At 35.4% G+C, this 72089-nt stretch overlaps 4 protein-coding genes and 3 pseudogenes across 4 annotated transcripts; 4 read left to right on the top strand and 3 right to left on the bottom strand.

Annotated features, from left to right (window-relative positions):
• Positions 1–3398: 3398 nt before the first annotated feature.
• LOC132184774 (laccase-14-like) lies at positions 3399–15293 on the bottom strand. The gene is made up of 7 exons (XM_059598519.2): positions 15182–15293; positions 14859–15010; positions 5803–6047; positions 5602–5727; positions 4917–5505; positions 3826–4178; positions 3399–3586 (listed from the first exon to the last, which is right to left on the bottom strand). The coding sequence occupies exons 1-7, from the start codon at positions 15272–15274 to the stop codon at positions 3447–3449; spliced, it is 1698 nt and encodes a 565-aa protein (XP_059454502.2). The 5' UTR covers positions 15275–15293; the 3' UTR covers positions 3399–3446.
• A 9375-nt stretch (positions 15294–24668) lies between these two features.
• LOC148584698 (uncharacterized) lies at positions 24669–25944 on the top strand. The gene is made up of 3 exons (XM_088518578.1): positions 24669–24812; positions 25143–25310; positions 25456–25944. The coding sequence occupies exons 1-3, from the start codon at positions 24669–24671 to the stop codon at positions 25942–25944; spliced, it is 801 nt and encodes a 266-aa protein (XP_088374704.1).
• Positions 25945–35960: 10016 nt separating this feature from the next.
• Positions 35961–39728, top strand: LOC132184030 (laccase-14-like; annotated as a pseudogene).
• A 3568-nt stretch (positions 39729–43296) lies between these two features.
• LOC132184031 (laccase-14-like) lies at positions 43297–46152 on the bottom strand (annotated as a pseudogene).
• A 9419-nt stretch (positions 46153–55571) lies between these two features.
• On the bottom strand, positions 55572–70316 carry LOC148584696 (laccase-21-like). Its single transcript, XM_088518577.1, has 8 exons — positions 70212–70316; positions 69966–70119; positions 58065–58083; positions 57469–57716; positions 57213–57338; positions 56511–57084; positions 55817–56160; positions 55572–55711 (listed from the first exon to the last, which is right to left on the bottom strand). Exons 1-8 carry the CDS (start codon positions 70314–70316, stop codon positions 55572–55574), a joined length of 1710 nt encoding a protein of 569 aa, XP_088374703.1.
• On the top strand, positions 61504–65134 carry LOC148584697 (uncharacterized; annotated as a pseudogene).
• Positions 65041–69077, top strand: LOC132180095 (uncharacterized). The gene is made up of 10 exons (XM_059592949.2): positions 65041–65118; positions 65380–65836; positions 65938–66188; positions 66303–66533; positions 66619–66711; positions 66793–66894; positions 66992–67577; positions 67901–67971; positions 68253–68308; positions 68919–69077. The coding sequence occupies exons 2-7, from the start codon at positions 65386–65388 to the stop codon at positions 67289–67291; spliced, it is 1428 nt and encodes a 475-aa protein (XP_059448932.2). The 5' UTR covers positions 65041–65118; positions 65380–65385; the 3' UTR covers positions 67292–67577; positions 67901–67971; positions 68253–68308; positions 68919–69077.
• Positions 70317–72089: the final 1773 nt, after the last annotated feature.

Below are 72089 nucleotides of genomic sequence, written 5' to 3'. Positions count from 1 at the left end.
TAATTATATTAAAATGACGTGACAGAATTTTAAATTAAGATGATGTGGCTGAATTTTATATAAAAATAAATAAATAAATCACCGTGGAGTTTATCACCCCCAACAAATAAATATCAAGATATCTGAGTTGAGGCTTAACAAAAGCTGATGTGGGTTGGTCGTTTTAATGTTAATTATAATGGAAATTAGTTAATAAGTGACGCTTTGAATCGGTGTTCCACACGAAACCTACTAGTCGTTTTAGTGATTGAATGATTTATTTAAAGACGATTCTGGAATTGCCCTTTTTTTTTTTTTTTTTTTTTTTTTTGTAATATTGACCTACTTGGAGGACCTCTTAATTATTTTTTGTACTGCAAAAAATAATTTGTAATTTAAGGCAGCCACCTAAAGTGATTTTGCATTTTTTTTTTTTTTGAATTATTCTCCAAAAAAAAAAAAAATTAAAAGACGAAAACATATCCTTAAAGTTTGTACCGAGCTCACAGGTGTTGGTCACTGCCCCCAGCCCACTTAAACCCCAGAACACATGGGGTGGGACCACCCATGCAGTAGTGGGGCTCGCCAAGTCTCGATCTCTCAACCTCGAAGTCGCAAGGTGAAGAGAAGATCGACTTCCTACCACTAAGTCACCTCCGTGGGTGGTTCATGTTTGTGGGTTTCATTATCAACACTAAAGGGACTCTTTAATGCGCCCCCCCACCCCACAAAAGGTGCAGTAGAGCCATTTACCAAGTACTTGGATAATGTTATCACTATCATATATAGTAAATGTTTTGGCTCGAGCCATCATACTTTTCACCACTTAAGAAAATTAATCATTTTCACTATGCAAAATGAGACTAGTATTCTAATTATAATCACAGAGTAAACGAATGGAGAGCCCATGCCACTTCTTAAAACAAGTTACACGTGATATTAATCTGAATTAATCATATTTACACAAATTAATCAAATTAATCAATACCAAGATCCCAAAATAAAATTAATCAAATTGTTTTTTAGCCTGAATAGGGTCCTTTTTTTAACCTTATTATATATGATGGCTCCTTTCAAAAGAAAATTCTAAGATAGTCCGGTTTTTTTAGGGAAAAGGATCCTCTCAATTTCAAATTCCCTTCATTTTTTTTTCTTCAATTTAGTGCATTTTGAAGGGTAGTGCATTTCCTTCAAAATGCACTAAATTGAGGAAATGGACGGGATTTGAAATAGAGAGGATATTTTTCCCTCTTTTAGAGTTAAGTTCATTAATAGTTTTGTCCCTTGACACAACGACCTCTCATTAACGTTTGTGGTTTGATTGTTTTGGGTTAGCGAGTTCGGCTCCTTTTTGTTTGACTCGGTTCGGTCAGCCAATAAGGCTTATTGAAAATGGGCATGTTTGGGCCAATTAAATGGGCTGAAGTTGTCGAAAATAATTTTGTTGATGCTAAACCATTTTAATCTGAATATTAATAATAAAATAAATATAATGCAATATAATAAAATTAGAGTGATGAAAGATCTTTGAATGATATATAACCACGCAAAAGTTTTATTCTTAAAGGTTGATTCATGCCTTCCAGAGTATATAACTCAATGCATGTGTTCGAATATCTTAACATGCAATATCTCATAATTAGACCGAAATATCTACCTTCATTAAATACTTACTTTCAAAAATAAAAGCTAATTTCTTTTGTTAAAATAATCTTATAATCTTTTCAAAGCAATATATATAATGAAAATAATAGAAGTATATATATAAAAACTTGTTTTATGTTTCTTTTCTTTCTTTCTTTCTTTCTTTTGGGCATAAATTGTATATGTTTCAAGTGCTCGTTGTGTGCAGGGACAGAGCCAGGAAATTTGATGGTAGGGGGCCAGCCAAAATTTTTTTTTTCGGTTCTTTAGAATTTTTTTTAATAAAAAAATTATTTTGGTTGTTTTTTATGAACTAAAGACTACCATAAGAGCAAAAAAAAAGTGAGTATTTAAAAGTAAGGGCCAAAAAATGGACATTTGAAAGTAAGAACCAAAAATTAAAAAAAAAACTTAATGGGTATGACCCAAAAAAATTAAGAAAATGGCCAAATGTTTTTATTGGATATGACCAAAAAATTTAAAAATAGAGCCAAAATTTTTTTTGGAGGGGGACCAAATGACTAAACTTAAAAAATTACTTTACTTTTTTTTCTTCCTCTTTTTTTTTTTTTTTTTACTTATAATTTTTTTTTCTCCTTATTTTGGGGGGACCATGGCCTACCCCAATCCCCCCCTCCCTCCGTCTCTGGTCGTGTGTCTTATATATACATGAAAGTTGGCTTAGCAGGAAGATTAATAGAATCTACTATAATATCCAGAGGCATTGAAAGTAGTTAATGTAGTTTTTGACCAAATTAACGGTAATGACCGATGGTAGAATCGTAAAACTTGTTAATATATATTTTTTTATTCTTCATAAAAACTCTTAAACATATTATCAACGAGTAATATGTTTTAAAGACCTCTAAAAAGAAATAATGTTTGTAACAATACAACAACAAAAGTGGCCCTCTTCTTGGAGTCTTATTCATTGGGACACTAATATATATATAATTGATGGAATAATTCTTCAAGAAGGACAAAATAGAAAAGATAAAATCCTGAATCTGACTTGGCCAAAACGTGTCTTCTAGCTCAAACCATTGGCTAGGAGGATGTAGGTTTCAAACAGATAAGCATTTTTAGAGTTTGGCGGAAATTAATTCACAGATAACTCCATGATTGAAGTGAAACCAATGATTCAACAAAAAAAAAATAATAATAAAATCAAAGACAGCGTACAAACATCTACATATATATAATATATCTTGTATATCACTGATTATAATTAAATACAAAATGAACCGGCTAGCTAGGCGGCTACATTTGTATTATTCAACGTCCATTAAAATCATGTGCTAAAGTCCCACCCTACACAGTCGTACTCTTGACTTTTCAACTTTTTTGATTTGAAATTTCACATTTTGCCAAGATCATAGGGATCTTGAGAATCCTAGTAAATTGATCTGATCAGCCTTTTTATGATGGCGTGTGGATGATGATGTTGAAGAGGTTGGTGAAACTAATTAAACTTGATCATCAAACTGATTAATTAACTTGTAACATTAGTTCTCTGCACAAGTCTTTTAATTCATCTTTTATTTTCACTTGAGACATGATAGAATCTATAATATAAAAGCATATTAATGTAAAAGTAATATTAGAAATTATATTTTTATTCTGCAACTATTCCACAATAAAAAATAAATAAAAAAGTTAGTTGAAAGATTATTGTTTGATAAAAATGTAATATCTAGCATTACTATTAATCTTAACGTAAATATTAATCAACTAAATGAGTACTTTAAACGAGCATTATTATTATTATTATTTTGGTTCGAATACACTCACACAAATTAATGAAGTAGAAAGCATTCCTAAAACTAGGACTTGGAACAAGGAGGCATATATTTAGGAGGTGGGCGGATGCTTGTTGCATTGGTGCGCCCATTCTTCACTATCAGCACAGTATCCATACCCCAGCTAGCGTGCCTTTCCAAATGACAATGCATAAACCAGACACCTGAAAACACACATATTTAACGTTAATCACCCTCTTCATTGTAAATCTAAAGTAATTTTCAGCTTAATTAACTTCAACGTACAAAGAGTTTTCCGTCTTCGTATTAGGGTCGGCATATTAGGAACGACAAATTGTTGTTGCTGATTAGAGGTCATCATCAACATTAATTTTTGAGTCATTATCATTGATAACGTGATCGTTAAAGACCATTTTTCTTGTAGTATGAATAGAGAATGTACCGGGATTATCAGCGATGAATCTGATTGTAACCCATCCATTCTTAGGAACTCCAACTGTATTAACTTCCGGTGGATCAATGAGATTATAAGACATGGAATCAGTCTTTCTGTTGAAATTCCCAGAGCCTGTCCCGACCACATAGAAGCTATAACCATGGAGATGCATAGGATGATTCTCTGCTGCCCCAACATTAGTCCCTTGATACACTATCTCAACAGCATCCTTGTAATTTACTATCAAGGCCTTCGTCCCTAAGCTTGGATAAATTGTATTGTTCCCCACATCTCCCGTGAAGTTGAAATAATAAGGCGGCCGCATCGGGAAATTGCTGCTGTAAACCTTGGGCAGGTTTCTGTAAAATGGTTATTAGAGATACTACAAATTAACGTATAAATTAAATTACTAAATTCACATTTTTTATTTGCTTAAGTTTTTAAGATAAATAATAATGGTATCACAGTCAAAATCTGTAACGATCTAGAAAAAATGAATGCTTATCACATTTGTACTATCATTCCAAAATAACTAATCAATTTGAAGCTTTCCTATAATCACTTTATAAAACTCAATTTTATCTAATAAGTATTGGACGCCTTCTCTTTCTAGTGTGGGACCAAGCTAGGCAGGGGCGAGAAGCACATACATAATTGGGGGACAAGTTTAAAAATCTTTAAAAAAACACTATTTTGTCTTAAACAAGTTTTTCTTCTAGGCGAACTAGCACAAGGTTTGGGGGCTTGAGTCCCCAAGAATTTAAAACACCCATCAAAAAATATATTTTTTATGAGGTAAGATCTCAAAAATTAATTTACACCCCTTTAATTTTATTTTTTATTTTTAGTTTTCTCCTCCTCGATCTAACTCAAAGTTCTGATTCAGCCCCCTCCCTTAAAGGGTCACGTCATGTTGTGTTGATAGTATCGTAAAACGTTATTAAGTGATTTTAATACCATTTGTAATGATCTATGAAAAAAACATCAATCACATGTGCACTACTATTATCCTTAAAGAAATTACGCAGATGCAACCAGTATTTTTCCTTTGACAATACATTGTCACCATGATTTAAATGGAAGAGGGGAGAATAAACCTGTAATAAGCTTGGAGTATATCAATTGTTGGGGTCTGAAAACTTATATTATTCAAGCTTGCTGATAGCCTGTTACCATCCGCGCCTGAACATGATGCATTGGGGCAGTAAATCAGATTTACAGAAACAGTAATAAAGATACTTCTGGTGATACTTCGAGGCACATTGACAGGGTGAGCTTTGCTTGCTAAGCTTCTCAAGCGCTTTGTAAAGTTTTCTGCAGCAGTTTTGTTATTGTAAGTAGGAAGCGTTGGGAAGGGAATAGATGATGGGGGTTTATAATTGCCATTGTACTGCAGAATGGCCGTTGTGGTGGTGTTGTCAAAGGGAACAGTGGAGTCGGCAAAAGGAGTTGAAACAATGTAATAGCGGCTGGGAGACTGGTTTGCTGTCACCAAAACATCCATTGTTTGCCCCGGGCTTATCATGAGGTAATCTGCGGTTATTTGTTTGGTGTATGAAGCATCGGTTGCTACCAATGTGAGCTTGTGCTTTGCAATTCCAAAGAATTGTTCTTCGTTCATTATGGAATTTATTATCCGGAGAAGATAAGTCTTGCCGGCGTCAACCTTCAGACGGTATGTAGTTGCTGCAGCATATATAAGATATATATATATATTAATTAATTAATTATCTTCTGATGCAGGATTTATGATCTTTAATTAAGGTTGTCTATTGTTTATACCACTGGAACAATTGTACAGATCTCCTGGTTGGCCGTTAATTGTGAAAGCATCTGAAACGTTTGGGTCGCCACCAGTTGCTAGGGCTTCATCAATTATGGCCATCACATCTCCCTTATACCATTCCCCTGTTGATGATCGGTTTAAATGTTTAAATGCTAAGCAAATTGGAGAAACATTCGGTGAAATGTTTAAATGCATACCAAGAATAATTGTCTCTTCAGCATAAGGCTTAGGAAATGGATAAGTGGTCTTAGGAGCTGGAGAAATAATAATGGCACCATGGACTGTGGCACGTGTCCAATCACTATGGGCATGCCACCAAAGAGTTCCTTCTTCTGTGGAAAAAATGATCTCTTGAGTGAAGCTTGACTTGGGTGGAATGGGGCACTGTGTGATGTTTTCAGGTCCATCTGACCATGGATTCCTTGGTTGCCTCACCCCATGCCTGTGATTACCCAAGTTTACCTCTAGATTTTAGAAGCCTTTGTTTCATATCATCATGTTCTTGTTAATAAGCAATGCTACAAATAGCCATCAACGGTGATGGTCCAACGGCCAAAGAAAATTTTGAAATGGTCATGGCATGTATTAAGGTATGTGTTCGAATTTTTGCAATGGAGAATCTCCACATATGTTTTTTTAAGTGTTAAACGTATTTTTAGACCCCTTAAACGTAATCTCAAACAGGCCCTAAGAGTATGTTTAGGATTGTGTTGGTGAAAAAAAGCTTTTAAATCAAAAAACACTTTTTGGCAAAAGCTTAAAAATGAAGCTTTTGCCAAAAGTGTGTTTTTGCCATTTTTAGGCTTTTGGATAAAAGCGCTTTTAATTTTTTTTATCGAACGAGCATTTTTTTCTTCAAACTGACTTTTTGAGTGTTAAAAGCATTTTTAGGCCTCTCAAACACGCCCTAAGTCTTATTTGTAAAAAAGAGAATTACAATATTAATTAAATAATTAAATTTATTATTTTCTGTTGAAGTTCACTATTTTTTGTCGTCATACTTTAGACTAGTTGGTAATGCATGTAATAGTGTGTGTCCCATGTTTCAGCACTTTTATTTTCCCTCCTCTCCAACAACCATCAAAGCAAGTAGTTTTCATCATAATTAACCTGCAAGTATATTCTAGTCTAAGGTTACGGTGGAGTACTATTCTATTAGAAAAAATAATTTAAAAAAAAAAAAAAAAAAAAAAAAGAAAGTGGAACAGAATAATTTTGGTGTTAGAGTATATGATAAGGATTTAGCATTTGGAATAACCATTTTCATTGTCTACAAGAATGATTATTCTAAAACTATTTCATTTTATATTTTTTTTCATCTTTAATAAAAATTTATTCATTTTTCTAATGTAATAATTATTCAGTGTACCAAACACATGCAAGAAGAAAGAGACACTATAAGAAAACTATCAATTTCTTACGTGGCTACAGTACATGAATTTTTGCCACGTCACTAATTACTGACGTGGTATAAAATGCCACGTCAGTAAATATTTTTCTGACGCGGCAAAGTTGGCAGGTTAGTAATTAATGACCTGTCAATATCCACACATCAATAAATTCTGACATGGAACTTTAACACGTTAGTAATTACTGACGTGTTTAACTGCCACGTCAATAATTTCTGACGTGGTAATTTAACACGTCAGTAATTATTGACGTGTAAAATTGGCACGTCAGAAATTTGCTGACGTTGCAATTTCACACGTCAATAAAAATTTTTACAAGCCAAAATTTCCTGACTCGGCAATTTCACAGGTCAGGATTTCTTGACGTGTGAAATTACCACGTCAGCAAATTATTAACTTGCCCGTTTCACACGTCAATATTTTATGACGTGTAAAATTTCACAGGTCCATAAATAATGAGAGGTGAATAATTTTATTTAATAATTAATTAAATTTTATACAAACAATATAGTAATTCATAATTTATGAATTTAAGTTAAATTTTGTGCAAACTAATTAATTAATTAATTAGGTATATACATACCAATTGGATTTGGCATGCAGTATATATATATATATATAATAAAATTATTATATAATGTGCACCGGATTATCGATCCTTGGGTTTTTTTTTTTTTTTCTCTAATTAATTATTGTTCTCATTAGAATTAAATATATTGCATGTGCATGCTTTAAGCTATATAATTAATAAAGTTAAGTTAATTATATAATGATCATGATGCATGCATGCAATATGCTTCCCTCCATTAATTAATTCTATTTAAAATAACTAATTATATAATTATTAAGTATATATATATATATATAGACCTAGCTAGCTAGAGATCCTTTTGAAAATAACTATGGACTTGAAGAAATAATCATAAACATATATGACATATTTAATCAATCACTTCGTTCTGCAAATTAATTTAGTATATTCATCACTGATCATCACTATATGAGAATAGTTAAAAGATGGTTGGAAAATTGATATTTAATTTATCAATTCTTTCTTTTTAAATTATTTTAATTTTACTTTGAATGTCATTCTCCTACATTAAAGTAGTCTAATTGCTAGCTAAGCACAGCCTACACGATAAGAGAGGCATGCACTTATCTTATCAGTCAACGTCCTAAACATCTATTGGCGATGCCATGCCATCTTATGAATTTGATAATATAAATACATTAGAAAGAAAATCATACAATTTTATGAACCTTGAATACTGCATGCCAGGCAATTTCCTAACTATATTATGATAGTTTTATTTAAGGGAAAATGTATTCTAAGTCCTTAGGTCAATGCGCCAAAATTAAAAACTCCCTAGGTGTTTTTTTTTTCTTTCAGAAATTAACTCCATGTGTCAATCGAAACTACAATAAACTCTTTACCGTCAAAATTTTTTAATAGCCGTTAGGATCACTCAAAACTCCATATATTACCTGATTAAAATATTAATTTTTTTATTAATTTAATTTTTTTTTTAAAAAAAAAAAAATTTGAAGGATGGCCAGGACTGGCAGCCAACCCCTATGGGATGGCTTCCGGCCACCGTAGGTGGTTTGGGGTGGCTCACGGCCACCCCTTTCCACACATGGGGTGGCCGCGAGCCACCCAATGGGTGGAGGAGGCCACCCCAAACCCCCAATGGGGTGGCCCATAGGGGCCACCCTTCAATTTTATTTTTTATTTTTTAATTTTTAGATTTAAGTTTTGAAATTGAATTAATAAAAAATATTAATATTTTAATCAGGTAAAACTGAGAGTTTTGAGTGACCCTAACGACTGTTAAAAAATTTTGACGATAGGAAGTTTATTGTAGTTTCGATTGACCCAGGGAGTTAATTTCCGAAAAAAAACATCTAGAAAGTTTTTAATTTTGGCGCGTTGACCTATGGATTTTAAATATATTTACCCTTTATTTAAAAGACAATTCAAATATTAATAAAATTTGGTTTATCATACTAAATTATTCAAAGTTATATCAACCTTTTGCGTGTTAGAACCCCACAAACTAGTTAAGTATCCACAATTAATTAAATCAAAAGAATTAGATTTCTTAATTTTCTCTAAGCCTCTACTTTTCTTAATATATTTCTTTTCTTAGTATATATATATATATATACACACACGTACATATTACATTATAAAATATCAAAAAATTAAATTTAGTTATAACAAAATTTAATTTATTTATTTTAATGTAATGTATTATATTTAATTATTTATATATTTAAAGTAAATATTTAAATATATTAATTTTTAAAAAAAATTTATTGGCGTGCCCTAAAATTTTACTGACGTGCCACATTTGGCACGTCAGGATCCCCCTCGAGCCAACTGCGTGCGCACATCCCATTTTCCCCCTGCAGCGCCATGCCTCATTAATATTTGAGGCGCATGACTTGTTGTTGTTGTTGTTGTTTTTTTTTTTTTTTTTTTATCTTTTCCTTCCCCCCACTTCACGGAGACTACCCCGCCAGCTCCTCCTTCTTTTCTTTTTTCTCCTTTTTTTCTTCAGCTTTCTTTCTCCTTTCTTCCGCCATAGCTGAAGCTCAATCAAGCTTATTTATTTATTTTTTTTCTCTTCTCCACCCGCCGGCCCGTATACTCTTTCTCAAGCTTAGTAGCTTTCTCTCTCACGAAGTCTACTCCACAAACTCGCCAGCCGTACGTCCTTGTGTGTGTGTGTGATATATTATATATTAATTGATTTTTTGTGTTAATTATTTAAATTTTTGCTTTGTTTGAGATAGTTAATTATTGTTAATTTGTTAATTAATTAGGTGATTCGTGCTATATGTTATGATTGTTATTTGGTATGTGGTATATATGAACAACCATGTGGTTTTGATTGTTATATTTTGATTGGTATATATGAATTCACTTAGATTTATTTATTTTATTTGTTTAGTGATATATAATAATAAATGTATTTAAATTTGGACTTGTATATTGTTTAGGTTTCGCCTTATTAAATTTTATAAATGCTATACGACCAAAAATTTTGACAAAAGGAAACAAAAAAAAAAAAAAAAAAAAAAAGACTACGTTCCCTAGCTAGATTTATTTTATTTAACTAAGGTCCCCATTATCTAACAAATGCATATGAATATTTGGGAAAAAAAAAAAAGAAAATGTGAATGTGAAAAAAGAATGTAAACGGTTAAACAAAATCAAATAATGTAAATGTGAAAAAAAAAAAAAAAAAAACAAAAACAAAAACAAATTTTTTTTTAAAAAAAGCGTGAAGTAAACCCTAAACTGATGCAGCGATGGATAGTAATGAGCAAGAAAACAGTAAGTAGAAGGGATAAATATTTCTAAAATTGTGAGGCTATCACAAGAATCAAAGAAACTTTTTCAAATCAATAGATGCTATCTATGAATTTAAGGAAAAGTAATGAAGAAACTCAACTATGAGTATTCTTATTGAGAAAACCAAATAATAATCATAAACTGAGTTTGCTAGAGGCTATAAGCATGTATTTATAGCCCCCAATACTTCTAATACTACTAAAACACAGAATAGCAACTTTCAAAACCCTAATCCCAGCAAAACAAGGAAAGAAAGTTGGTTAAAGTGAAATAACAGTAGAAAAATAACATAGGAGACCCCGAGTGCGCTCAATCGCAGGTATAGTGCGATCGATTGCACTACCACGGACTTGTGCGCTCGATCTTGCACTTGTTTGCAGGTTCGGTCGCAGTTCCAGCGACTTGTGCGCTCGATTGCAGAAGCACGGGGGTATAGGTCGCAGTTCCAAGGACTTCCTTCTCCAAAACAGGGGAACTGCGCTCGATCGCAGTCAAGGTGCAATCGATCGCAGTTCCAGGGACTACCTCTTTTGCTGCGCGAGTCTGGGATCGTGTCACCATTTTTCGGAGCACCTTCACACATTTATCAATTCTCGTTTTCTTCATGAAATCCCAAACATTTCGATCTACATCATCCTCCCCAGGTTGGAGAGAATTCGCCATTAAATTTGCATCCTCATCCGAAGAATCTTCTGTGAATGGGACAAGGTGTTTGACATTGAAGACATCAGACGTCTTAATATGGCTAGGCAACTTCAATCGATAAGCATTCGAATTGATCTTCTCTATAATGGCATGCATCCATGGCCACCACATCACACCATGTTTCATCTTTATACTTATTCCCAATCGAAAAATTCACAAGGCAACGTTTGGATACTATTACTTCATTTCATTTCTTAAGCCACTCCAAGCAATACAGTGTAGGGTGTTTCTCCGTCCCAATGCCCAAGTTTCGGACCGCTTCCTCCGCTACTACGTTCTCACAACTGCCTTCATCAGTGACAAGCTTGCACCCTTTGCCCCCAATTGTGCATGTTGTCTGAAACAAATTATGGCGCTGGCCATCGTCAAACTCTGCCTTCCGGGGTGTAAAACACACCCTCCTAAGCTTAATAGAGGGCTATCATCTCTGGTAACAAATTCTTCATCCACCCCACCATAGTCGTCGAAGACCGCTTATTGCTCATCCTCCTCTCCTTGTTCTCTGAAGGCATCTCCCGAGTCGATGAGTAGTCCCTTATCATACCTTTCCTCTTTGCGGCAATCCACTATCCGGTGGCCCGGTTCTCCACACTTAAAACATTTAGGCCCATTGGATGTTGTAGCTCGGGTTGGTGGTCCAGTGGAGGTTGGGGTACGACCTTGACTTGGAGTTGGAGTGGTGCTGCGTGCAGTGAATAGCCCATTTGACCGGTTTGTGCTGCCCCCAGTTCGTCGACCGAATCCTCCAAAAGGCCCTCTAGAAGCCATCCTTTCTAGCAATAGTGCCCGTTGATGGGCCTCAGACACGTTAAGGGGATCAAAGAGGTTTAGGGAATGCTGAATTTGTTGGCACAAACCTCTAATAAATCGTAACACGAGTTGGTCGTTAGTTTCGGCTAGATCCATGCGAGTGAGGTACTTGTAGAATTCTTCCGTATATTCATCCACAGACTTCGAACCTTGGCTCAAATGTTGCAGCTTTTGATACATGGTTCGAGTATAATTGTAGGGTAAAAAGGCCGGTCGCATATACTTCAACAGTTTCTCCCACTTGTTGATTTTCTTCTTGCCCTACCTCTCTCTTGATTGCTTCAATTGCTGCAACCATGCCGCTGCTCTCCCTCGGAACTTGGTTGCGACCAAAGAAACTCGTCGATCCTCGGGTACCCGCTTGAAATCAAGAATCTCTCCAATTGCCGCTACCTAATCCAAAAATTCTTCGGGTTGAAGACCCTCGTGGAATTCTAGAATATCGAGTTTGAAACCGCTCTCCCATCGATTGTCATGGGCTTGTACATGGGGTTGATGGCCATGTACTCGGTGCCCTGCAAAAGGGTTCCCAGCTTCATTCTCCGTACCTTGTTCGTCTTCCCCATCCGAGCCGGGCGGTGAGGGTTGATGATGACGCTCACGGTAGAACTCTAGGTTGGCCAATCGAGTATTGGCTGCTGCAAGTTGCGCCCTCAATTCTACGATTGTGTCCTCCATAAGTTGCTATTGTGCCACCGCTTGTTCTTCACGAACTGAGTCCTCACGTTCATACACGTTCTCCAAATTTGCATAGCGGTTACCCCTTCCTCTTGTATTCGGCTCCATGGAAAGAAACTTGTGCTCTGATACCAACTGATGCAACGATGGATAGTAATGAACTAGAAGACAGTAAGTAGAAGGGATAAATATTTCTAAGATTGTGAGGCTATCACAAGAATCAAAGAAGCCTTCTCAAATAAATCGGTGCTATCTATGAATTTAAAGAAAAGTAATGAAGAAACTCAACTATGAGTATTCTTATTGAGAAAACCAAATAATAATAATAAACTGAGTTTGCTAGAGGCTATATAGCCCCCAATACTTCTAATACTACTAAAACACGGAATAGGGACTTTCAAAACCCTAATCCCAGCAAAATGAGGAAAGAAAGTCGTTTAAAGCGAAATAACAGGGAAAAAATAACATAGGAGACCCCGAGTGCGCTCGATCGCAGGTATAATGCGATCGAGCGCACTAACAGCAAAATAACAACGAAATAACAGCAAAATAAGGTATAGAGCGATCGATTGCACTACCAGGGACTTGTGCGCTCGATCTTGCGCTTGTTCGCAGGTTCGGTCGTAGTTCCAGGGACTTGTGCGCTCGATCATGCACTTGATCGCAGAAGCAGGGGGTATCGGTCGCAATTCCTGGGACTTCCTTCTCCAAAACAGGGGAACTGCGCTCGATGGCAGTCAAGGTGCGATCGATCGCAGTTCCAGGGACTACCTCTTTTGCTGCCCGAGTCTAGGATCGTGTCACCATCTTCCGGGGCGTCTTCACACATTTATCCATTTCCGTTTTCTTCATGAAATCCCAAACACTTCGATCTACATCATCACTCAAAAGATACGAAAACAACTAGCCTAGATAGATGATAATTATTGATGGTTCTCATTTGGAATAGTTGTTATTTTGTTTAAGAATAGGAAATTTTCATGAGTAAAAAATAAATAACCAACAACCTTAGCTAGTAATTAAGTCTGCATTTAAATTTCATTAAATATGTATGTGTTTATTTATTACTTTTAAGTTGCGTATATTTGTCTCTAATGTCCGTAGACAACAATTCGGTTCGTAATGTATTTTGTAGGGAGATATGAGTTACAGGGAGAAGAGAAAAGCACAGAGGCAACCCACCGTGCGGTTGACATCAGGCGCCCAAGCGTCAGGCTCATCCCCACTGGCTGATAGGGAGCCAGAAGGGTATCGACCAATACTTCCACATAGTAATGTCATTTTGGTTAGTATATATGTTAAAGTTGTTAGGATCCTGATAAGAAGAGTACGTATTGGTTGCTGATTGTTTATTTTATCATTTCCAGGTAATGCGGAGAGGTCGTACAATGAGGAAGTTATTGACCTGGAATGAGCATTGTCTGTCAGTTTCTAGTTGGTAAACTTATAAATATTTTCTTCTTGTTTTGTTGATGTTTAACGTTACATGTAATTATGTCTAGATTCGGGGTAACAAATATAGTTTGGTTGTTTGTGATTTTTGTACAAATTGCATGTTTGTGATACTTGATGGAACTTGCATGTTTGTGATTAATGTGGAGGTTCATTTCATGAATAGTAAGTATTTTTTATGGATGATTAATGAAAAATTCGTTTAGGGTTTAATGTGGTAGTTCGCTCCATCAAGTATATTTTTTATTGATGATTAACATCGTTTCATGAATATATAGTTCGTTAAATGTATATTAGGTCAACTCCGAAATTCTGCAATAAAAAATAAATTCAAATTGGCCTTTTAAAAAATGAAACAAAAAAATGAAACAGTAAATTGAACCCTAAACGAATGAAACAAAAAAATGAAGAAAAAAAAAAAGAAAAAAACCCTGATGACTAAATTTTCTGACATGGTAAAAGTGTCACGTTAGTAAATTAAAGTACCACAACATAAAATTTTCTGACGTGGCACTTTTACCACGTCAGAAAATTTACTGACGTGGTGCTTTTACCAGGTCAGTAAATTTATTGACGTGGTAAAGAATACCACGTCAATAAATTTATTGACATGGCACTGTTTGCCACGTCAATAAATTTTATTGACGTGGCAAACAGTAGCACGTCGGTAAATTTTGACGTGCTAAACTGTGAAACGTCAGTAAAAAAAATTTACTGACCCCTACGTTTCTAACCTTCAACACACATCAGAAAAATTTTCTGAATTGTCAAACATCATGACACGTCAAAAAACGCTAGTCAAGAAAAAATCATTTTTTTGTAGTGAGATAGAGATTACCAGTGGATAGTGACGCCATATTTCCCTTGATTATGTACAGTAACAAAAGCAGTATCCCCTTTGTTAACTCGAATGGTTGGCCCCGGAAAAGTGCCATTCACAGTTAAAATGCTCTTCGTGCTGCACAGCTTGGTGAACTCTGCCTCCTTCAGCTGCCATCACAAACCCGCATGCAAGAAGAAAAGCAAGAACAAAAGTTGATGCATATATATATAAACTTAATTGTTCGGTGATGCTTAATTACTAGACATGACCGAGGATTTCAATATGACTAAAAATAAGAGATAGTTTTCATGTATAATGGAGAGAATTAAGGAACTTACAACGAAGTCATAGTGAAGGACTTTTGCTTGGGCAATGCAACGAAGCGAAGCATTGAGAAGTAATATTAGTGCTAGAAACCTTAAGATCTCCATTTTCTGTGTCCAACTAAGAGAGATGCATGTGCCTTTATTTTATCATCTTCTTCTTGGGTTTGACAAGTATTTATAGTGTTCATTACTAGTGTACGAACAAGTTGATTTTTCCAGGAACCCCATTAACTCAATCATGTCCAAATTTTAAACATGTATTACATAAAAATAATGCTCCAAAATATGCGTCCATGAGAACGTGCAATATGGGTATATAGCTTTTTTAAAAATGTTAAAGGTCAATAAGTTCTTTATATTTTATGCATATTCTCTTATAATTAACCATTGAATTTGTAAGGCCTACTATTGACTTTTGTAGAATCTACATAAGTTTACAAATCTAATTTATCGGGTCTACACTAGCATTTCTCTTCTTTTTTTTTTTTCTTTTTTTTTTTTTTTCATTTTAAATATAGGTATATTGCTTGTGTGCTTTGTCATCTCCCAATCAATATGAAGACATGATTGCTAGCTAGTGGTGGAGGAAGGAATCGAGGGGTTATGGGGGACCCATGGACCATATCTTCCCCAAAAATTTAAAAAACTTCCTTTAAGTCCTCTTCTGAAAATATACCATTTGGTCCTTGCAAATTTCTTTTTTAAAAAGAAGGATTCCCTCTAAAAATATAAATAGCTCTTTTAATCATCTTAGAAAAACTGAAAAATTTTATATAACCCAAAATTTCTCATCTTTTGGGTTATGTATAACCCTAAGAGAAATGCTAAATTTTTCAAAAAAACAAATAAATAAAAATCAAAATTTGGTTCTCAAGTAATCTCTCCCCGTCTCATATAATTTCTAGTTTTAGTAAATAAAGATATACGGAAATGCTGAAATGATGGTGACACATTATTGGGAATCAATTTTTTTTTTTTTTTTGAAAACCCTAGCATTTCTCATAATCCAAAAGATTTCTCATCCCACTATGTGACTTTCCTGTTCTCATCTCTTCTCTATCTCTCCAATGTTTTCTCTTTTCTCATTTAGGTTACAATTTTATATTTTCCTTTATTCTATTTCTTTATAAGATGTATTTCCTTCTATAATTAATTTAGGTTTACTTATTCATCACTAATAATTTCTTTAGAGCATTGTAATATAGTTTACACATACTTTAATATCTCCTATTATTATGTTATATGAGATCATGTGTGTTCAATTTTCAACTGCTTTTTAAACGTTAGATTTTAAAATATATGTAACCGTTATTTCAATTTTTTTTTTAAAAAAAACTGCTTCTAAGATAATATGGAATTTTATATATATATATATATATATATATATATATATATATATATATATATATATATATATATATATTCCCAGCAATTTTATTATTTTACAGATAATTTATTTTCTCTATCTTCCTCTCAGCATTATTAACGGCTGTTACAAAATATTTCTGATTCTGGATAGTGTTAAGAGTTTGCAATCTGCACACTACATCGGGCAGTATTGTATCATGAGGATAAGATTGGTCTAATTCCCTTTTACAAAACTTCTAATACAAGTGTGAAGCAATATTTATCTAAGAGATAGAGTCACAATCGCCTTACTATCCAAATTTCATTTACTTCCCATTCTGTTTGTATTCTATATTTATTTTTTTCTGCAATTCCCACATCTTTATTTCTAACATCATATATAGTCATAAATATCGTCATGGTATCCTAATTGGTGATTCGTCATCCTCTCAGCCTTTCTCTTTCTAAATTGATTTTTGGTCTCGTTGAAACAAAGCTGAGGATAGGAGTATTGGGGGAGTGAACATAGCACCACGCCACCACCTTAATATCAGTGGAGTTATTGGGCCAATGCTTAGTGATTGTATAATTAGCAATCGTGCTAGTGCGCGCTATTATTACTTCATGAAGATAGTAGGGCTTTTTAATTAATAGTTTAACCCCACTAATGTACCCTAGAAGCTACAGCCATTGGGCAAATACTTCGATCGATGTATAATGTTATCACTACAATAGTTGTACGTTTCAATTCCTAATTTCCATTTCCTAAGAACAAATGATGTCCACTATGTAAAAAATAAAGAGACTAGCTAGTGTTCTAAATACAATGAATAGAATAAAAGAAATGAGAGAGCCCACTTCTGATAACTAGTTGCATATGATTCTCAAGAAGTAATTATTCGATTTTAAACCTGGGAATTGAAGGAAATTAAACAGAAATCAGGAGATAATTTAAGAATCCAGGGAAGAGAAGTGTCTCATTTGCGACTTTGTATAAGTGAAGTTTGGATGTGGGACACAAGAGAAAGTGGATGTTACATGGATTCCAATCCCACGGAAAATTTGGGCACTTCTTAATGACTTGGGAGTAGTCAATTCAGTTTTTCTTTTTCATTTACTATAATTTGAGGCTTAATAGATATTTTCGGTTATGGGGTAATAATTTTATTTAGTAGACTGTTATACGACTGCTATATATACAATTAAGATGACACAAAATTCACCTTTTTTAAAAAACAAGTATTGATAATTGAAAGGCTAATTTTTCATATCATCAAAGTTATTTAGTAGCCAACTAAATAGAATTATTTGTGTACATATCATGCTTTGATCGATGAGCTAGTTTGCCTTTCATATATCATGCTAATCATTATCTAAGCTCAACTTCCACGTTAGCTTAAATTATTGAATGACTGTGATAAATCATTATTTATCTTTAAAATTTAAGTTAATAGAAAATGATTGATTTAATTATTTAAACAATATTCTAATACTCTCCCTCACTTATAAACTCTAGCTCAATCATTTCTTTCCATTACGTAAATATGAACTCAAATTCTCCCTTAATAAGTGTATGAGAAGTGATAATTCAGACAATATTTGAACTTAAAACCTTTGCTCTCATACCATGTTAAATCACAACTTATTCAAAAAATTTAAACTAACAGTAAATAGTTTATTTAATCATTTAATTAATATTCTTACAAATTAAATACCACATGTGGTTTTCAACTTTATTAAAATAGAAATAATACGGTTTCTCCTGGTGTTTCCCTATTTTACGTGGATATTGTTTTCTAAAAAACCAAAGAATAACTTACCCCACCGGTCCCTAAAAAAAAGGTAATAGTATCTTAACACCAAGATAACACCAAAAAGAACCGCAGCATTTCTCTTATCAAAACCTACCTTATTGTTTTAGAAGGAAAATTTTATTACTTCAATATTGCACCTTTATCAACTTATTATTTTTAATTGTCCATCTTTCATCGAAAAAGATAATGGATATTTGTCGTGTGTAAACCACACCACTTCATACTTAACAACTCTGCATATATGTATTTAAGATATTTTAAGTTACAATTATGAATATATATTAAAGATTTTTTTAAAATAAAAAAAATAAAAAAAGCTTGGGTCTTTTTTCCCATGATGTCTAGCCATTGAGACCCACCCGGCCACCCCTCATGGGGGATGGGTATCAATGTTTTTAATTAAGATATATTCAATTAGTATGTTAAAATCATGTATAATTGGTTTGGAGGATATGACAAGATGGTATGGTGTACAAATGACACAATCTTATAGGGAATGGCATGGCTATTTGTCTAATTAATTGATGACATTATATATCCTCATGTTTTTGGATGAAATTAAGACCGTAGAAGTAGTAATTAAGTTGATAAAGCTGCAATAATACCCAGGTAAATTTTTTATAAAGCTACAAATTTTTTTATAATTTTGTTTTATTAATGAATTCTTATTTATCCAAAAAAAAAAACCTTCAAAATTGATATTAATTATTGTCAAATCATTTTCCCTTTTTGGAGATAAATTTTCGGTTGACCTTGCTCAAAAGAAATTTTCAATTATCAGTATTTTTTACCCACACGAAACATTAACAAAATAAGAAAAAAATTTTACACAAAAGTATTTGATGCCGAAACAAACCATCCTGCTTGAACATGGATATAAGTATTAAATCTCAACTTGAATAGATATTTAAAAATAATAATAATGGTTGGTATAATATAATTATATTAAAATGACGTGACAGAATTTTAAATTAAGATGACGTGACTGAATTTTATATAAAAATAAATAAATAAATCACCGTGGAGTTTATCACCCCCAGCAAATAAATATCAAGATATCTGAGTCGAGGCTTAACAAAAGATGATGCGGGTTGGTCGTTTTAATGTTAATTATAATGGAAATTAGTTAATAAGTGACGCTTTGAATCGGTGTTCCACACGAAGCCTACTAGTCGTTTTAGTGATTGAATGATTTATTTAAAAACGATTCTGGAACCGCCGATTTAAACCAAAAAAAAAAAAAATTGACCTACTTAATTGGAGGACCTCTTAATCACGTAAAGTGATTTTGCATTTAATTTTTTTAATTATCCTCTAACAGAAACATTAAAAGACGAAAATATATCCTAAAAGTTTGTACCTCGTAGCTCGACTTTAGCTAACCACGCCAAAATCATCATAACAACATGTTTGTGGGTTTCATTATCAACACTAAAGGGCACTTTAAGCCCCCCACTAACGTACGTGCAGTAGAGCCATTTACCAAGCACTTGGATAATGTTATCACTATCATATATATATATATATATATATATGGAGACTAGTATTCTAATTATAATCACAGAGTAAACGAATGGAGAGCCCACCTCTTAAAACAAGTTACACATGATATTAATCTGAATTAATCATATTTACACAAATTAATCAAATTAATCAATACCAAGATCCCAAAATAAAATTAATCAAATTGTTTTTTTAGTCTGTATAGGGTCCTTTTTTTAACCTTATTATATATGATGGCCCCTTTCAAAAGAAAATTCTAAGGTAGTCCGGCTCTTTTAGGGAAAATGATCTTCTCCATTTCAAATTCCTTTCATTTTTTTTTTTTTTTTTTTTTTTTTTTTTTTTTTTTTTTTAATTTAGTGCATTTTGAAGGGCAGTGCTTTTCCTTCAAAATGCACTAATTAAATTGAGGAAATAGAGGGGATTTGAAATAGAGAGGATCTTTTTAACTCTAAATCCCTCTTTTAGAGTTAAGTTCATTAATAGTTTTGTCCCTTGACACAACGACCTCTCATTAACATTTGTGGTTTGATTGTTTTGGGTTAGTGAGTTCGGCTCCTTTTTGTTTGACTCGGTTCGGTCAGCCAATAAGGCTTATTGAAAATGGGCATGTTTGGGTCAATTAAATGGGCTGAAGTTGTTGAAAATAATTTTGATAGTGCAAAATATTCTTATTGATGCTAAACCATAGTAATCCGAATAATAATAATAAAATAAATATAATGCAATATAATAAAATTAGAGTGATGAAAGATCTTTGAATGATATATAATCATGCAAGAGCTTTATTCTTGAAGGTTGGTTTGTGTCTTCCGAAGTATATATATATAACTCGATGTGTTCGAATCTCTTAACATGCAACATCTTAGAATTAGACCGAAATATCTACCTTCATTAAATACTCACTTTCAAAAATAAAAGCTAATTTCTTTTGTTAAAATAATCTTATAATCTTTTCCGAGCAATATATATAATGAAAATAATAGAAGTATATAAAAACTTGTTTTATGTTTCTTTTCTTTCTTTCTTTTTTTTGGGCATAAATTGTATATGTTTCAAGTGCTCGTCGTGTGTCTTATATATACATGAAAGTTGGCTTAGCGCGCGGGAAGATTAATAGAATCTACTATAATATCCTGAGGCATTGAAAGTAGTTAATGTAGTTTATGACCAAATTAACGGTAATGACCAATGGTAGAATCGTAAAACTTGTTAATATATATTTTTTTTATGCTTCATAAAAACTCTTAAACATATTATCAACGAGTAACATGTTTTAAAGACCTCTAAAAAGAAATAATGTTTGTAACAATACAACAGAAGTGGCCCGCTTCTTGGAGGCTTATTCTTTGGGACACCAATATATATAATTGATGGAATAATTCTTCAAGGACAAAATAGAAAAGATAAAATCCTGAATCTGACTTGGCCAAAACGTGTCTTCTAGCTCAAACCATTGGCTAGGAGGATGTAGGTTTCAAACAGATAAGGATTTTTAGAGTTTGGCGGAAATTAATTCACAGATAACTCCCTGATTGAAGTGAAACCAATGATTCAAAAAATACCACGTCACCAAAAAAAAAAAAAAAAAATCAAATCAAAGACAGCGTACAAACATCTACATATATATAATATATCTTGTATATCACTGATTATAATTAAATACAAAATGAACCGGCTAGCTAGGCGGCTACATTTGTATTATTCAACGTCCATTAAAATCATGTGCTAAAGTCCCACCCGACAGTCTTATAGGGGATGACATATCACACTTGAAGATTTTATGGAAAGAGTGGTTTAAGTTTTCTTATATTATGGGTTAGTGGTAAGATAAAAACAAGGTAATTAATTTTATTCTAGCTTCTACTAATTTGGGTGGTAGCCCAAGATTAGACAGTTAAAATTGTAAAGTTAGGCCCTAATTACAAGTTTAAAGCCCATTTGTTCGTCTCATGTCCCATCCCATGGTGTTTCCCATTACCATTGACTTTTATTTTTTCTTTTTTCATTGCCATTATTAGCCTTGACTTTGGCTCTGTTTACTTCGGCATAAAATAGTTTTCAAAAAATGATTTATGTATTTTACGGTGTTTACTACGACATAAAATAATGGTCAACGGAAAATATTTTTCTTTTAACGGAAAATTCTTCTTTAATTTGCGAAAAATGGTTTATGGTTTTGAAAACCGTAAACCATTTTTCGATTTTGAGCATTTCATACTTAAATCGACGAACCCTATAAAGACCCGCCCAGGACCTCGCCAGGACTTGCCCGTGACCCCCCTGGGACTTGACCGGGACTTGCCCATGACCCACTCAGGACCTCGCCATGACTTGACCAGACCTGAAACGGGACCCTCCCAAACCTACTCAGGACCCACCCAGGACTTGACCGGGGCCTATTCAAGACTTGATCGGGACCCGCCTGAGACTTGACCGGGACTTGCTTGGGACTTGACTGAGACTCGCCCGGGACTTGCCCGAGACCCCGCTGGGACTTGACCGAGACCCACCTAGAACTTGATAGGGACCCACCCGGGATCTGCCCGGGACCCCGTCGGGACTTGCCCAGGACTAGCTCGAGACTTATCAGAATATATTTTCCTTGAGAATGATTTCTTAAAAAACATTTTCTGGTATTTGGCATGTACGGAAAATCAGGTGGGTCCCGGTCGTCGGAAAACATTTTTTGCAGAAAACATTTTTTGGTATTTTGTGTGCACGCAAAATCATATTAAACACTAAATTATGAAAATGTCTCAATCGGGTCTTGGGCGGGTCCTACCAGGGTCTCGGGCTAATCCCGACGAGGTCCTGATAGGGTCTAGGTGCCGGGCGGGTCCCGATAAGTCACAGTGGGGCCCTTGCGGGACTCAGTTTGGATACCTCTAAGACTTGGACTCAGTTTGGATACCTCTAAGACTTGGTCAGCGCATTTTTGGAATTTAGAGTTTAATATGATTTAATGAATATATATATATATATATATATATATATATATATATAATTTTGATTTTCTGTGCGCGTAGTAAACGCCGTAAAATGTTTTTGGCAAAAAACATTTTTAGGGAAAATTACTTCCTTGAAAATATTTTCTAACGAAAACCATTTTAGGTCGAAGTAAATAGAGCCAAACAAATAGAAAAGAGACACAACAAAGGTATCAATCTCCCCATCTTAGAATTAAAAAGGTAAACATTTTTAATTTTTTCTCTCTAGGATGTGCGACGCTAGAGGAGAAGAACTTGCTTTCCAAGTCTGCTAAGACTGTGGAAGATCGTTAAGATTTGTCAGAGAGGAGGCTGCAGTTCGTAAGATCAGTATGGCAAAGGATATTACTAAGCTTTGGGAGACTTTTAACCTTATGGAGGAGGAGAGTACAATTGTTGCGGTGCGGGAGGAAAATCTTGAAGATTTTGCTTCAAAAGGATATGGTTGTTTGGTGGGCAAGTCGATTGCTGATAGGTACATGGGAAGGAAACTATCCGCTCAACAATTATTCGATGGTGGAAACCGACGAGGTCTTTGTCTTTCAAAGTCCTTGGAGAGAATTTATATCTCATTGAGTTTGAGAACTTCTAGGACAAGACTAGAGTTATGGAGGGACGTCCATTGGTATTTGAGGCTCAATTTGATGGCTTGATACCCCCTATCCAGATGAATTATGATACGGCGGGTTTTTGGGTTCGTACGTACAACCTTCCGTTAGCATGTATGAGGCGAGAAACAGGACGGTCTTTGGGGGCTATTGTAGGGCATGCTGAGGAGGTCTGGACAGATGATGATGGATTTGGGTGGGGGCAAATTTTTTAGAGTGAAAATTCATATCAATTTGCTGAAGCCTATGGCTCGAGGAAGAATGTTAAAGTTGAAAGATCGTACTATCTGGATTAATTTTTAGTACGAGCGACGTCCCCAGTTCTGTTTTCAGTGTGGAATAATCTGGCATGGGTTTACAACGTGGACCAAAGGAGAGATGAGAAGTAAGTCGAGAGTAGAAATCAAGAATGAATATGCGCCATGGCTGCAGTTTCACTTACAAGAAGGTGGCATGACAAAACCAAAGGAGGATGTGCGGGTGCTAGCCGTGATACGGGTGTTCGAAATGAGTAGGAGAATGGTGTGTTAAGATCTCTGGCACGTTGGAATCCGGGCTGCAAAGGAAAACATTATGGCCAAACGTCCCAGAGTGCTTCTCACGTGAATTCCGATGTTCATGGGGAGCAGTTAGGTGTGCATAAAGGACACGATCCTGATGGAGGGAAGTTTCGTGAGGCTGGTGGACACGTTTTTGATGGAAGGCAGTTACATGAGTTTGATGGACACGTTGCTGCGGTTAGGATTGAATCCGTGGTAGTTCCTGGGCAACGCTCATTTCCATAATTTCCTAGAGCTCATCTTGATAGTAGTGGAGGCATTGACTTGGAGGGCAATTTGCATGTTTCTTCCATGAGCCATGCAGGGCACGTGTTGGAGTTGGATAAGGGGGACGTTATTGTCGAGGATAGAAGGGGAATTTCTGTCAAGTGGGACGACTGTCCAACCCATGCAGTGTGCTACTCCTTTACAGTCACAGTCGCAGAATGGTGGTCCAATTCCTAATAACAAAGTCCAACCCAAAGGTAATAATCGAATTTGGAAGAAATGTGCTTGTCAAAAGAAGGAGGAAGTGGTGGGGGCTGCTATCACCTCTTCACTTGGCAAACGACCAGTATCGGGCATTGGAGTTTCGGAGCAATCGGGCAGCCGGAGGAAAAAAGCAAAGAATGTTGTCTTGCAACCATCTTAGGTGGGGAGGTTTTGGCGGAGGCGGGTTCACATCCCCGCCACTAGCGATGAGGGTTTTAAGTTGGAACTGCCGAGGGCTTGGGAACCTTCGGGCAGTTCATGATCTTCGCCGAATGGTGAAGGATAAGAAGCCCATGACAGTTTTCTTGATGGAAACCAAACTACAAGCTATGAAGATGGAGGTTTTAAAGGTAAAATTGGGTTATAAAAGTGTATTTGTGGTGGACAGTGTGGGTTGTAATGGGGGACTAGCTTTGATGTGGAAGGAAGATGTGTGTGTCGATATCCAAAATTATAACAAACACCATATCAATGTTGTAGTCAAATTAGGTGATTGTTTACAACCATGGAAATTTACATGGTTTTACGGAAATCCTGAGGTGGGACGGCGGAAGGAATCTCGGAGTTTACTTAAATTGTTGCGTTCTTTTCAACCTTAAGCTTGGTTGTGTGTTGGCGATTTCAATGAAATTGCTGTGGATTTTGAAAAATTTGGAACTGTCTGTAGACCTTTGTGGCAGATGGTTGATTTTAGGAAAGCTTTGGATTACACACACCTCATAGATCTTGGTTTAGAGGGACCCAAGTTTACGTGGCTTAACATGCAAGATGACAATAATTTTATAAAAGAACGCTTGGATAGAGTGTTAGGGAATTCTGTGTGGCTTGATATTTTTCAGGTGGTAAAGGTAAATGTTTTAGCTGCTTGTACATCAGATCATGCTCCTTTGTTTATCACTCTTCCAACACATAGCACAACAAAGGCCACCACTTAGGTTCAAATATGATGCGAGGTGAGGCAAACAATTGGTCTACAAAGAGGTGATTAAAAAGGAGTGGAGACCAAAAGCTGTTGAACCTGTAACATGGCATGATGTGGTTGGGAGGCTTGACCGTAGGCAAAGGGCTCTTATACAGTGCAGCCATGCTAATAGATGCCCAACAGAGGCTTCCATTACCGTAAAAATAGAAGCTCAAAGATTAATTCAGAAGGTTGAGGGAGTGCCAGATTTGAACGAAGTGAGAGTTTTACAATCTGAAGTGGCAAGTATGGCAGAGCAACAAGATCTCAAGTGGAGACAACTTGCTAAAGAGCATTGGCTAAAGCATGGGGACCAAAATACTAGCTGCTATCACGCTTGTGTGAATCAACGACGTCGGGCCAATCATATTTCATACATAGTTGATGAGGGTGGGATGGAACATTCAACATCGGAACTGATTGATGAGGCATTTTTAAATTATTTCCGGAATATTTTCGCAACTTCAAATCCTCAAGGAATAGATGAAAGTTTTGTGGGTTTTCCAAGCATGGTGACTTAGACAATGAACAATCAACTTCTCAAGGAACCTTCGGGTGAGGAGTTTAGCACTGCTTTGGCCCAAATGGCACCACTGAAAGCACCTGGCCTTGATGGGTTTCCAGCGTGTTTTTATCTCGACAATTGTGCCTCTGTGGGTGTATGTAAAGCTAGCTAGGGGTGTCAATACGGTTACGATTGGCAGTTATTGCTAATTTCACTAACCGCTAAGGCGGTTACGATTGGCAGTTATTGCTATTAGCAATAACTGCTAATCGTAACCGCCTTAACGGTTAGTAGATTTCACTAACCGCAACCGCTAACCGCCTAGCGGTTAATGGTTAGTAAAATAGGTAACCGCCCGCTAACCGCTTTTTCAAAATTGGGCTTTTGGGACTTTTTTTTTACTACTGTAGCATTTTTTACCCTTTTTTTTTTTTTTTTAGTATGTTCTTAGGCCCAATTGCTATAAAAAGAGCCCATATTGAAAAATCGAAAATATCTGACCCCAAATTTACATTTACTTGTACTTAATCATGACTGGTTAACTTTAAATATCTATTGATATTATACATTTATATTATTCATATGCATATATGTATAATTATAATTTATAACATATATAAACTTCTACGTTTATAACATACATTGGAACTAAGTCTCTAGATACTTAATTGTTGTATTAGTATGAATTTGTATACTTATGTGTTATGTCATATTATATATGTATAATTTGTTATTATGTAATCAAATGATTTAATGATCAATTCATCATGTGATATAATCATATAAATTATAGTGATAATATATTAATACTTAAATTGAGATTTAATTATCTAAAAAAAAAAAATTGTGATTTAATGATCAAGTGATTATGTTATATGTATAAATATTATTATAATTATAATTATAAAAATATATTATATAAAAAAGCGGTTAGCGGTTACAGTTAGTAAACCCAATAACTTCTAATCGCAAACTGCTAGGCAGTTATAGCGGTTAAACAGTTAGCGGTTAATGCAGTTAAGCGGTTAGCAGTTAGCAGGCGGTTTCTAACCGCCCGCATTGACACCCCTATGTAAAGCTTCTTTTGAGTTCTTTAATTCTTGTGCTTTGGAGAAAATTGTGAATTTCACTTATATTGCTCTTGTCCCGAATAAGCAAAAACCTAGTAAGGTTACTGATTTTCGACCCATAAGCTTATGTAATGTGGGTTATAAAATCATATCCAAAGTACTTACTAACCGACTGAAGAATATTTTGCCCATAATAATTTCTCAAAATCAAAGTGTCTTTATCCTGGGAAGGTTGATTTCGGATAATGTTTTGGCGGCGTATGAGACGTTACATTCCGTGCCCACTCAGATGTGGGGAAATGTGGGTTATATGGCCCTCAAACTTGACATAAGTAAGGCTTATGACCAAGTGGAGTGGGTGTTTATGGAGGAGGTAATGAGGAAGATGGGTTTTGCTGAAAGACAGGTACGGCTTGTTATGAAATGTTTGACCACAGTTTCTTATTCGGTTATTGTAAATGGGCGGCTGGTGGGGTGCATTCGCCCAACAAAAGGTATTAGGAAAGGGATCCTCTGTCCCCTTACCTGTTTATTTTGTGTGCCAAGGTTCTTAGTTTGAAGCTTCATCAGGCGGAGAGGAATGGATATCTAGAGGGTCCCAACCTCTCCAAGAGGGCCCCGATTGAACCATTTATTCTTTGCCGATGACATTCTCCTCTTTTGCAAGGCTACACTATCGATTGGCAGCGCCTTGCATTTATTTTGGAATGTTAAGAAAATTGTAATAACCCGAAATTTATACCTAAAATAAAGGTGATCTTAATATCAAGGATAATGAGGATTTGCAATTTTATTAAGATTTATATGGAGTTAGGTAAATAGACTTAATGTGAAAGATGATGGAAAATTGCTAGTTATAATTTTAGTGGGTTATTGAAAGAAAAGTCACATTGTTTTGGACGCCAAAAATTCTATGAGTGACCTTAAATAAAAATATTTTAGGAGCTTATATAATTATGAGAAATGAATATTTTAAAAGTGGTTTCATGATTTTTGGACACTTGTAGAAGGAGTTATGATTTTTAGAAGATGCAAGTGTCAAAACAGGAATTTCAGTCAAACAAAGGCACAAAATTTAGAGGGACTTTTGAGGTACCAAAATGTTATGGGTTGCTATAATTTTTGGATATGTTGTGGGTCTTTGAATAAATAAAATTTCAAGCAAAATTTCGTGTAATTTGGAGTTAAATTGAAAAAGTTATGATTTTTTTCAAGTTTAATAGGTCAAGCTGCAGAGTAGTTGAAGTACCTGCGAGTTGGGAAATTAATTGGATGGGTTAATGATGTCTGTAAGCCACGATTTTTTGGTATATGTTAGTCAAAAGGTTTAGGTTCATTGAGGATTAATTGTAGATTTTTATGATCACGTTTTAATGTAAATGCATGAGGAGTTTGTTTGACAAGTCATCAAGCTCAAGATGACACATGGCCTTACATGATAAGTTGCTTGGTTGACACCTAAAGGTACAGGTGTTATATAGCATGTTGCCCTTGCTTTCTCAGTGAACACTTGGGGTTCTAAGGTGTCATTTTCTTGAGACATTCCTGGACACTTGTCATGTGGTAATGAGTGCATGTGGCAAACATTTAAAGTGTCACTACCACATACGGTAGGTATTTAAGGAGAGCTTTTTCCCTCAAATGCTCATAGCTCAAGTGAGCGTGAGATGAGAGAGAGAACCGGAAGAAGAGAAGAAAGAAAGAGGAAGAAAAGAAAGGAAAGAGAGGAGAAAGAGAAAAGAAAAGAAAGGAAAGAGAAGAAAGAAAGAGGAAGAAAAGAAAGAAAGAGGAGGAAGAAGGAAAATAAAATAAAATAAAAAATATGAGAATTCTCCAAGGTAATATTTTTATATCTTTTATGGTATTTTTATTATAAAGTTAAATTCCTAGAATTTAATTAGGGCTTTTAGTGTATGAACACTTAAATTGCTATTTGGAGGGGTTAATTATTGTTTAGAGTGTTAATTGACCATAAATTATTATGGGATCCATAGAAGTTGATGCTTACTAGGTTTAGATGCTAATACGTCTTATGATAATTAGAGTGATTGTTGTAAATGTTTCTAAGCTTTTGATATTGGGAGTAAGTTGCTAAATTAAATGACTTATGAGGAGAATAATAGTATGGCTAGATAAGCTTCTTGATGATTCTATTATAATAAGAATATTATAACCTTGGTGTTTTAGTGTAAAGCAATGGATTGGAATAAGATCCTTAGCAACTAAAGTGATGCATGATTGAGACTTGAGAATGAATTGATGACTAGGTACTTTTTACCTCCGTTGTAGGAATTGTGAGTTGGATGCGGATTCAATATAAGGGCATGCAATGCCAGGTAAGGGGACACAACACCAAATATTCCAACAGATTTTATTATAAATTTTTTTGAAAATGTTGGGGATTTTATAAAGAACCCACTTACATGATTTTCAATTGTACTTCCTTTCATATTTTTAATGCAAAGTTTTATTCAATCATATGCCATGGTTTAAGAATGTTACGTATTACAATTATCTCATTTTATGAGTTATGCATGACAACGATTATGAATGAAAGGAGCTCTCAAAGTTCATGGCATAGCATACAGTTACAGATAAGCTTACAGATCATATGAAATGTTATATGTGCACTCATGGTTATAAATGTTTAACCCGAAACACGATTATAGTGACGATTGGTACCGCATAGGGTAGCATGGCAAGCATACCAAATGACGGTTATGAGAAGGTGTGTGCTATCGGCCAAGTGGCCTTCATTTAGGGAAGTTTCCAACTTGGTAGCTCTTCCCTATGACGACAAGATGAGCATATAGGAAAGAGTTGAAAAGCCAACGTACATTGCTCACGATAAATTTGTGGTCGGATTAAAGGGTAAAACAATTATTTTGAAGGGAAAGTAAAAAGAAGTTCTTACTCATTTTGCAACTATCATGCTTATTTTGTTAATTATGTTATTCTGCATAAATTGTTATTGTGCAGACAGAGATTTTGACATAGAAATCCGTATAGTATATTTTATAGCATCTTAGTGTTGTGACTACTTACTGAGTTGTCGAACTCACCTCTTCTCCCTATACATCTTTTTCAGATTGCTCTATATATCATAGTACTGAGGACAGGGTGCCGGTGGGCCTCTTAGTTGTTAAAGATCCTATCGCTACTTTATGGACGAGCAGAAGTAGTAGCAGTAGAAGTGTCTGGGACTTCATTCTATAGACTAGACGACTTTCGATAGGCATAGACGGTATAACTTTATTGCTTTTGAGATTATTGGATACTAGCACATTATATGTTTGTGATTTTATAATGAGAGTTTACAGTACTCTGGTAATATTATGTTTTTGTGGTGAACATATGGTAGGAGAAATTTTTATTTTTATTAAACAATTTGTTACAATTGCTCCCAATCACTATACCTCTAGAACTTAGGGCGTTACAAAAATGCTTCGGGGCAAAGGTTAAACAGAGATAAGACTACAATTTTCTTTAGTAGGAATACTAGTGCCGAGGCTGGGGCTTTTATTCTAAATTTGACTGGTGTTCCATCGTTTCAAAGGTATGATAACTATTTGGGGTTGCCGGTGTTGGTTGGGAAATCCTATGTTAGGGAATTTCAACATATAACTGATAAGGTGAGGAAAAGAATTTCCGATTGGAAGGTGGAGTCTCTTTCACAAGCTGGGAAAGAGATTCTTATTAAAGCTGTTCTTCAAGCCATTCCGACTTACAGCATGAGTATTTTCTTGCTACCAAAGAAGCTATGTAATGATCTAAATGGTCTTATGCAAAGGTTTTGGTGGGGGCACAAGAATGAGGAGAAGATAATACATTGGATGCAATAGGAGAAGATGGGTTGCTCAAAGAATGGGGGAGGACTGGGATTTAGGGATATTCATTGTTTTAACAAAGCGCTTATAGCTAAACAAGGCTAGAGGTTGTTGCAGAATACGAATAATTTGGCGGGTCGGATTATCAAAGCCAAATATTATTCTAGATGTACCTTTCTAGAAGCATCAAACAGTACTAAGGGGTCTTTTGTTTGGAGAAGTATTTTTTAGGCTAGGGATTTGCTAAAAGAGGGCTTGTATTGGCGCATTGGTGATTGGCAGCAAGTTCACATATGAGGTGACAAGTGGGTTCCTCAACCTACTACGTTTATAGTTCAATCCCCTAGCAGTATTCTTCCTTTTGATGGTAAAGTAGTTGAGCTTATTGATCCTAATGTGGGTGGGGGGATGGAATGCCCCTTTAATTTAATTCAATCTATACTCAGTAAGGAAGAAGCTAACCTTATCTATAATAGACCCCTTAGTAGGTACAATTAGCAGGATAAACTAATATGGAGAGCTACTAAGACCAGTTTTTTCACTGTTCGTAGTGCCTATTTTATTGAACATGATAAGAAAGCACTGCTCATTGGGGAAGGGTCTAATGGCTCATCATGGAAGGAAATTTGGAGTCTTAAAGTTTCCAACCCTGTTAAAACATTTCTTTGGCAAGCCTGCAATAATATATTGCCTACTAAGGTTAAGTTACTACAAAGGGGGGGTACTCAAGGAGGCTCTATGTATTTTTTGTACCCAAGAGGTAGAATCGACGAGGCATGTACTGTGGGACTATCCAGCTGCTCGGGATGTGTTGAGGGCTTGCGACAGAAAAATTCAGAAAGCTCAATTTGAGGGGTTTAAATTTCGTGAGTTATAGGATGCTTTGGTCCAACGATGTAGTCAGGAGGAGTTGGCTTTTTCGGCGATATTGGAAAGAAACATCTGGTTTTGCAGAAATTCTTTTGTGCATGGGGGAGAGTTTTCTCATCCTAACAAACTCATTCGTGATGCAGAGGTGTCTCTTCATGAGTTCTGGCAAGCCGATTAAGTTCTCGGAGGCTACTCATGGTGATCGAACTGTTGTAGAAAGACAAGATTCACGGTTAATTGGGATGTTGGGTTTAATCCCAAACTAAAGCGCATGGGAGTTGGGTTTATAGTTCGTGATGATCATGGTAGGGTCCATGCGGCTCGAAGTAAAACTCTAAGTTCATATCAAGAGCCTTTGGTTGGAGAGGCTTTAGCGGCACTACAAGCAGTGGAGTTTAGCAGGGACCTAGGCTTGCAAGATATTCTTCTTGAGGGTGACTCTTTGCAAGTGGTTACTATGATTGTGGAGCAGGGAGAAAGCTGGTGTCATTTTGGGCAGATTGGAGCTGATATCAAATTGCTTTTGGGTTCCTTTAGTAGTTGGGACATTAAGCATGCGAAACGGACCCAAAATAATGCAGCTCATGGATTAGCAAAGGAAGCAGTTAGGGAAGTAATGGATAAGGTGTGGATGGAAGAAATTCCATTATGTATCTTTGACATTATTTTCTCAGAGCAGTTTGCTCTTGTTGTTTAGAGTTTTGTGTTCTAAATTTGATTTTCTAATGAAGATTGTCAGCTTATTTCGAAAATATATATATATATATATATATATATATATATATATATATATATATATATATATATATATAAAAGAGCACTCTCCGTGTTTTACTCCTTGTTTCCTTGTTTCTTGACTTTTTCTCACATTTAAGCAAAATCCACTTTCTCTCAACGGCTGTTTTGGTCTTATTATAGTTGCAGCCCATGTTCACTCTAATATTTTTTTTCACTCGTGGTCTCATTGCATTTTTACAAGTCAGAAAATGTGAGCCGTGTTCTTTCTTCATTTCTCACGCTCAAGTGACCTAGGGGCGGAACCAAAATTTTGAGTGTGGGGGATGATTTTTTTTTTTTTTTTTTTAATTAGAAAGGTAGGCTGTAGAGACTAATTGTGGCTATTTTACTTGGGCGTGACCATAATAGCACCTACCGAATACATAGATATATATGATAAGATATAATTTCGTAGTAAATCACAAGTAATTTTTGTTAAAATTTTATTATAGTTCTTATTACCACTAACAAGTGAAAGAATGCCAAATAAATTAATGAATCCTAATCCATCAAATATTTAAGTTAATTAACAACAATGAAAGCTAAAAACAAAAGTTGTATAATTTTTCTACATCAAAATACTGTAAATACTTATTCAAAATCTTAATCTTATGCATTTCAAAAACACAAAAATTGAATTATGATCAACACGTTAAACATAAATTGTTAGGAATATAAACTAAGCACAATCTATAGGATTTAAGAAAAATGGTACATTCGAGTGTGAATTGTTTATCCTAACAAAATATCTTGAAGCTCCCAACAACAATACTATCAATACTGCTCCAAAAAACTGCTGCAAATCTGCTCCCAACAATAATACGTTCCAAAACAATGCTGCAAATTTGCAATAATAAAGATAAGTCATCAAATGTTAATTTTTATATGAATTATGATCAAATCTCAAATTAGATTAATATTTAGGAACTAAGCCACACGTGATAGTATGACACAGTCCACACCCACAAAGCTAATATATATATATTTTCTAATTCACCAAGCTACTAACACACCCACCGACCCACTTGACCACTAAGTTCTATCATAGTATGACACAGTCCACACCCACAAAGCTAATATTTATTATTATTATTATTATTTTTTTTTTTTTTTTTTCTAATTCACCAAGCCACTAACACACCCACCAACCCACTTGGCCACTAAGTTCTATCCCACGCGGTCCACATAGGAAGTAGGCTAGTAGCAAGGAATCTCTGCATTCTGCGAGATTGCAACTTGAAATTTGCAAGTGTGCCTTTCAATGAATAATATATATATATATATAACGATGCAATACAACTAAGAGCATTTCCAATGGAAGAGCCATATTTTTATGAAAAATAGCTTTTTAAAATTCACTTTTATCTAGTTTAGCTAAGCCATTTTTAAGTGTCTCCACATCCGATTAGCTATATTTCTAAAAAAAATGTGGGAAAAGATTTGAGAAAAAAGATAAAGCAGGAGAGAGAAACACTAAAAAATAAAATGGCTCCCTTAAAAAGTGCTGCTACATTTAACTTTTTTTTTAGCTATTCTAATCAAATATCTATTTTACATATATTTTTTGCTCATCCAATGTGGGAGGTTTTTTGAACATTTGAAGAGCTATTCTAGATAAAAGTAACATTTGGCTCTTCTATTGGGAATGCTCTAAGCAACTAAGCTACAAAACAAAGGATTGAAAGAACCTTCAAGAAATCGAAATGAGATGAGATGAACAGCTTGCGAGCAGTTCTTTGTTGAGAAATGAGATCAACAACAAGACTTCTCACTTCTCAAATGAACTGCAAGGCATAGGTGACAGGACATAACAAATCACGGCCGACCGGTAAGCCTTTTCTAGTCTAAGAGAGATAGAGTCTGGTCCCACAGAGAGAGTTTGAGAGAAAGAGTACTCAGAAAGCCTTCGAGTATGGTGTGAGAGAGAAAAAGTTTAAGAGAAAGAGAAAGTCTTGCTGTAGATAAACACAAGGGAGTAAAAACTTAATTTGGGGGGACAAATTTCTAAATTTAAGGGGCAAATATATAAAATATACCTACTTTAATGAAAATTTCAAAAACAATGTCCCCCCACTGTTTTACGTAGTTCCGCCCCCAGACAGTCAACATTCAACACTCATTTTCCTCACTCTCTCATCATCACTCATTTCCTCTCTTTCACGTGGTGGTCAACCTTAATCCAGGATCCAGGCAAGCTGAGGAGATGACGATTAGTTGCGCATCACAGCACGTGAAAAACAAGTTGAGAACTTTAATTAGGTTTAAGCCGTAAAAAAGAAGAAAAAGAAAAATAAAATACAGTTTTACCACACTATATATTCACAAAAAGTCGAGCTTTTTCAGGACCCAAACAGCTGTTAATGCTTTCACTTTCGGTAATTTAGAGCCAATATTGTTTGAGGACAAAAAAGCTAGGAATAGGATCAAAATTGTCCAAAGCTAGTGTGAGAGAGAAAATTGATAGTCACAAATCAGGCACTTGGAAATATAATTTAATAGAGGATGTAACAAAAGAGAGAAAAAAAATGGTTACAAGCATTCTCTTTCGGCTCTTTATTGTGAAAAAATTCTTGTTTTATGGAGTCAAAAATATTAAAATGCTTATAAATTTAACATTCTATTTCTTCTGATTCTCTCTCCTCCCAAGAATAAATAATTTATTAAAAAAATATAGGGTGAATTCCACGTACCCTTTCAAATTACCAAAAAATATTGTTCATGTCTCCCCCAATTATGAAAAATAAAAATATTCTTAATAAAATTAAAAAAAAATTAAAATACTAAAAACTATTTTTTAAAAAAAAAAAAAAAAACTAGGGTATGGAAATTTAAAATTTTTTCCTTTTTTTTTTCTTAAAGAATTTTTTTTTTCTTTCAGATTTATTAAAGTATTTTTGTTTTCTTGAAAAACATCTAGGGTCAGTTTTGTCTTTTTACTAGCTTTGGAGGGAACATTGTTCCAATTAAAAGTTTAAATGAGACATTATTAATTGGATGGTAGTTTGAGAAAATTAAATGAATTTTTTTCAAAAATATATTTTAAGTGGGGATCTCTAGTTATTTATGAGAGCAAGATAGGTGCGCGCTTTGAAAAATTAGTAGTTAAAATAGAAAGAGGTATTTTTTAATTAAAATAGAGAGTAAATTTATAGAGTGGGACGATAATACTCTACCTAACCCAAATTCATATGTCAATTAACAATTCATACCCTTGGAAAAAATAGAGTATCTGAGTAAACAAGTAGCGCTAAGAGCCATTTTTTGGAAGCACCCGTAAAAGGATGATTAGTCAAGCAGGTACGCAGTTTGCTCTCTAAAACATCTCCAGCAGTTAGTTGCCGATCGAAATTGATTGATTAATGACTGATTTGACTATTTAAACAAGAATGTTTGGTAGGTTTATATTTTATTTATACTTTGTACTAGAAGATCTTGACAGTTCATCATTTAGACTTTGTACTAGAAGATCTCGAACGATCAAGATTGTTATTATATATGTGGGTGTCAAAAATCAAGAGGAATCACATATGTATGAAACAAAAGAGTGCCTTTAATCAAGGGTGAGGAGAGTCAGAAAATGAACTCCAAGAACATGCATACGAGGTTAGTGTTTCTGGGCATTTTGCTTCTTCTTGGACACTACTCTTTTTGCATGGTTCAAGCTGGCGATGTCCATTTCTATGACTTTGTTGTAAGTCCTTTCCACTTTCCTAGCCTCTAGTGTGCAACCATGTTCTTTGCTTATTCAACCATCACTTGCGGGTGTCCATGATATTGTCTTTTCCTTTTTTTTTTTTTTGGGGGGGGGGGGGAGGGGCTCAGGCTCAGAGAAACACATTATAATAATAAATCAGCATCATTAAATGTTCTTTTCTTGTTTTGTAGTTTAAGAAGAAAAACTTCACGAAGCTGTGCAACACGCAGAGCATACTGGTTGTAAATGACAGTTTTCCAGGGCCAGTAATTCGAGTTTACAAAGGGGATACGATGTATGTTAATGTTCACAACCAAGGATACTATGGGATCACTATTCACTGGTAAGAACTACATTACTAAATCCGTTTTATAATGTCTTAAAAGCCTAAAAAGACAACTGCAAGGCAGCAACTAGCAAATTCTTAGATTTCATTTAAGAATATTAGATAAATTCATACGTACAGTCATACCTTTTTTTATTTTTCTTTTTCTTTTTTTCTTTTTTTTTTTTTGAAATCAATCATACCTTTTTAGCCGGAGAGATTTTTACAGAGATTTACATGCATGTGCTTGTGATCTATATCCTACTATTGATTTTTTTTTTTTTTTTTTTTTAAGGAAAAAAATAAAAAGAACTTAAAAAGTAGAGTAAAAAAAAAGAATGAAAAAGGAAACCCAAAATCTGAACAGTTTGTGGGGTCACATCCCACTTGCCTACATGTGACTCCGCCGCCGCCGCCCACCCTCATGTATTGTTTGATAAGTCCATCCATCTCTCCTGAGTCCTGGAGGTGTTTCCTCTTGTTCCTTTCACATCGGTGACACAAAATCTGAAAAATTAATTTCCTTTAACAATTTCCTTAAAGGAATGGTTTAACACAAAATAACTAGACTTTGTCGCCTCATGATTCAGACTAGCTAGTCAATAAAGCCCGCAGTCCAGCTTAATTTGTCCCATGCATCCTCTCAGATACAAGTTTTTGCTGGACCCTCCCCCTCCTCTGTTGAGTCCCATCGGAATATATATATATATATATATATATATATATATTATCCACAGCCCTAGCTAGCTAGTTGATGATCATGTGGAGAATTCATTTAGTTTTTTTCAAACTAAAACTAAAAAACACCTACTAAACATGCATTAACAAACATGCCCTTGGTTTCTTGGAATAGGATCCTCTCCATTTCAAAATCCCTCCATTTCCTCCATTTAGTACATTTTGAAGGGTATTGTATTTATTGCACTACCATCATTAAAACTTTTGGACAACACTACCCTTCAAAATACACTAAATGGAGGAAATGGAGGGATTTTGAAATGGAGAGGATCCTTTTCCTGGTTTCTTGGCTATCTCTAACATTTTGTCGTGGTTCAAGAGAAAGAAATTAATTCTATTGATTGGGTATCATAATGACACTGCAGGCACGGTGTGAAGCAACCAAGAAATCCGTGATCAGATGGTCCAGAATACATTACACAGTGTCCCATTGAACCTGGATCAAACTTCACGTATGAGGTAATATTTTCTGACGAGGAAGGAACCCTTTGGTGGCATGCTCATAGCGATTGGACACGTGCCACAGTTCATGGCGCCATAGTTATCTTGCCGCCTGTTGGATCCACCTATCCATTTGCCAAGGCGGACGAAGAAGAGATCGTTGTGATCGGTATGCAAATATATGTCTTTCTCTATTAATGAGGTGAATAAAAGTTTGTGACTAAAGCAAAAGGATAGTACACATAATTCAGTTTTGTTGAACATGCAGCGGCCTGGTACAATGGAAATTTGAAAGAATTGGTGGATGAGGCCACAGCAACCGGTGATGACTTGCCACATTCTGTTGCTAATACCATAAACGGTGAACCAGGAGATTTTTGTCCATGCTCCAAGGGTATGTCTTTCGCTTTTGATTTGGCAGCTCAGGTTTGAGAGGCTGATGGTATTAAGCCATACTTATCCATGAAATATTTAATTGAAATATGAAATGAATGATGGGAACAAAGTTCAAACTAAGTATTTTTGCTTTGATACCATGTTAATAACTACAAATAAATGAATTTAATAATTTAATTTATATTCCATCATAGGCATACTAATATTGGTTTGATAAAAAGTGGAGTCGCCTAATAATTTCATTCATCTTTCAAATTATTTGTTGGACTAAGATTCAACGACCATCTTAATTAATATTTGAAGGAACGACGTACCGTTGGATGGTTGATTACGGCAAAACCTATCTTTTTCGTGTAGTCAATGCTGTGATGAATGCGGAACTCTTCTTTGCAGTTGCTGAACACAATCTCACAGTCGTTGGGATGGATGCACATTATATCAAACCCATTTCCACAGAATACATCATGATAAGCCCGGGACAAACAATGGATGTCTTGCTCACAGCAAACCAGCCTCTCGGCCACTATTATATGGCTACTAGACAATACTCAAGCGAAGACGCCTCTGTTACCGGATTTGACCATGTCAATACAACTGTAATTCTACAGTACAAAGGAAATTATACTATCCCATCATCTCCTTCCTTTCCAAGTGCACTTCCTCTTTACTTGGACTTCATGGCTGCCTTGACCTTCACCAGTCGTATAAGGAGCTTAGCAAACAAAGAACACCCAGTAAATGTCCCCCTCAACATAACTGAGAGAATGTATATTACAGTTTCCATGAATTTGCTCTACTGTCCAATCTGTACAAGAGCGCATGATAATGAAACATTGGTTTCAACCTTAAATAACATAAGTTGGGTCAACCCAAGTACTGACGTGCTACATGCCTACTACAGGTTGTTCCCCATTTCCCAAATATTGTGTCATTGCAATCAAATATATATATATATATGCCGGCTAATTTGTTGAAAAATATGATCAAGCCTAAACCTATTGTGCAGGAATATCAGTGGAGTTTACACCACAGACTTCCCCGACTACCCCCCTTCATTCTATAACTTTACAGATGATGAAATGACGGCCGAAAACATTGTATTAACAAGGCAAGGGACCAAGGTGAAGGTGTTGAACTATGGTGAGGCAGTGGAGATAGTTTTTCAAGGGACTGGCGTGGTAAAAGGCTCGGTAAATCATCCAATGCATTTGCATGGATATAGCTTCTATATAATTGGAACAGGTTTTGGTAATTTTGATAATGAGACAGATCCAAAAGGGTTTAATTTGGTTGATCCTCCAAAATTGAATACCTTTGGAGTTCCTAAGAAGGGATGGCTTGCCATCAGATTTGTTGCAAATAATCCAGGTATTTCTACTCTTGTTGTTTGCATGTTTCTTATTCTTTTTTCAAATTCCTTTGATTATTTAATACATCGAATGATTTTTCGCAGGTGTGTGGTTTTGGCATTGTCATTTTGATCGACATCTGAGTTGGGGTATGAACACTGCATTTATAGTAAAGAATGGGACCACTAGTGAGACAAGCATCCGCCAGCCCCCTACTTACATGCCTTCTTGTAAAGTTCCCTTAAAATCTTGGATACAAAACAACAATGGGTCGGATGAAGAAGTTATGCGGAACCAAACAAGACTTGATTAGGTTCTGTAGTTCTATTTAGCTTTTACTACTTAATTGGGTCATAGATGCAAAATATGATGGAGTACAGAGTTCATTATCTACAACCATGTTATGTTTATTGTCGTGTTTTTGGTCATGACTTGAGTTACACGAAGACTATCTACAAGCGGAGAGATCAATTGGCAGAAAGAGTCTATTTTCGTAGTAGCACTAGTAGATTTATGTTAGTCAATAATTGTCTTTTATCCTAATTCCACTATAATAAATACGTTGCCTGGCAGGGGCGGAACCAGGATTTTGAGTGTGAGGGACGATTTTTTTTTTTTTTTTTTTTTAATTAAAAGGTTAGGCTGGAGAGACTAATTGTGGTTATCCTATCTGGGCATAACTATAATAACACCTACCAAATACATAGATACATATGGTAAGATATAATTTCATAGTAATTCACAAGTCATTTTTGTTAAAATTTTATTATAGTTCTTATTTCCACTAACAAATGAAAGAATGCCAAATAAATTAATGAATCCAAACCCATCAAATATTTAAGTTAATTAACAACAATGAAAGCTAAAAACAAAACTTGTATAATTTTTCTACATCAAAATACAGTAAATACTTATTCAAAATCTTAATCTTATACATTTCAAAAAACACAACAACATAAATTATTAGCAATATAAACTAAGCACAATCTATAGAATTTAAGAAAAATGGTACGTTCGAGTGTGAATTGTTTCTCCTAACAAAATATATTGAAGCTCCCAGCAATAATACTATCAATACTGCTCTAAAAAGATGCTGCAAATCTGCTCCCAACAACAATACGCTTCAAAACAATGCTGCAAATTTTCAATAATAAAGATAAGTCATCAAATGTTAATTTTAATATGAATTATGATCAAATCTCAAATTATATTAATATTTAGGAACTAAGCCACACGTGATAGTATGATACAGCCCACACCCACAAAGCTAATATTTAATTTTTGGAAAAAATATAAAAAAGCCCCCCAAACTACCAGCCGTTTTCGATTTAGCCCCCTAATGTTCCAAAAGTGATAAAGTAGCCCCCTAAACTACCAAACTATTGCATTTTGGCCACTCCGTTAGTCAAAACCGTCAGTTTGGACGGAAACTGCAAAACGACGTCGTTTGTTACAGGTAAGTTACTACAATGCCCTTTTGGGAAAAATATAAAAAAGCCCCCCAAACTACCAGCCGTTTTCATTTTAGCCCCCTAATATTCAGAAAGTGATAAAGTAGCCCCCAAACTACCAAACAATTGCAATTTGGCCACTCCGTTATTCATTACCGTCAAATATGATGAAAAATTTAAAACTACATCGTTTTGGCAATGGTAAGTTACCAAAATGCCATTTTTGGAAAAAAAAAATATCATATTAAAACAAGCAAGCAAAACGGCGTCATTTTGCTTGAAATTAGGGTTTCCTTACACTTACCAAAATGATGCCACTTTGGTAAGTGTTAGGAATTAAAAGAAAAAACCCTAGACCCCACGCAGGTGACCCACGAAAAAACCCCCAACCCCAGTTTATCTTTCTCCCCAAAACCGCCGGCCACCACGTCGTCTATCTCCGACAGCCTGTAAATCTTACCCATAACTCAATCTTTTTATTGTATTTCATGGTATAGCTGTCGGATCGGTGTTGTTTATCAACGAACGTGATTTTTTTGTTTGATTTCTACAATGGGTAAGAATTTTTCGGTGGCGCTTCGTAGCTAGTGGATGGTGTGGCTGGCGGTGATGGATGGTGGTGGCAGGGGCAGTCGTTTTGAGAGAAAGAGAGAGAGGGGCGTTGCGTTTTTTTCACTTGAGGGAGAAGGTTGCCGGAGATAGAACGATGTGGTGGTCGGCGGTTTGGGGGAGAGAGATAAACTGGGGTTGGGGGTTTTTTCTGCGTGGTGTCTAAGGTTTTTTCTTTTTATTCCTAACACTTATCAAAACGGTGCCGTTTTGGTAAGTGTAAGGAAACCCTAATTTCAAGCAAAACGGCGCCATTTAGCGTGCTTGTTTTAATATGATTTTTTTTTCTAAAAGGGCATTTTAGTAACTTACCATTGTCAAAACGATGTAGTTTTGAATTTTTCATCATATTTGACAGTAATGACTAACGGAGTAGCCAAATTGCAACTGTTTGGTAGCTAGGGGGCTACTTTATCACTTTCTGAACATTAGGGGGCTAAAATGAAAACGGCTGGTAGTTTGGGGGGCTTTTTTATATTTTTCTCAAAAGGGCATTGTAGTAACTTACCCGTAACAAACGACGTCGTTTTGCAATTTCCGTCCAAATTGACGGTTTTGACTAACGGAGTGGCCAAAATGCAATAATTTGGTAGTTTGGGGGGCTACTTTATCACTTTTGGAACATTAGGGGGCTAAATCGAAAACGGCTGGTAGTTTGTGGGGCTTTTTTATATTTTTCCCTTAATTTTTTTTTTTCTAATTCACCAAGACTTCTCGCTTCTCATATGAACTGCAAGACACATGTGATAGGACACAACAAATCATGGCCCATCGGTAAGACTTTTCTAGTCTAAGAGAGATAGAGTCTGGTCCAAGAGAGAGACTTTGAGAGAAAGAGAACTGAGAAAATCTTCAAGTATGGTGTGAGAGAGAAAAAGTTTAAGAGAAAGAGAAAGTCTTGCCGTAGATAAACACAAGAGAGTAAAAAATTAATTTGGGGGATAAATTTCTAAATTTAAGGGGTAAATATATAAAATATACCTACTTTAATGAAAATTTCAAAAACTTTGGGGGGACATTTGTCCCCCCATTGTTGTACGTAGTTCCGCCCCTGATTATTACCTACTCCAACCCAAATTAGGAAACGTTATAATATATATATACTCGAGACGGCCATTGTGTCACATTGATAAAAGAGAAAGTCTAAACGATTTTCTTCTGTGTTTTCTTTTTTCATACAACTTTCTAAACACTATTCATTAAATTTATAGAACTCACACTTTTCTACATGAGTAGTGTGTCTGTGCTCCTAAATTTATAGAACTCACACTTTTCTACATGAGTAGTGTGTCCGTGTTCCTAGTTCTAGTGAGCATTATCTATTTGTTAGTTTATCATGTTGCTCGATGAGTTCTTTAGTTTTAGTTACTTAATGGCCCATGTTATTCTAATAGTAATTAAGTGGGTCTTTGTTTTTAGGAGTGTGAATTTCCGTTGTAGTCTATTTAAATGTATTACTCAATGAATTATTTACTTTCTATTTTTATTCACTTTATTTTACCTCTTTCAACCTAAACAGTTGAAAGAAAAGAGTATTGCTCGTGCGACTATCCTTTTTTATTTAATTCCTAACAGGTACACCCCTCTATTATATGTAGCTTAGCGACGGAAAGAGAAAATTTTGAATATAAGATAAACAGAGAGAGGATGTCCAAAGTTATTTTATTCAAGTGTCTACGAATCAATGCTCACAAGGAGGAAAACAACAAGAACAAAAACAGGAAACTATTCAAACGACTGCTCAAATCATAAAAAACGACATTCAAATTAAAGGTTGATTTCGTAGATGACACTGAAGGATGAAGCACAATCTTTTCATAACTATTTAGGAGGACAAGCAGGGAAATTAGGCGGGGGTAGCAGAATGCGTTCGTCAGGGCTGTCCCCATTCTGCACAATGATAACACCGCTCATACCCCAACTCGAATGCCGTTCCAAATGACAGTGCATAAACCAAACCCCTGAGAAACATCGCCATGTCATTCACAAATATATATATATATATATATATATAGTGGTCTGGGAGATAAAGACAAAAGAAAGAGAGAGAGAGAGAGAGAGAGAGTACCAGGATTATCGTCTTTGAATCTAATGGCAGCCCATCCATTCTTAGGAACTCCGATGGTGTTAACTGCCGGTGCATATGTCGTATTGTAATTTGTAATATCGTCACGGTCCCAATTGCCATCACCCGTCCCAACCAAAAAGAAGCTATAACCATGAAGATGCATCGGATGATTCTCTGCGTTCCCAACATTAGTCCCTTGGAACACTATTTCCACGTTTGTCCCATAATCTATTATAAGTGCCTTGGTTCCTACGCTTGGGAGAACATAATTAGCCGCTTCATCTCCTGTGTAGTCAAACGGCACGGGCGGCATAGCCGGGAAATCTTTGTCGAAAGGTAAGCCACTACATAAGCATAAAGGTTTTAAAAGTAGCTTATTTTTGGTATAAGCAATTGAGTAATATATTATTCAAATTTAGTGATACTTCCAGCCTCCAGGTACATGTTGCTGGGTAGTAGGTGCGTGCGTGCATGATTTATGGAACATTTAACGATTATAAATATATTACCCTAAATCCTAATCATATCAGCTAAAAACCGTGTTCACATGTGAATAACAGTGGATGATAATTAGCAATGATATACTTCAATAAAAATCCAATTAAAAGAATTAAAGTGGGAAGGGATCTTCAGGAAACAGAAAAACAAGAAACAAATAAAAACAGTGTGGTGCAGTCGTAGGTACGTACCAGTAGTATGAATGAAGTATATCAGTGGTTGGGGTGAGGAAGCTTATGTTGTTCAAGCTTGCAGATTGCCTCGAATCCTTACAATCTGGATCGGTGCAAGGTAGCTGGTTTACAGAAACTGCTATCAAAATGCGTTTGATGTTGTCTGTCGGCACATCAACCGGGTTCAATGACTTTATTTGACTTGTGAAGTTGCTTGCAGCATCCCTGTTGCTTGAATCAGGAAGGGACGGAGAGGGAATAGTGGTCGGAGGAGTAGCCCCTGTATACATAAGAATGGCTGAAGTGTTGTTCTTGTCGAATGGGGCAGGCAGACTGTGGTCCATGAAAGGAGTAGCAACGATGTAATAGTAACTGGGTGCCTGGTTTGCTGTGAGCAATACGTCCATTGTTTGTCCTGGGGTTATCATTATGTAATCGACGGTTATGGGAGTTATTTATGCACCATCTTGTCCCACAACTGTTATCGTGTGGTCTGCGATTCCAAAGAACATTTCCTCATTCATCACCGCATTTACTATACGGAGAAGATATGTCTTGCCGTGTTCGACTAATACAGGATAACTTGGATCTGTAACATCAATATATGATATGATATATAATATATGAATTAAACAAGCAATTTATTTCATAGACGTGAGAAAACTAACTACTTTTAACCACCAGGAAACCATATATTTCGTTGTTTAATATTCTTACCATCGGGGCAAGCATCTGAAGGTCCTAGTAGGCCATTGATGGCATATCCATCTGACATTTTTGGATCACCACCGGTTCTCAGGGCCTCTTCGATATTTTCCATGACATCTCCATTGTACCATTCTCCTGCAGCACATAGAATTAAATGAAGAATTAATTAATTCAATATGCATCTATAAACTCGGCATTTAATTTTCTAAAGGAAATATGAGAATCTTCAGTATTATAACTAGCTAGCCATTAGTCAAGCTATACCAAGTACAAGAACGTGCTCGCCATCGGGTTGTGTATCATATGGATAAGGGGCTCCCTCTGGCGGCTTGATGACAATGGCGCCATGGATTGTGGCACGTGACCAGTCACTATGGGCATGCCACCAGAGTGTTCCTTCTTCGTCAAAAAATATAACCTCATAAGTTAAGTTTGTTTGTGGTTCAATGGGCATCTGTGTGACGTACTCAGGACCATCATACCATGGATTTCTTGGCTGCTTCACTCCGTGCCTGTCAATTCATGTCATGGCCAAACTATTCTTTAATTTTCATAATATTTTCATTTAATTTCATACCATATATATATCATTATGGTTTTGGACAAATAACGTTGATCCTTAGGACTGATATGGGTATCATCCACGAGTTCATCAATATGGCATATATTAATTCCATTACGACCCAAAGCTTCCCATCAATCGTTGCATGTATATTGTGAAATTTACTCTTTCTTTCCCCAAAAAATATAAAAATTATTCACCCACAACCCCCACCACCCCCTCAAAAAAAATTAAAAATTAAAAAACTGCGCGCGTGGCACACAGACTATGCAGTTACTGGAGAGAGAGTTTTCAGTACCAGTGAATAGTGACACTATAATCTCCATTATTGTGAACATTGATATATGCCGTATCGCCTTTACGAACATGAATCGTAGGGCCAGGCCATACGGGTAAGCCTTCTATTTCTATAGTAAACATGCTCTTTGTTTGGCCACACACCCTTGTGAAATTCACGAGCGACTCCCTCAGCTGCAATCAAAACGGACAATTACATAACGTTTTATATATCAAATTTGCAAACATAACGTGAACATCGTAGCTAGTGCCTAGTGGACACTTACAATGAAGCTATAATGGTGGTCCTCGGCTGCCGTACGAAGCAGCAGCCCATCAAAGAACAAAAAGCCAAGGAAAGCAAAAACCAAACCCATCTTCTTTACGCCCATACTCACACGCTAATTGTAACTACTTTCTGTCTTGCATGTGTGACTTTCAGCATGGACTTGGGTTCTACTTATAGAGCCAACTTTCCTCAGACGCACCTCCCAGAATATATATATATATATATATATAACTCTTGAAAAGCATGGGATAAAGACGCATGTGTTTGCACGTTTTCAGGGATTAAATCACAAATTTTAGATTCCCGAACGGCTATTATAACTTCTACTGCAAGCTAACGGCCGCTGGCTGTTTTTTACGTTTGTCGGTACCTCGTTATATAAAATGTAGCTTAACCATGTGTTTGTACCTCTTAGTTTCGCAAAAGCTAAATTAAAACAAGTTTTCTTTGCTAATACTGATCACAACGTCTGTCTACCATGAGCAACTACAACTAATTTCACTGGAAATGCTTTTAAGAATCCCCTATGAACTTATAGCTGGAATTTTCTTTTTGAAAGTGCATGTATAAGTTCCATGGTGTAATAGCTAGGTTCTCAACCGATATGCTACAATAAAAGTTCAAAGACTCTTTCTTCTTTTTTAATATTGTTTTCCTTTTCTCCTTTATTTTATTTTATTTTATTTCGCATAATGGAATTCGATCGAGGACGAGGTGATCATGGCATGGATTACATTAAACCGCGGATTACCAAGTTGAGCTGTTTCATATATATCCACCCTAGCTTTTTGCATTTTGTCACGTGGAGAATTTGCCCAAAAGTCAATCACGATTATTTTATTACGATTCTGAAATTTTGTTGAGAGACATTGCTCGTAGATAACTTTTAAGAATGAGAGGGATGTTTGTTGAATTTTGATATATATATATATATATATATATAGATGAGTGTAAAAAGATAGAGCCCCATATTGAATATATGTAAGAAGCATGAGTTGTTAATATAACACTGTCAGACTTAAATTCATTGGCTTAAGTTTTTGGATCGTATAGTGTTTTAACATGCTATATTATGAGCTCACTAAACAAAAAAAAAAAAAAAATTCTTAAGTATCAATCTCCCTAACAAGATTTAATAGTGATTTTATAAACCACTTATGGGTATAAAAAAAAAAAAATTGAGTAAGAGCATTTACAATGAGGTTTTATATTTAATTTTTTTAAAAAAAAAAAAAAAAAAAAAACTCATGAAAACACCCATTTAACAAACTCTATTTTTTACTTTATATTTCACTATTTTCATATATGTTCCTTACATTCCAACTAACAGCCAAAAAGTTAAAGTTATATAATTTTTAAAACTTATTTTTTACTATATTTTCTCCTGATTGATTTAAAACTAATAAAAATAATATTTAACTGAAGTAGGAAAGGTATAGGGAGTTTGATGTTTGATTCATTTTAAAAGTAACTCTCTAAGTTTGATAAAGTGAATTTTTCTCATCAAATTTAATTTTTATTTAAGGAGTTCATTGTAAATGTTCTTACAGGAAGAAGGATTTTCTCATACTTATTTTATTATTAAAATTTAAAGTTGATGCATTTGATGACATTCATAATATTAAATTTAAAGTTGATATATTTTACGACATATATCAATACATCTATAAACAACAATAAACCTTTTGGGTGCACAGAAAAACAAAAAAGGGCCCCTTGGCGTGCAGCAAGTGGAACTAAGTAAAGCATCTGCAACATGAGTGGGTAGATTTAGAGTGAGATTTGGTTTGGGGTTTTGTATTCAAATACGAGGAAATGAGTGAGTAATAAACAATTTAGTAGTTGACTGTTTGTTAATTTATAAAGTAAGTATGATATAAACTCTTACTAATAATATATATTTTAATAATTAGTGTGATAAACACCACATAAACTATTACATTAAGTTTATAAAATTTTTTTGATGAAAGTTATAGAACCTTTCATAATATACATTTTCGAAAATAGCGCGGTGAAAGAATGACATGTATTATTATTGATAAATGTTTTTTCTACTTTCATGGTGCATCTCACATACGCTTCCGCTGAGTTGATATAATATTCCATCTATCATTTTTTTTTTTTTTTTTGAGAAATGTTATATTTTTATCTTCCGTCGGTCTCTGTCCATCTCTATTCATATTTTTTTAAAAATCATCATTAAATATGGCTTCTATAGATTCACTTGTAAATTTAAAAAAGAGATGTATGGAGATATGAAGGAGTAGCACGTCTTTTTTTTTTCTTAATTAATGGTCGATGAATTGAAGCATTTCTTCATTTCAAATGAAGAAATACTATCAAAAAAACAAAAAAACAAAAAAAAAAAAAACTTTTCTTATTATTATTATTATCATACATATATTGTTGGTTCTCGATAACTTACCCTAATTAAAACAAAACCTTATTCTTTTTTAATGAATACGCATTGAATTAAACAAAACTGCAATACAAGGGATCGAGAAGGCCGGCGACGAGGCCGCCGAAAAAAACAAAGCCAGATTACAACAAAACAACCAAAAAAACACACACACAACAACTCAGATATACAATTAACAATGCAACCTAGCTAGATAAAAGTTCTTAATATATATTTATTACATAAGTTATAGCTTTCTTTGTCTTTTCCTTTTTCCCATTGGTCAACTAAAATTTCAAAATCACTTATTCAAATAGGCACATTTGGAGATGCCATGCAATAATTAATTAATAGTGCTAGCTCGTGGCTCTCGTGGATGATAAGAACGAAGCACTTTTAAAATTAATCTCACATAAAGTTACGTGTGGCATGTCCAGCCATTTTTCACAAATACTATCTATCTACTATTTACAGTTTTTTTTTTTTTTTTAAAGAGAAAAATGTGTAAAAATAAAAGGCATCAATTATTTATGGCAATTAACATAAAAAATAAATAATAAATAAATAAATAAACCAATAAAAAGTAAAAGAAATTAACATAAAGCTTAAGTTGCCACGTCATAAAAATTTCAAAATAATGTGAATTTTATTAATTAATACTGTAAAATTTAATCTAATTTCATTTAAAATGGAGAAATCATGTTCTCAAATGTGACACGGAGGAGGTCACGAAGACTATTGTGTCAGATGTCATAAATATATATAGTTAGACTGGTCTTTATCTTTATCCTCATTCAAAGATCACAAAGTAATGCGGTTAATTAATTATGTTGAAATGATAAAAGTCTACGTGAATTTCTCAAAAATAGGACCACTAAGTCCTGTTGGTCCATTGGATAAACCAATTTATAATTCCCACGCCTGCATTAATTCCAGCGGTTATATGCTTATAATATTCCGACCATTGTTTATTTAATATACGTTAATTGTCCACATGCTAATTAATCCTTAATTAGTATATTTCTTTAGTTTATTAGATATTTTATCCGTTAGAGAGAATTAAGCCCGAAAACTTATTATAATTTTCCGATTGAATAGTGAGCTTTTTATATGTCTTGGTCGGTGAAGGCCAAAATGTAAATATGAGATCCTTATCCAATTGATCAGTGTGAATGTAATGTGATATATAAAGGTCTCATTTCTTACAAATAAATAAATAAATAAATAAATAAAGGCCTCGTTTCTCAATTGAAAATTGCCATGTCCGCCAAATTAGATTCCAAGAGGACTTAGGGACGCGTGTCCATTATATCAAAAGTTTTTTTTTTTTTTTTTTTTGACATGTCCGCATAAGAGAATGAGGAAAATTAGAACTAGTGACCTCTACTTTATTAGGCGTGGTCTCAGCCGATTAATTTACTTCTTGAGAACCATTATATCAAAAGACGATCCCATTTACGTTACCCAAGAAAAACAAAGTAATAATGATATAGCTGTATAGAGTTAATTAATACAAAATATATATATAGTTTATATCAAAAGGTGTTTAATTATTATATTAAAACTTACTTCTTTTTTGATTGAGAAGTACTCAGGTATTTCTCACATTATCCTAATTTTTAAAATTACCATTAGATCGGTGTAGCCTATCTTTTTTTCGGTCTTTTTCTTACTCTCCCACTTTTTACCTCTTTTTTTAATTTGCAGCTATAAAAAAAATCACATTATTAATGCCCATTCTATTTTCTAGTAACGTAAGGGTTAATACGTACACAAGTTGGCCAGCCATCCGATTAGTGTGGCTAGAGGTAAGTAATGATAATTTTTTCGTAATTTTTTTACAAAAAAGAATTATCATCACTTTACCTTTGAATATTCTATTCCTATTTTGACGTTTATTTCAATATTACTAAAGCGAGTTTGTTTCGACATAAAATATTTTTTTGTTGAAAAATGTTTTCATTAGTTGAAAACATTTTTCAGTGTTTAGCTACGGATCAGGAAGAGGGTGTGTGAGAATCGATGGCCTTCAAGATTGGAATTGAGATCCAATGTAATTAGTTTGCTCATATTTTGCTTGCAAATTGGGCAGACAGTTTTTGAGAGAACCATTGTGGAGTCTACCTACCTAGGCAAGTGTTCAGGAAGCTTGAGGCCTGCTCGAGCAAGTAGGCCCCATAAGGAGCATCTCACAATATTATGCCAGGAGGTGTGCGTGGAAGAGTGGTGAAAAATTGTTTACGCATATGAGAAGCATAAACATTTCATGCCTAATGAAGGTTATTTTCCTTAATTAGTCAATTGAAATATTCCAGGTTGGCCAATATTTTACACCGGGCCAAACACTCAAAAACAAGAAAAATCTTTTTCCAACAAATATTTTTCGTCAAAACAAATGGGGCCTAAATGCAAAAATATTTTGAGGCACAGAAGTCTTACACTTTAGAAGTGATCATCAGGTGCCATCTGCAGCCTAACAAGAGAAATTACAATTGATAGAGATTAGAGACAATCAAGATAGACCTCGTTCTTCATTCCAGCATGGTATGTCGAAGCAATATCCAGCACAACTATAAAGGACCTAGGATATATAATTGGTACGTAGCTTTCGAGATTAAGCTTAACTCATGAGAAAGAAAATTAAAGGGTACCTATATCTCTATCAAATTCTTTTGTTTTGTTATTTTTCTCCCCAAATATCAAAAAACTTATAATTCTATAATTCCCAACATTCAAAATATATATATATATATATATATATATATATATATATATATATATATAAAAGCTTTATTTCTAAATGCAATTCCAAACATGCTCAATTATAAGGTGGATTAACAGGATTGCTACACTTACTACACTTACAAGACTATAGTTTACATAAGAGGCTGATAATTTACTTTTACCTTCGATCTGTAGATAGCACGTGATTAGTTGTTTTACCTTCGATCTGTAGATAGCACGTGATTAGTTGTTTTATTTATTAATACACATATAAGAATATTATTGACGCATGCATGCAGCTTTCAATGTAAATGGATAAATAAATAGATTAACTTGAAAGATTCCTTTTCTATTGTCTTTGCTAATTGTTACGATCGAGATCGGAGATCACTTTGTGGAACAAAATTTAACGTTAGATATCGGTTTAGTAGGCTTTATATTGGTTCTTGTTAAACTTTTTTATTTTTAAATAAAAAAATAAATCAATAATTACTAAACCTTGCCGCAAAGGGAGAGAAAGAGAGCCTAGAATCTTTTGACAAAAGCTTGAATCTTTCGATAAAAGAAGATTATGGGAATCGGACATGGTAAATGGTAATGTTCATCACAATTGTTTGAAAATGGCGAAGGAGATAATTGAAAACCCACGTGCTTTCATCGTAATAATTATTAATGATTCCTTGTCTTCATGTCTATATCGTCTAGCACATGCTTACTCAGGAAAATAATATCTTTTTTAAAAAAATAAATAATATCTCGGTTTAATTTCACTTTTCACTACAACAAATATATACCGATCTCATGAGCTCTGTTTAATTATTACTGTTTTTTTATAATATATTTTGTGAGTATTTTGTGTTTTGAGTTGTTTGAGTTGTTTGTTCATGTTTTTGTTTTTTTTTAAAAAAAAATTGTTATAAACAAAGTCACCAGCTACTTCGAAGACAGAAACGAACGTTTCCTTCATATATAGAAAATACATGGGATATTGTAATATGTGTGGCTAAAGTAACATTAATTCTAAGGAAATGGCATCATGAGATTACCTTAAATCAAAGTTATTACTGGCGCCACTAGCTTTCTATCAGAGGAAAACATCAGATTTTGGGACACTCGCGGAGCTAACAGATCGAACTCGATCGGCCGGAACAAATGAGAAATTCTGGAGATAATCAAAAGCAGTTGAAGATGGAGATCGAGCTAGTTTAGAGTATTGAAGAAATTCAAAGCAGGCCATCGGGTTTCCTTGATTTTATATGCCTCATCATATAATTTTAATTTGTTAGTACAAGGAAAAAAGTGAAGTACAACGATGTACTACTGCATCTTACTTGCTAAAATACTTTATCCTTCCTCCCACCAAACCATACCATCTAAATCTTAGAGTTAAATTTTCACTTGTTTTAAAAGTTTAACTTATTAGAGGGGTTGTTTATATCATTTAATTCACCCCGAAGCTTGAAATATTTCACGTGTTATCTGGCCCTACACGTGTGGATCGAGAAGTGTTAAAATATTAATTTAATAATTAAATCTATCTCTTTAATTATATTAACTTAATCTTTTGAAAAAAATGATAATTTAACATGATATCATACCAAAAATTTTGATTTCAAACTTTATCTCTCTAATTTACATTCTATTTTAATTAAATATTTCAAGTATCGAATCTTACTTGTTAAAAAAAAAAATTGAGCCTAGATGTGTTTAAGCAACCCTCTCTTGCTGAGTTCCACACCTACCGTAATTTAGTTGAGAATGTTAGGTCAATATTGTTATTAGAGAATTATAAGATAAAAATATGTCATCAAGAAAACGCAATTAAGTCAAATATGGAAGACAGCATACCCTAGCCCCCTTCGAGTGCGATCCAAAACCCCTTTTGGGTTAACATTTTAGGCCCTAATTACAAGTTTAAAACCCATCTGTTTATCTCATGTCCCATCCCATGGTGTTTCCCATTACCTTTGACTTAATTAGACACACTTAAACAAATAGAAAAGAGCACTCTCCGTGTAATACTCCTTGTTTCTTGACTTTTTCTCGCATTAAAGCAAAACCCACTTTCCCTCAACGGCTGTTTTGGTCTTATTTATTTATAGTTGCAGCCTATGTTCTCTCTAATATTTGTGTTCACTCGTGGCAATTAAGGGCAAATATGGGTATTCAATTAAACAAAATCACGGCCCATTCCATTTTTACAAGTCAGAATGTGTGAGCCTTGTTCTTTCTTCATCTTCCTCACTAGGTCTCTCATCATCATCAGCTCATTTCCTCTCTTTCACGGGGCGGTGGTGGTCAACCTTAATCCAGGATCCTGGCAAGCCGAGGAGTTGACGATTAGTTTCGCATCACAGCACGTGAATAACGAGAATTGAGAACTTTAGATTTGAGCCTTAAAAAAGAAAAAGAAAAATAATAATAATAATAATAATTCAGTTTTACCACACTATTAACAAAAAGTCAAAGTTTAATATGAGATTCCCATATTTCTCAATCCTGGCTGTCCAACTTTATCCAATGCTTTACAAAGTGTTATGTGTCCCACTATAAAATAATTAATAAAATATTATTTAATTTTTAAAAGAAAATAAAAAATAAAATAATTAAAAATCAAAATAAAAGAATAAAAACAATGGTGGCCGGCCACCCCAGTTGAGCCATGTGATGGGGTGGTTCGGCCACCCTAATTTGGCCCTTGGGGGGTGGCTCATGGCCCTTAGGGGTAGATCGGTCACCCCCAAGGGCCAAAAAAAAAATATTTTGATTTGGCCTTTGGGGGTGGATTGGCAACCCCCATGGGCCAAACCCATTATTAGAAAATAATGGGTTTGGCCCATGGGGGTGGCTTCGGCGGTTGGGGGTGGCTGAAACCACCCCCAGTGGCTCAACTGAGGTGGCCGGCCTTCCTTTTTTTTTTTTTTTTTTCTTTTATTATTTTAATTATATTTTTTTAAAAAAAAAAAAAAAAGTTAAATAATCTTTTATTAATTATTTATAGTCGGACACGTGGCACTCTGTAGATCATTGGATAAACTTGGAGGGCCAAGATTGAAATATGAGAATCTCATATTCCCCCTCCAATATGAGGGGATCCGGATCCTTTTTCAGGACCCAAAACAACTAATGCTTTCCCTTTCGGTAATTTAGAGCCATTGTTTGAGGACAAATTAAAAAGCTAGGAATAGGATCAAAATTGTCCAAAGCTAGTGTGAGAGAGAAAATTGATAGTCACAAATCAGCTGGCACTTGGAAATGTAATTTAATAGAGGATGAAAACTTACCAAAAAAATAATAATAATAATAAATAATAGAGGATGTAACAAAAGAGAGAAAAAAATTATGGTTACAAGCATTCTCTTTCGGCTCTTTATTGTGGAAAAATTATTGTTTTAGGGAGTTAATTAAACATATTAAAATATGCTTATTTTTTACTCTTCAACAAGTCCACTTCTCAAATCATAAAAAAAAAAAAAAAATCAAAATTTAATATTCTATTAATTTCTTCATGATTCTCTCTCCCCCAATGATGAAAATACCCTTGATAATTTTTTTTTTTTTTAAAAAAAAAAAAAAAACTAGGGTATGGAAATTTAAAACTTTTTCTTAAAGAATTTTTTTTTTTTTTTAAGATTTATTAAAGTATTTTTGTCTTATTGAAAAACATCTAGGGTCATTTTTGCCTTTTTACTAGCCTTGGAAGAGATATTGTCTCAATTAAAAGTTTGGAGAGAATATTATCAATTAAGTGGTACATTGATGAGGGTATAAAGACTTTTTCCAAAAATATATTTTAAGTGGATCTCTAGTTAGGAAAGCGAAATATAGGTGCTTTGAAAAAATTAGTAGTTTAAATAGAAAGAAATATTTGTTTTAATTAAAATAGAAAGTAAATTTAGAAAGCGGGACGAGAATACTCTACATATCCCAAATTCATATGTCAATTCACAAATCATGCACTTGGAAAAAATAGAGTATCCGGGTGTATAAAAGGATCGATGATTAATTAGTCAAGCAACGACGAATTGTTGTGGCATCATATCAACGTACGACGAATTGTCCAGATCATGACTCAGCATCAAATCGCACCTTAATTAAGCTGAGACTGAATCACGTACACCATAATAATGTGGGTCGCAGGGGACACCCCAATTATATGTATATAGGATATAGCTAGTTAGCGATGGAAAGAGAATTTTGAATATAAGATGAACAGAGAGAGGATTTTCAAAGTTATTTTATTCAAGTGTCTACAAATCAAGGCTCACAAGGAGGAAAACAACAAGAACGTACAGAAACAGGAAACAATTCAAACGACTGCTCAAATCATAAAAAACGACATTGAAAAGGTTGATCATTTCGTAGACGACATTGAAGGTTGGAGCGCAAGCTTTTCATAACTATTTAGGAGGACAATCAGGGAAATTACGCGGGCGTGGCAGAATTTTTTGGTCAGGGCCTTCCCCATCCTTCACAATGATAACACCGCTCATCCCCCAACTCGAATGCCGTTCTAAATGACAGTGCATAAACCAAACCCCTGAAAAACATCGCCATGTCATTATTTACAAATATCCATTTTTTATATATATATATATATTGGGCTGGGAGATAAAGACAAAAGAGATCTAGCAAGAGAGAGTACCAGGATTATCGGCTTTGAATCTAATGGCAGCCCATCCATTCTTAGGAACTCCGATGGTGTTAACTACCGGTGCATATGTCGTATTGTAATTTGTAATATTGTCACGGTGCCAATTGAGATCACCCGTCCCAACCAAAAAAAAGCTATAACCATGAAGATGCATTGGATGATTCTCTGCATTCCCAACATTAGTCCCTTGGAACACTATTTCCACGTTTGTCCCATAATCTATCATAAGTGCCTTGGTTCCTACACTTGGGAGTTCATAATTAGCCGCTTCATCTCCTGTGTAGTCAAACGGCACGGGCGGCATAGCCGGGAAATCTTTGTCGAAAGGTAAGCCACTGCATAAGCATAAAGGTTTTAAAAGTAGTTTATTTTCGGTATAAGCAATTGAGTTATTATTCAAATTTAGTGATACGTCCAGCCTCCAGGTACATGTTGCTTGGCAGTAGGTGCGTGCGTGCATGATTTATGGAACATTTAACGATTATAAATATATCACCCTAAATCCTAATCATATCAACTAAAAACCATGTGCACATGTGAATAATAGTGGATGATAATTAGCAATGATATACTTTAATAAAAATCCAATTAAAAGAATTAAAGTGGAAAGGGATCTTCAGGAAACAGAAAAACAAGAAACAGATAAAAACAGTGTGGTGCAGTCGTAGGTACGTTACGTACGTACCAGTAGTATGAATGAAGTATATCAGCGGTTGGGGTGAGGAAACTTATGTTGTTCAAGCTTGCAGATTGCCTGGTTGAATCCTTACAATCCGGATCGGTGCAAGGTAACCGATTTACAGAAACTGCTATCAGAATGCGTTTGATGTCGTCTGTCGGCACATCAACCGGGTTCAATGACTTTATTTGACTTGTGAAGTTGCTTGCAGCATCCCTGTCGCCGGAATCAGGAAGGGACGGAGAGGGAATAGTGGTCGGAGGAGTAGCCCCTGTATACATAAGAATGGCTGAAGTGTTGTTCTTGTTGAATGGGGCAGACAGACTGTGGTCCATGAAAGGAGTAGCAACGATGTAATAGTAACTGGGTGCCTGGTTTGCTATGAGCAATACGTCCATTGTTTGTCCTGGGGTTATCATTATGTAATCGACGGTTATGGGAGTTATGTATGCACCATCTTGTCCCACAACTGTTATCGTGTGGTCTGTGATTCCAAAGAACATTTCCTCATTCATCACCGCATTTACTATACGGAGAAGATATGTCTTGCCGTGTTCGACTAATACAGGATAACTTGGATCTGCAACATCAATATATGATATGATATATAATATATGAATTAAACAAGCAATTTATTTCATAGACGTGAGAAAACTAACTACTTTTAACCAGCAGGAAACCATATATTTCGTTGTTTAATAATCTTACCATCGGGGCAAGCATCTGAAGGTCCTAGTAGGCCATTGATGGCATATCCATCTGACATTTTTGGATCACCACCGGTTCTCAGGGCCTCTTCGATATTTTCCATGACATCTCCATTGTACCATTCTCCTGCAGCACAATAGAATTAAATGAAGGATTAATTAATTCAATATGCATCTATAAACTCGGCATTTAATTTTCTAAAGGAAATATGAGAATCTTCAGTATTATAACTAGCTAGCCATTAGTCAAGCTATACCAAGTACAAGCACGTGCTCGCCATCGGGTTGTGTATCATATGGATAAGGGGCTCCCTCTGGCGGCTTGATGACAATGGCGCCATGGATTGTGGCACGTGACCAGTCACTATGGGCATGCCACCAAAGTGTTCCTTCTTCGTCAGAAAATATAACCTCATAAGTTAAGTTTGTTTGTGGTTCAATGGGCATCTGTGTGACGTACTCAGGACCATCATACCATGGATTTCTTGGCTGCTTCACTCCGTGCCTGTCAATTCATGTCATGGCCAAACTATTCTTTAGTTTTCATGATATTTTCATTTAATTTCATACCATATATATATCATTATGGTTTTGGACAAATAACGTTGATCCTTAGGACTGATATGGGTATCATCCACGAGTTCATCAATATGGCATATATTAATTCCATTACGGCCCAAAGCTTCCCATCGATCGTTGCATGTATATTGTGAAATTTACTCTTTCTTTCCCCAGAAAATATAAAAATTATTCACCCACAACCCCCACCACCCCCTCAAAAAAAATTAAAAATTAAAAAAATGCGCGCGTGGCACGCAAACTATGCAGTTACTGGAGAGAGAGTTTTCAGTACCAGTGAATAGTGACACCATCACTACAAGAAAAAGGGCATTTTCTGACGTGTGCTACAGTAAATTTTTTTTGCCACCTCGGCAATTTCCTAACGTTTACAATATAAAACGTCAGGAGAATTTTTTCTGACGTGTGAATAGTAACACGTCAGAAAATTCTGACGTGTTACTATTCACACGTCAGAAAAAAGCTGACGTTTAAAAAACATGAACGTCGGGACAAAATTTCATTTCTCTTAAAAAAAAAATTGATATAATTACTGACGTGGTAAGTTCCGCCACGTCAGAATTTTCCTGACGTGGCACATTGCCACGTCAGGAAAATTCTGACTCGCCAGAATTTTCTGGCGTTGTAGATTGCCACGTCAGGACTTTTCTGACGTGGCAATGTGCCACGTCAGAATTTTTCTGACGTGGTACAGTGCCACGTCAGAAAAATTCTGACGTGGCACATTGCCACGTCAGAGTCTATATATATATATATATAATTAAATCAGAGTATATATATAATATTAATATGATATATATAATTATAATTATGTATAAAATGATATATTATTATCCAAATGATATATATAAATATCATAATTATATATAAAATTATAATTAGAATTGTCAGATATTTTGAAGTTTCAGATTATATATTATAGCTAGGTATAATTAGACCTAGTTATATAATTATAGGTAGGTATAATTATATATATATATAATATATATATTATATCATTCCTGACGGGCCATGTTTGGCACGTCAGGATTTACTGACGTGCCAAACACGGCACGTCAGCAATTCTCCCTGCGCATGCACGCGCGCTCGTCGGTCCGCGCGCCGTGCGTCCCATCCCTCCGGCCAGCGCGCCATGCCTCTTAATTAAGAGGTCTGGCGCGCGAGTTTTGAAAAAAAAATTTTTTTTTTTTTTTTTTCTTTTCCCCCAGCTGGCCAGCTGGAGGCAGGCACTTCCAGATGCCATTGTACACGTACGTGTCTCTCTGTTCTCTCAAAAAAACACATTGTCCTCTGTTTTTCTTTCTTTCTTCTGAGCGCCATTGCTGAACCTGAGGATTTTTTTTTTCTTCTGCCCAAAGTCTTCCTTTTTTTTCTTCTGCCCAAAGTGTTTCTTGATCAAGGATCAGTTTCTCTGTCACAATAACACTGTTACTCCGCGCGCCCGCAGCTGAACCGGCCGCCCGTTGTCCTCTCTAGCTACCTCCATTTTTAGCTCCTACAAGAGCTCCTCACAGGTATATATATATACATATATATATATATATATATATATATATATATATATATATATATATATATATATATATATATATATATATGTACATGCATCCTTGTACTTATTTATTTGTTTGGTTTGGATTTGGTGTTTGCATGCTAGGTTGGGTACTGATGTTTGTGCTAATTTAGTCTAATATTTTGAATTTGATTGTCTAATCCAAAGCAGTAATGATATATATATATATTTACATGAGGATTAATATAATGCTAGCTTCACTCCATAAATATGAATTTGGTTTTTGAATATATATAGCTTACTCTATCTGTCGTTAATTAGTAGCTTACCCTGCTATATATATATATATATATATGGCCGTATATATGCTGCCCATAAATTCCCAGCATTAATTTTATAAAAGAAAGATGCAAGGAAAGGAGATAAACCTATAGCTATGAGATCAATTCATAAGGATAAGCTGAGGCCTAAATGAACATGACGTGCCAAAGCAGTAATGATATATATTTAGATAACTAGATTTGTCAATTTTAAGAATTTGTCAATTTTAAATGAACATGTAACCTAAATGAAATTTGACAAATTGACAAATTTCACTATAAATGAAATTGACAAATTGACAAATTGACAATTTGACAAATTTCATTTACATGTTCATAAAATTGACAAATTGACATAAGGTAGAAATAAATATATATCATAAGGATAAGCTTTCAAGAATTCATAATTTTCCAAAAACAGTATTAAAAATTACTTTTAAGGGGGTCTATGAGTAATATATCTCATGAAGATCAATATTCCATTGACGGTGATAGTAATTCTTGTGACAACCTAATTGAGGATCTATCAATTAGTGCCTTTTTTTGTTGTTGAGGAAACTATACATCTTAGCTTAAATCAGTGACTTTAGATTTTTATTTCAAAAGATGGACCACAAATAGGACTTAGAAAGAGTTATTAGTTTAAGCTCAAAAGCCAAAGCTCTCGACTTCACGATTGCCATCAATTGCAAGAATATGCCACGGTTATCTACCTAATTGAAAAAAATAACAACCTACGAAAACTCATGACATCTTTTTCCATTAATGGACCATTATCACTACATGGTCAAAATGGTTTAATCAACGTATCAATATTGGAGCATTATCACTACATGGTCAAATGGTTTAATCAACGTATCAACTATGCATGAGATATCTTAGTCAAGCATCCATGTGTCCACGAGCACACATGTATGTATACATGTATGGACTAAATAGAGAAATTAGAAGTTAGGAGCCAGTCCTATCATCTATCAATCATAAACAATAAAATAAATTTTTATCAAAATGGCATCACCAAATAACCGATAAGCAATCCTAAAAAAATGCAGAAAAAAAGAAAAAGAAAAAGAATTACATCCATAATATCAAACACCAAAACTAATAGATTTATCTAATTGCTAAAGGTAATTGAAATAACACTCCCATAGTTGTTTCTGTTGTATTTTTCTTAGAGATTCTTCTTTTGATAAGTAAAAGTAATCCTACAATACATTTATTCCATAGTTTGATTTTTTTAAAAAACACAAGTAGAGAAAATGAAACCCTACATACAATTATATTCTTATGGAACTAGACATACAATTATAATCTACCTTTGTACTTAACCTTAGGAGACTTCAAGTCTTATTCAAACACAAAGGAAACGGCAGAATGACAACCACTATTATAGATTATTACCATACGGAAGGTTATTTCATAGGCATTTTCCTATTATTCCAACATTGCTTAATTAAGCTCCTAATTAAATGAATGGCATAGCATTTGTATATTGTTTAGGTTTTGCCCTGTTAATACGAGCCATGCTATACTACTATATATATATATATTGACTTCGTAACCTATCTAGATTTATTTTATTTGACTAGGGTCCTCAACATCTACCAAATGCATATATATGAACTTTTGGGAAAAATGTTTTGTTCCTGAATGTGTATGAAGAATGGTAATAGTTAAATAACATCAAATAATGTAAATTTGATGGTCCCCATTTGGAATAATTGTTAATTTGTTTAAGTTTCAGAAATTTTCATGACAAAAATAATTTACCAACAATAAAAGCATCTAATTAAGTTTGCATGTAAATTCCAGTTATTATGTATGGGTTTATTGAATACTTTTATGTCGCGTATATTTCTCTCTAATGTCCGTAGACAACAATGGACAAGAGTTGGATGACAAAGCCTAGGGGTACGAAGGAATACAGAGACGGTTGTAGATTGTTTGTTGACTTTGCAGTTGGGAACTGCACAACACCTGATGGTAAGATTTACTGCCCATGTAAGGTGTGTCGCCTTAACCGGCGCTATCCCCCAGGCGTAGTTCTCGCCCACTTGACAGGGGGAAAAGGCATACTTCCTACATATAAAGATTGGATGTTTCATGGTGAGAAGCCTGTCCGGGACCATGTTGAACCGTCTCCGTTGAATCGTCCGGCCACATCTGAAGCAGGTGGAAGCAGTGATCATGGTGGAAATATGCACGCTATGTTGCGTGATGTGTTCGGCATGCATGATGTCAGAGAAGGCAACTGTGAACCTCAGGTCGTTGTGCAGGGCGATGAAGAAATAGTAGTCGAGGATGTAGAGGAGGTAGATGCCCAAAAGTATCACGAGCTACTTAAAGAGGCAAAAACACCGCTGTATGATAGGACCAAACACAGTAAGTTGAGGCAACCGTTCATCTGTACAACTTGAAATGTGTTGGTGGAATTAGTAACAAGATATTCTCATCTCTCCTTGAGTTCATCAATCAATTGTTGCCTGCGGATAGTGAAGGTTTGCCGGTTAATACCTATGAGGCAAAAAAATATCTAAGTGACATGGGACTCTGCTATGAAAAGATTCCGGCTTGTCGTAATGATTGCATGCTATTTTGGAAGGGCAACAAAGAATTAGATTCATGTACTGTTTGTGGCGAATCTAAGTGGAATGATGACATTCATTTGGACGAGGACGGTCAACCCATATCGTCAAGTAAGAAACGCCCAATAAAAGTGTTGCGGTGGTTTCCACTCATACCAAGACTACAGAGATTGTTTATGTCGCAGTATACATCGCCCCATATGAAGTGGCATGCAGAGAACCGCACAAAGGACGGCAAATTGAGGCATCCGGCCGATGGTGAAGCATGGAAGTCATTTGATCAGTTGTATCCGGAATTTGCAGCGGACAGCAGGAATGTAAGGCTTGGATTAACCTCAGATGGATTTAATCCTTTTGGGAACCTTAATACATCACACAGCACTTGGCCCGTAATGCTTGTGCCATACAACTTGCCTCCTTGGATGTGCATGAAACAAACATCTTTCATATTATCCCTGATTATCCCAGGCCCGAAATCACCTGGAATGGATATAGACGTTTACCTACAGCCCTTAATTGAGGAGTTGAAGGAATTATGGAATGTAGGGGTACGCACATTTGATGTTTCTACTAAAACATACTTTATGTTGCGAGCACAATTGATGTGGACAATTAATGATTTTCCGGCATACGCAGATCTGTCAGGATGGTCTACAAGGGGAGTAAAGGCATGTCCTTGTAGTATGCAATCAACCAGGTCTCGATGGTTAAAACACGGCCACAAATGGTGTTTTATGGGTCATAGGCAATACTTGCCCTTGGATCATCCGTGGAGGAAGAACAAAAGTAATTTTGACGGTAACCATGAAGTACAATGTCCTCCCGATGTGCTTAGTGGGGATGAAATCCTAAGACAGTTAGAGGGGATGCCATTTGGGGATGAGGATGCCGGCAAGTCAAAGCCAGACAGTAGTAAGAAGCAGGGAGAGAAGCGGAAGAAGAGTACTCCCAACACCAGACCAGAAGCGAGCAATCATGTATTATGGAAGAAGAAGAGTATTTTCTTTAGGTTGCCGTATTGGAAGGATAATTTACTACGGCATAACCTTGATGTGATGCATATCGAGAAAAATGTGATGGACAATATTCTTGGCACAATACTCAACATAAAAGGGAAAACAAAGGACAACTATGATGCTCGTAAAGACTTGCAAGAGATGGGATTGAGACGTCTACTTCATCCATTTACGAAGAATGGAAAATTTTATATGCCCCCAGCTTGCCACACCATGTCCAATGAAGATAAAATCAGTTTCTTGAAAGTGCTTCGGGATGTGAGGGTGCCCGATGGTTATGCATCGAATATTTCTAGATGCGTACGACTGAAAGACCGTACGATGACGGGTTTGAAGAGTCATGACAATCACATTTTGATGCAACAACTTTTACCTATTGCTTTACGCGGGTCACTGCCAGGTAACGTGGTCAGACCTTTGGTTGAGATGGGAACATTCTTCCGGAGCATATGTTCAACTACGCTGACACTAGATAATTTGAACCGACTCCAGAGTGAAGTCTGCGTGACTTTGTGCAAGATGGAACAAGTATTCCCCCCAAGTTTTTTCACGAGCATGGTTCATGTTGTCGTGCATCTTGTCCGTGAATGCCAACTGGGGGGACCAGTTCAGTATAGGTGGATGTATCCGGCTGAGAGGTAAAGTTTGATCGTTAAGTTATTATTATTATTTTTTCCCCACCAATAAAAGACGGTGAATCACTGCAATTGTTGATTGATTTTCATATACAGGAGCCTAGGGGGGTTCAAATATAATGTGCGTAATAAAGCGGCTCCCGAGGGATGTATTGCAGAGGGCTACATAGCAACTGAGTTGGTGACATTTTGCTCGATGTATTTGGATGACGCACCGACGTTTCATAATAAGGCCCAACGACACCCTGATGGTTGTAAGGGGGCGGGAACAGGAGTCATCCTCAACCGTATTACACTGGCACAGATTCATCGATATATATTGTTTAACTCAGACGAGTTCTTACCGCTACGGACGTAAGTCATCTCTCTAGTACTTGCCATACCATTCCTTGTACAATCTTAATTTCGAGTGCACTATATTGAATTTAATTTCAATATTGTAGGATGCACATGGAAACGCTTAGAGGGCGAACATCGGACAATCAGTTGGAAAGCCACCATTTCGAACTATTTGTCGATTGGTATCGTGAATACGTAAGATAATGTGTTCTTACTGGTTGAATGAGGTGTATACATGTTTCCCTTAGAAATCCTATATACACAAATTTCAATTCATATATTGCCCTCCATTATACGCAGGTCAATGGATTGGACGACCTACGCAGACAGGAGCTGGGTGAGAAATTGGTAATGCAGTGTAGAGGGCCAAAGGAAAGGGCAATCAAGTATAACAGATATGTGGTTAATGGGAAGTTGTTCCGCACTCTGTCAGCTAATATCGGAAAAAGGACTCAAAATAGCGGCGTGTGTGTGCCGAGTATTGATGGCGAAACGTATTACGGGAAGTTAACCCAAATAATTGAGGTTGAGTACTATGATAGGACAAAGTATGTTTTGTTCAAGTGTAATTGGGCGGACACCACGAGGGACAGGGGGTACAAGGTTGACGAGTATGGCATAACGCTTGTGAATTTCAAAAACCTTATTCACACCGGAGAGAGTATTACGGATGAGCCGTTTGTACTAACTTCACAAGTTGACTAAGTATTTTACGTCGAAGATGAAAGGAACCCAGATTGGGCTTGCGCTGTAAGGACTAAACCTAGAAACGTATACGATGTTGGTCAGGGTCAAGGGTCTGACGATTCTAGTAGCAGCTACCACGAGATTGAGCCCCTCCTCTTGAGTTCCAATCATGATCATGTTAACGCACCTAATGATGTCGATTACGTCCGACCTGATTTAGAACCAATCGAAGCGTATGTCATTTACTGAAATTGGAAATATGTTTATCTTTGAAATTTTATTAGCTTTTATTTCTTTTAAAAAAAATGTTTACATTAATTTATAATTGCTTTTTAGGTTAACCATGAAATTTATATGTAGTTTGTAGAAACGATATATAATTAATTGAGTAACTAGTATATGCACGTAAAATTTTACATGTGTGATTACTTTACATATACTTGTACTTATTTAATTACTTTGAAGGTTAATTCGTTTCGCAACGTATTTTGCAGGGAGACATGAGTTATAGGGGAAAGAGAAAAGCACAGGGGCAACCGACCGTACGGTTGACATCTGCCGCCCATGATGTACATTCGTCTCCCCGAGCTAATATGGAGCCAGAAGGGTATAGACCGGTACTTCCACATCATGTGGAAGGGCATACCGATGCAGGGCGGGACGTGGGATGTGGTGATGACATTCATGTAGATCCTCAGCATTCTGACGTGGCAGAGCCGGGCACATCCACACCGTTCACGCTTGACTTCACGACGTTGAGCGATATGGGGATCGTTTCACATGGCCATTTCCAGCGGCACCCATACCCCAATAGCGGAGCACAGGTGGATGATAGTGATGAGACACAGCCTCCGGATAGCACTGAGGGTGATGAGGATGGTGTCGCGCATGACACACATTTCGATGATGCCGCTACACGCCCGTTGAAGGTGGATGAGGTTCGGACGATAAGTAAGTATATGTGTTAAAATATCGGAATATGTATTTTATTTAATTTTAATATGTGGTTAGTTTAAATAAGTAACTAACTTGTTCAATTCGTAATGTATTAGGTGTAGATCAAAATGGCATCACCCACTACCATATATTGAGTGTCAAGTCAAGCCACAAGCTGTGGGAGATCCCCGATGGCCAGAGGATCGTGTGCGAGTATAACCCTGCGTGGCAGCCTGTGGGACAAAGTGCTTCCAAATTTAGACGGATGACCGGAGTGTTCGTCAGGAGCAGTACTTATATACGGATTAGCGACGAGTGGAAGAAGGTATCGGAGCGTAAGAAGGAAGATATTTGGGATGCATTGATGGTATGTTATAATTAAATATTATTGTATTTATGATAATGATTTATATATTCATATATTTATCTCAAATAGATGGACAATATTGTTAATGCATATGATATGTGTGAATATATGCAGAAGCACTTCTATATCCCACCTGACTGCGATATCGCGGCCATTAAACGGGACGCTTTCCTTGATATGCGAAACAAGCATACGACTTGGAGGTATGAGTTGAAGAAGAGTCTTCACATCACATCGGACGATACTCCGGCGACAGTGAAGGCTAGGGAAGGAGGACAATTATCCACGTACAATAGAGAGGACGTGGATATATTATTGGAGATATGGTGTACGGCAGAGAATCAAGTAAGTCACACATTTTAGTGAGTTTTGTTTAGTTTTATTAAAATGAATGTGATAGCCTAAAATGTTAACTTGTTCAATTGTGTAGGAATATGCTGCATATATGAAGGGAATCCGGTCGAAGAACAAGGAGCCTCACTGCACCGGATCAAAGAGCTATGCCAGGGCTACACATGAAGAAGTATGTTTTTTGATCAGTTATATATATAACTTATGTATTGTGTTTATGTTTTAATTTTTTACGCTGTATTTGTGTATGCAGAAAATAAATACCGGGGTTACGCCAACACGAGCGCAGTCTTACATCAAAACACACGAGAAGAAGACTGGCGGATATCCAAATGACTTGGTTGCCGAAAAATGTGTACGCTACTAATAACCGATATGTTTTGGTTAATGTATATGCCTCTTGTAATTTAATTTAATGTTTATAATTGCTTCTGTTACTGTGTACCCTACAGGAGAGGATGAAGGAGTTGCTTCCCACTGACTCGGCTGCTACACAATCTGTCACCGAGGGCACAGTACGGTGGGCGCCCGACGATGCGTACGCACAGGGGATGGGCAATAAGCCGGAGTACGCAGGTCGGGTTCGCCAGGTTGGAGCAGGTATACTACCTGTGCGCGGTAGCATACACTCCTACTATAGACCAGTCGCGCCACGCTCACAACCTCCCGGGAGCTCTGGTGTCCCAGAACTGATAGAAACTGCACTACAAGTTGAGCGGGAGAAGCACAAGCAGGAGATGGATGCGCTTTAGCAGACACAGCGAGAGCAGGCAACGGAGCAGCAAGCTGAACGGGAGAGGCACAGGGCGGAGATAGCAGCGCTGTTAGATGCACAGCGAGTGGAGGTTGAGCAGCAGGTTGCTGTGCGGCTAGCTGAGACCCGGGCTAGTATGACCACTATGTACGAGGCACGTTTTCGTCAACTCGAGCACATGTTTAAGTCGAGTTCCTCATCTGATACGACTCGAGTTAAAGATGTAACAGAAAAAGAATCTCCAGCCCGTTTGGTGGTGAAATCGTTAGTGGGGAGTGAACCAGGTAATGCAATTTGTTTTCTTTGCTTTGGGTTTTATTGAGTATATATATGTATGTATGGATTTTATGACGTTGCAAAATGTTTTGTTCTTCATTGGTTTGGGGATACATTAGATTGGAATTAGTATTGTTTTTTATGCTGTTAGTGTTGATAGCGACCTCGATAATTTTTGTTATTATTTCTACTACTAAATGTTAGCATTGTGTTTGTGTCTAATTTTAGATCCTAATAGATATTGCATTGATGATGATTTATAAGTGTACTTATTGCTTATTGATAAGAAAGGCACTTATTGCTTCTTGATTGATTGTATTATCATCTCCAGGTATTGCGGAGAAGTTGTCGAATGAGGAAGCTATCGACCTAGATTGAGCCTTGTATGTGAGTTCGTAGTTGGTAAACATATTATATATTTTGTTATTGTTTAGTTGTGTCAAACAAAACTATATTTCAAACAATAGTTATTGTTTGTTTGTATATGATTGACGTATTGACTGCATGTTTGTAATCGATATAATTATAAGCATATGATAAATAGTAATTTTAGAAGGATCTTACTTTCCAGTCGGAAGATATATATATAGATATTGCATTGATGATGATTTATAAGTGTACTTATTGCTTATTGATAAGAAAGATACTTATTGCTTCTTGATTGATTGTATTATCATCTCCAGGTATTGCGGAGAACACGTCGAATGAGGAAGCTATCGACCTAGATTGAGCCTTGTATGTGAGTTCGTAGTTGGTAAACTTATTCAGAATTTTTGTTATTGTTTAGTTGTGTCAAACAAAACTATATTTCAAACAATAGTTATTGTTTGTTTGTATATGATTGACGTATTGACTGCATGTTTGTAATCGATATAATTATATGCATATGATAAATAGTAAGTTGCATTAAATGGATGTTTAGTCAATACTTCGTTTGAGGTTTAATATATTAGGTTGGGTCTCTTGTAACTATGTCAAGTTTGAGGTTTAATAGTTAGTTCATGGTAAACTGCTAGTTTTGGTTAGACTAAGGGTTTTCGGGTTTGTCAACCGCTTACGTATGTATTTCCTGTATTTTATGATTCCGATCGAACGTTATTGTTTACTTCAATGATTTGTATGTGTTGTCTAAATTATGAGTTCCTCACTGTTGCTTTATAATTAAGTGGTCAAAAAATATATAGGTGGATTGAAGTTATACATTCTCGAATCTGATTTATTAAAAATATGTTTGCTAGGCCATGGAGGAAAGTTTATACTTTATTCAGTATTGTCTTACACATGATAGAGTAGAGTAGTTCTTTCTATTTGTAGAGTTTTATGATCTTTGAATTTATTTCTTACCGCAGATTGTGAAGAAGCTTGTAGATTTCTGACGTGTGTATACATCAGGAGCTCATGGATGTTGTTGCCAAGTATGGTTGGACATAGGACGTATTAGTTTGGTTTGATTTTGTTTTCGATTTTGGTTTGACATATATCATAATATAATTGTTGAATTGACTCAATGACCTACCAGTTATTTAATGCTTGTCTCTATTTATTTCTTTTGTTGATAGATATGAATGTCGAATTGTATTATATGTAACTGAATTTTTGGACATACACATCCTTTCGTATGTTAGAATGGTTTTATCATGCCATTTGTTTTTTGTCCATAGGATGCTTAGGAAAGATGACATGAAAAAATTGGTTTATTCTGTACAAATTGTAAACCAAACATTGGATTGCCAATTCAATACAGGAGTGTACAGGAAATTGAATTCTCTGTGTACAGGAGTGTAAACCAAACATTGGATTGAATTGTATAAACTGAAATAAATTGAATTCAGGGAAGATATTGGAAATTGCCAATTAAAAGTGTACAGGAAATTGCCAGATTTCCTGGAGAATTGGAAACAGGGAAAAAAGTATGGAAATTGGAAACAGGGGAAAAAATCGTGCAAAGCAGAATTCCAACGTTAATCGAGAAAAAAAAAAAAAAAAAATGCACCTAATTTCCTGACGTGGCGTAAAACACCACGTCAGAAATTTTCTGACGTGGTGTTTCTACCACGTCAGAAAATTTCTGACGTGGCAGAAACACCACGTCAGAAAACTCCTGACGTGGCATTTCTGCCACGTCAGAAATCTGCTAACGTGTGCAAACTACAACGTAGTGAAAATTTCTGACGTTCACACGTCAGAAATATTTTCTGACGTGTCGGTGGATAAAACGTCAGAATTTTCTGACGTGGTATCCACTCACACGTCAGAAAATATTTTTTCCTGACATCTATGTTTCTGAGGATCGACATGCGTCAGAACGGACCCGTCAGAAAATTTTTCTGACGTGTCGGACACTAGAACACGTCAGAAATCTCCTGTCATAAAAAAATTGGTTTTTTGTAGTGCATAATCTCCATTATTGTGAACATTGATATATGCCGTATCGCCTTTACGAACATGAATCGTAGGGCCAGGCCATACGGGTAAGCCCTCTATTTCTACAGTAAACATGCTCTTTGTTTGGCCACATAGCCTTGTAAAATTCACGAGCGACTCCCTCAGCTGCAATCAAAACGGACAATTACATAACGTTATATATATCAAAGTTGCAAACATAACGTGAACATCGTAGCTAGTGCCTAGTGGACACTTACAATGAAGCTATAATGGTGGTCCTCGGCTGCCGTACGAAGCAGCAGCCTATCGAAGAACAAAAAGCCAAGGAAAGCAAAAACCAAACCCATCTTCTTTACTCCCATACTCACACGCTAATTGGAACTACTTCCTGTCTTGCATGTGTGACTTTCAGCATGGACTTGGGTTCTACTTATAGAGCCAACTTTCCTCAGACACACCTCCCAGAATATATATATATATAACTCTTGAAAAGCATGGGATAAAGACGCATGTGTTTGCAGGTTTTCAGGGATTAAATCACAAATTTTAGATTCCCGAATGGCTATTATAACTTCTACTGCAAGCTAACGGCCGCTGGCTGTTTTTTACGTTTGTCGGTACCTCGTTATATAAAATGTAGCTTAACCATGTGTTTGTACCTCTTAGTTTCGCAAAAGCTAAATTAAAACAAGTTTTCTTTGCTAATACTGATCACAACGTCTGTCTACCATGAGCAACTACAACTAATTTCACTGGAAATGCTTTTAAGAATCCCCTATGAACTTATAGCTGGAATTTTCTTTTTGAAAGTGCATGTATAAGTTCCATGGTGGAATAGCTAGGTTCTCAACCGATATGCTACAATAAAAGTTCAAAGACTCTTTCTTCTTTTTTAATATTGTTTTCCTTTTCTCCTTTATTTTATTTTATTTTATTTCGCATAATGGAATTCGATCGAGGACGAGGTGATCATGGCATGGATTATATTAAACCGCGGATTACCAAGTTGAGCTGTTTCATATATATCCACCCTAGCTTTTTGCATTTTGTCACGTGGAGAATTTGCCCAAAGGTCAATCACGATTATTTTATTACGATTCTGAAATTTTGTTGAGAGACATTGCTCGTAGATAACTTTTAAGAATGAGAGGGATGTTTGTTGAATTTTGATATATATATATATATATATATATATAGATGAGTGTAAAAAAATAGAGCCCCATATTGAATATATGTAAGAAGCATGAGTTGTTAATATAACACTGTCAGACTCAAATTCATTGGCATAAGTTTTTGGATCGTATAGTGTTTTAACATGCTATATTATGAGCTCACTAAACCAAAAAAGAAAAAAAAAAAATTCTTAAGTATCAATCTCCCTAACAAGATTTAATAGTGATTTTATAAACCACTTATGGGTAAGAGCATTTACAATGAGGTTTTATATTTAATTTTTTTTAAAAAAAAAAAAAAAAAAAACTCATGAAAACACCCATTTAACAAACTCTATTTTTTACTTTATATTTCACTATTTTCATATATGTTCCTTACATTCCAACTAAGAGCCAAAAAGTTAAAATTATATAATTTTTAAAACTTATTTTTTACTATATTTTCTCCTGATTGATTTAAAACTAATAAAAATAATATTTAACTGAAGTAGGAAAGGTATAGGGAGTTTGATGTTTGATTCATTTTAAAAGTAACTCTCTAAGTTTGATAAAGTGAATTTTTCTCATCAAATTTAATTTTTATTTAAGGAGTTCATTGTAAATATTCTTACAGGAATAAGGATTTTCTCGTACTTATTATTAAAATTTAAAATTGATGCATTTGATGACATTCATAATATTAAATTTAAAGTTGATACATTTTCTGACATTTATCAATACATCTATAAACAACAATAAACCTTTTGGGTGCACAGAAAAACAAAAAAGGGCCCCTTGGCGTGCAGCAAGTGGAACCAAGTAAAGCATCTGCAACATGAGTGGGTAGATTTAGAGTGAGATTTGGTTTGGGGTTTTGTATTCAAATACGAGGAAATGAGTGAGTAATAAACAATTTAGTAGTTGACTGTTTGTTAATTTATAAAGTAAGTATGATATAAACTCTTACTAATAATATATATTTTA

Source organism: Corylus avellana, chromosome 7 (assembly GCF_965113065.1).
Source record: "Corylus avellana chromosome 7, dhCorAvel1.hap1.2, whole genome shotgun sequence".
In the NCBI taxonomy this organism is placed as follows: domain Eukaryota; kingdom Viridiplantae; phylum Streptophyta; class Magnoliopsida; order Fagales; family Betulaceae; genus Corylus; species Corylus avellana.
The sequence above is the reverse complement of the archived record's forward strand: the minus strand, read 5'-3'. Positions and strand labels throughout refer to the sequence as shown.

Bases quoted from the DNA above. Each gene is read 5' to 3' on its own strand.
- LOC148584696 (XM_088518577.1), bottom strand. From the start codon at position 70,316: ATGGGAGTAAAGAAGATGGGTTTGGTTTTTGCTTTCCTTGGCTTTTTG. The intron at 57,085-57,212 runs GTAAGATTATTA...TTGATGTTGCAG, and splicing joins TTCAGATGCTTGCCCCGATG to ATCCAAGTTATCCTGTATTA. The intron at 55,712-55,816 runs GTACTCTCTCTT...GATGTTTTTCAG, and splicing joins ATTCAAAGCCGATAATCCTG to GGGTTTGGTTTATGCACTGT.
- LOC132180095 (XM_059592949.2), top strand. From the start codon at position 65,386: ATGAGTTATAGGGGAAAGAGAAAAGCACAGGGGCAACCGACCGTACGG. The intron at 66,189-66,302 runs GTATGTTATAAT...GAATATATGCAG, and splicing joins ATATTTGGGATGCATTGATG to AAGCACTTCTATATCCCACC. The intron at 66,534-66,618 runs GTAAGTCACACA...TCAATTGTGTAG, and splicing joins GGTGTACGGCAGAGAATCAA to GAATATGCTGCATATATGAA.
- LOC132184774 (XM_059598519.2), bottom strand. From the start codon at position 15,274: ATGGAGATCTTAAGGTTTCTAGCACTAATATTACTTCTCAATGCTTCG. The intron at 15,011-15,181 runs GTAAGTTCCTTA...TTGTGATGGCAG, and splicing joins TCCTTCACTATGACTTCGTT to CTGAAGGAGGCAGAGTTCAC. The intron at 5,728-5,802 runs GTATGCATTTAA...GATCATCAACAG, and splicing joins TGAAGAGACAATTATTCTTG to GGGAATGGTATAAGGGAGAT.
- LOC148584698 (XM_088518578.1), top strand. From the start codon at position 24,669: ATGAGGGTTTTAAGTTGGAACTGCCGAGGGCTTGGGAACCTTCGGGCA. The intron at 24,813-25,142 runs GTAAAATTGGGT...CCTTTGTGGCAG, and splicing joins TGAAGATGGAGGTTTTAAAG to ATGGTTGATTTTAGGAAAGC. The intron at 25,311-25,455 runs GTAAATGTTTTA...GTGATTAAAAAG, and splicing joins ATATTTTTCAGGTGGTAAAG to GAGTGGAGACCAAAAGCTGT.